This window comes from Helianthus annuus, chromosome 5 (genome assembly GCF_002127325.2).
Source record: "Helianthus annuus cultivar XRQ/B chromosome 5, HanXRQr2.0-SUNRISE, whole genome shotgun sequence".
Classification (NCBI taxonomy): domain Eukaryota; kingdom Viridiplantae; phylum Streptophyta; class Magnoliopsida; order Asterales; family Asteraceae; genus Helianthus; species Helianthus annuus.
In genome coordinates, this window is record NC_035437.2 from 89,185,832 (window position 1) to 89,257,920 (window position 72,089).

Consider the following 72,089-nt stretch of genomic DNA (forward strand, 5'->3'; position numbering starts at 1 on the left):
TAGGTGCAAGAGTACTAGGCCCCATAAGACCGTGGGTCTGCGACGTCTCACATTGGCCGTAGAGACATAGGAGCCCCTCCGAATGGACTGCATAGCCTTCCCTGCTCATGTTATCACTAAGGAGGCCAAGAAGCCAAAGCCTGGAGACATCCCCGTGGTGGAGGAATTTCCAGAAACCTTTCCTGAAGACTTGCCAGAAATAACTCCACAGCAACAAGAGGAGTTTAGGATGAACCTGGTGCTAGGAGCGGCACCAGTGCCGAATGACGCCTTACCGACTAGCTTCGTCCGAGATGCATGAGCCTCCGATATAACTGCAAGAGCTACTAGACAGAGGGAATTAAGGACGTGACATCCTTAATTAAGGACACGAGAAGAAAGTCGGCAGTTTCCACTCTGCATCAATTTCAGAGAATTGGATATCAAGGATTGGTATTCTTTGCCAAGGATTGATGACACAAAAAGAACCAATCATAAGGTTCTAGTTACTACTCGAAGATCGACTTGACATCAGGATATCCCTAGAACAACCCTTAGGACTCGCTTCGAGCATTACGAGTTCCTTGTCGTGTCATTTGGCTTAACACATGCACCGACAGTATTCATGGACCTCATGAAATCAAGTGTGTAATGTGACAACTCGTATTTCAGAACCAGTCTTTGTGTTTACTATGACGTGTATGAACTCTATGCGATCAATCGATATGTTGATGTTAACTAATGGATGCTACATGTTATGTGAATGTATGTATATATGTATGTATAACAAATTTGGTTACACAACGACTTCTAATCGCACAAGCCTTTAGGGCCGCACACCTTGTCCCTCGCCACACACCTTTTCTCTCGGCCCAACTCCACTCGCAAACCACTTGGCCGACTCGAGACCAAGGGCAGCCCGTTGATGGGTTCGGCCCACTTCTCTTGTGCACGTTCATTAACACATTTAGGGGTTTTGATTTTCACAATTTACAAAACACCAACACACACAAACCCTAAAGCTCTCTCCTTCCCTCTTTCACTCGACGGCAGCCCCCTCTCATTCGAAGCTCTTGCATCGGTCTAACCAACTCATTCGATCTCACGGTTAGTGTTCCATTGTTATTTAGTTGCCATGTTATGTGATGTTGTGATGTTGTATTGATGATGATTACGATGATATGAGTGTGTTTGAATGCTGAATAATTGTTGATTTGATCTAAGTTGAAACTGCCAAACTTGTTAGCAAAGGATACGGAGATTATGGACTGCAAATATGGAAGTTTGTTACATCTTCTGGTCACGACACGGGTTGCGAATCGAGAACCCATAGTCTCGACTCGAGACCACCCTACACCAGCACAAACAACAAGACTCGAGACCTCGGTTGCGAGTCTTGTTGCGACTCGAGACCTGAATCGAGATCACACAGTCTCGAGTGATAAAAGCATAAGCCGAGACCTCCTCAGTTGCGACTCGAGAACTCGTAGGCTACAACTCGAGACCGCACAGTCTCGACTTGGGATCTCTAGTCTCGACTCGAGACCATATACACGTGCACACTGTTTTGGACTTGCACACTGTTACGAGCCCAACCATTTGGGCCGCATACTTGGACTTCGTTTATCTACGTGACTGTACTGTTGAACTCGTACTGTGGTTGAACTGCCATGATTATACGTGTATGCCATGATCAATACTTGTATGCAACTAGATGGAATATGTGTAGAAAACATACGTGCACTACTTGAATACGAACCTGACTTGTATGGTAACCATGGTAGGACGTGGTTGACCACCAAATAGCTTGATTGACTTTTCTGTGTATCTGTCGAGCAAACCAAGGTGAGTTCACACTCTTACCAAGGCATGGGATTCCCGGTGGGTAGGGAATGGGATTAATGGGATTGAACAATTACTTGTATTTACACTGTTACTAGACTACCTACCATCGTCCTCGGATGTGAAGGACCCATACGTAAAACCTACGCATACTTGTACTTACCCCTGTCCTCAGGTTGCGAAGGACACTTACGTAAAACCTACGTAAACTTATGCTCACTACTGCCTCGGGTTGTGAAGGGCACTTACGTAACACCTACGTAAACCCCCGCGTACCACTGTCCTCAGGTTAAGAAGGACACTTACGTAAAACCTACGTAAATCTCGTACGTACTACTATTCTCAGGATTAGAAGAACACTTATGGTCACATCCAGTCTAGTACATACACACATGGGAAGCCCCCACTAAATGAACATACAATTGACTTAGTTACTAACGCATGGTGATGCAACGAACTTACTATTACGAACTTGCTCACTGTGAACTCGCTCAACTAGTTGTTGACTCTCTGTTACATGCCTTGCAGGACAATAGGTACTCATGGAGCTTACACGGGAGGCGCGATCATTGTGGGAACATGGACTGTTGAGTTCCATGTTAAACATTTACACTTTATGAACTTTTACTCATGCTTGGGTCTTCACAATTATGCTTCTGCTATACTTTAACTATGTTTGGTTTTGACCACCTTTTATATTGATGGGTTGAATTTTATTTAATACTTGCAATGTTCAATATGATTGGTGGCCTGATCCTGGTCATGTCACGCCTCCATGCGGTGGTACTCCGCGTGTGGATTTTGGGGGTGTGACAGATTGGTATCAGAGCCATTGGCTATAGAGAACTTGGTTTTAATAAGGGGAAAACGTTTTATTAAAACCAGACTATAACCTGTACAGTGCTCAACGATCCACAACGACGCCTCGCTCCACGTGCAAGACTCAACATTCTAGGTGATATGGTATATGTTTTATTGCCTACTTGCTAGATTATATAGAACTTTGCTCATGGTATGCTTAGATACACATAACCACTATTGCTTGAGAACATTTGTGTGCTTACTCTCTTCTGTCACCGCACTTTTCGTGAACCTCACTCACCTATGATTTCCTTTGCTATGAAGATCATGGCTGGACGTATTAACATGACTCAAGCCCAGTTGACGGCTCTCATTAACGAACAAGTTGCTGCGGCACTTGCAGCCGCCCAAGCAGGAGGTATACCCTGCAGTCGTAACTCACACTAGGATCTCTAGATCCTACACTCCTAAAACCAACTCTTGTGTTTAACCTTGTCCTATTCTTATACACAATAGGTCAGCACGCTCAGCTACCTGTTTGCACTTTCAAGAATTTCATGGACTGTCGTCCAAGCACGTTCAGTGGCACTGAAGGAGCAGTCGGACTCCTCCATTGGTTTGAAAAGCTCGAGTCCGTATTTGAGATGTGTGAATGCCCTGAGGCTCGAAGGGTGAAGTACGCCACTGGTACTCTAGAAGGCATTGCGCTGACTTGGTGGAATGCGCAAGTTCAGATTTTAGGGCTGGCAGCTGCTAACGCCACTCCTTGGAACGATTTCAAGGAACTCATCAAGAGGGAATATTGCACACGTGATGACATCCACAAGTTAGAAGTGGAGTTCTTTCATCTGAAAATGACAGGGTCGGAAATTGAAGCTTATACGAAACGGTCAAACGAGCTGGCCATCTTGTGTCCAACTATGGTGGACCCTCCAATCAAGCGCATTGAGTTGTATCTCAAGGGGCTAGCGCCAGAAATTCAGAGCTATGTGACATCGGCTAACCTTGATAATATTCAGGATATTCAGCGTCTTGCTCATCGCCTCACGGATCAGGCAGTGGAACAGAACAGGCTACCTAAACGTATCAGCGCTACTGCTATCGCTACCACTTCAGCTACTCCTGCTACTCCCAGTGACAACAAGCGAAAATGGGAGGGGGATTCCAGCAAGGGTTCAGCTTCAGTTCAGTCTTAGGTGCAACAGCGAAAGACTGACAACTATCAGAGCCCTGGTCAGCAATCTTCGGGCAATCAAAGACAGGGTGGATATCGAGGAAACCTCCCAAGGTGCAACAATTGTAACAGACACCACAGTGGCCAGTGCAACAAGGGTCGTTGTCAGAGGTGTCTCAAGATGGGTCATGAGGCCAAGGATTGTAGGAGCCCACGGCCTGTAACTCAGAATTAGCAGTAGCAGCAAACGCCGCAGAATCAGCAACAGGGCAACAAGGGATGTTTTCATTGTGGCGCTGAAGGTCACTTCAAGAGTCACTGCCCCCAGTTGAATCGAAACCAGAACAACAACAACAACAATAACCAAGGCAATGGGAACAACAACGGGGGAAATAACAATGATGGGAACAACGGCGCTAGGGGTCGTGCATTTGTGCTGGGGCAGGGTGACGCAAGGAATGATCCTAACGTGGTTATGGGTAAGTTTCTTCTCGACGACTTTTATGTTACTGTTTTGTTTGATTCGGGTGCGGATACCAGTTATGTGTCTCTGAAAGTTAGTCAAATGCTCAAACGTACACCCACACTTCTGAACAGTAAGCATGTCGTAGAGTTAGCTAATGGTAAAAGTCTAGAGGCCACACATAGTTCAGGGTTGTAATCTTATCCTCGCTGCTCAGACTTTCTCTATCGATCTCATTCCCATAGCTTTGGGTAGTTTCGACATCGTCATTGGTATGGATTGGTTATCCCAACAGCAAGCAGAGATCTTATGCAAGGAGAAGATAGTTCGTATTCCCCGTTCTGGTAAGGAACCTCTCGAAGTTCAAGGCGACAAGAGTGGTGCAGTGGTTGGCATCATCTCCTTCCTGAAGGCTCAAAAGTGTTTACGAAAGGGCCACACTGCCATCTTGGCACTTGTTACTGACATATCAACGAAAGAGAAGAGATTGGAGGATATCCAGTTGTACGCGACTTCCCTCAGGTGTTTCCTGAAGATTTACCTGGGCTACCGCCTCATCGCCAGGTCGAATTCCAGATTGAACTAGCTCCAGGAGCAGCGCCCATAGCTCGCGCACCGTATCACTTAGCTCCAACTGAACTGGAAGAACTGTCCAAATAACTACAAGAGCTCTTGGATAAGGGTTTTATTCGTCCTAGCTCTTCGCCTTGGGGAGCTCCAGTATTATTTGTGAAGAAGAAAGACAGTACTTTCAGGATGTGTATAGACTATCGCGAGCTCAACAAGGTGACAGGGAAGAATCGCTATCCTCTTCCACGTATTGACGATTTGTTCGATCAGTTGCAAGGATCGAGCTACTACTCAAAGATAGATCTGAGGTCAGGCTACCATCAGCTGATAGTCCGGGATGAGGACGTCTCCAAAACAGCCTTTAGAACTCGCTACGTCCACTACGAGTTCCTAGTCATGTCATTCGGGCTAACGAACGCACCGGCAGTCTTCATGGATCTTATGAACAGAGTGTGCAAGCCTTATTTAGACAAGTTTGTGATTGTCTTCATCGACAACATCCTGATCTACTCTAAGAGTCAGGAGGAACACGAACAGCATTTGCGACTCATTCTGAAGCTCCTTCGAACATAACAGTTATACGCCAAGTTTTCGAAATGCGACTTCTGGCTTCGCGAAGTCCACTTTCTAGGCCACGTGGTAAACAAGGACGGGATTCATTTCATGTGGATCCATCCAAGGTAGACTCGATCAGGAATTGGCCTGCACCACGTACACCAAAGGAAATTAGCCAATTCTTGTGTTTGGCAGGTTATTACAGGAGGTTTATCAAGGATTTTTCCAAGATTGCACAGCCGCTTACACTACTGACACAGAAGGGTGTCACCTACTGTTGGGGTAGTACACAGGAAACTGCTTTTCAGCACTTAAAGGATAGGCTATGCAGCACACCTATTCTTTCATTGCCAGAGGGCACGGATGATTTCGTGGTTTATTGCGACGCATCCATTCAGGGTCTTGGATGTGTGTTAATCCAGCGCGACAAGGTCATTGCTTACGCTTCGTGCCAACTTAAGGTCCATGAACGGAACTATACTACGCACGATTTAGAGCTGGGAGCTGTTGTTTTCGCGCTTAAGATATGGCGACACTACCTGTACGGTACCAAGTGCACTATCTACACCGATCACAGGAGTCTCGAGCAAATCTTCAAGCAGAAGGAAATGAACATGCGTCAACGTCGATGGGTTGAGTTACTTAATGATTACGAATTTGCCATCAAATACCATCCGGGCAAAGCCAATGTTATAGCTGACGCCCTCAGTCGAAAGGATACTACGCCTAGGCGCGTACGAGCACTACAACTTACTATTTAGTCTGGTCTTCCTTCTCAGATACGAAATGCTTAGGTAGAAGCATTGAAACCAGAAAATGTCAGGGCTGAAGCCTTACGTGGCTCAAGGCAACGGTTAGAACAGAAGGAAGATGGCGCCTACTACGTAACAGGACGCATTTGGGTCCCACTACATGGCAACTTATGCGAGCTTGTAATGGACGAAGCACATAAGTCTCGCTACTCGGTACATCCAGGTTCGGATAAAATGTACCACGATCTCAGAACTACGTATTGGTGGCCTAGCATGAAGGCCCACATAGCAACTTACGTCGGCAAGTGTTTGACTTGTGCGAGGGTCAAGTCGGAATACCAGAAACCATCAGGCCTACTTCAGCAACCAAAGATACCACAATGGAAATGGGAGGAAATTTCCATGGATTTTGTTACTGGCCTACCTAGATCTCAGCGTGGGAACGATACCATTTGGGTGATCGTGGATCGACTCACAAAGTCTGCAAATTTCCTGGCTATTAAGGAAATGGATAAGTTCTCCACTCTAGCAGACGTATATCTTAAGGAAGTTGTCTCAAGGCACGGAGTGCCGACCTCTGTTATCTCTGATCGAGATGCACGATTTACTTCAGAACTGTGGCAAGCAATGCAAAAATCTTTTGGCTCTCGATTAGACATGAGTACAGCTTATCACCCTCAGACGGATGGTCAGTCTGAGCGCACTATCCAAACTTTGGAAGACATGTTACGTGCATGCGTTATCGACTTCGGCAACAGCTGGGAAAAGCATCTCCCGTTAGTGGAGTTCTCGTACAATAACAGTTACCACACCAGCATCCAAGCCGCTCCATTCGAGGCACTGTACGGACGTAAATGTCGGTCACCTCTCTGTTTGGCAGAGGTGGGGGATAGTCAAATCACAGGTCCAGAAATGGTAGTTGATGCTACTGAACGGATTGCATAGATACGGCAACGCATGGCGGCGGCTCGTGACCGTCAGAAAAGTTACGCTGATAAGCGCAGGAAACCACTCGAGTTCCAGGTCGGGGATCGGGTGCTACTCAAAGTCTCACCCTGGAAGGGTGTGGTTCGTTTTGGCAAATGGGGTAAAGTTAATCCACGGTATGTCGGACCGTTCAAGATTATAGAAAGAATAGGCAAAGTGGCCTACAAACTGAACCTACCAGCAGAACTCGGTGCAGTTCACAACGTCTTTCACATGTCGAATCTGAAGAAATGTCTGTCAGATGAGACCCTCATAGTTCCTTTGAAGGAGCTCACTATTGACGAAAAGTTGCGATTCGTCGAGGAACCACTCGAAATCATGGACCGGGATGTTAAGATCCTCAAGCACACTAGAATACCTCTTGTACGAGTTCGTTGGAACTCCCGTCGTGGCCCAGAGTTCACCTGGGAACGCGAAGACCAAATGAAACAAAAGTATCCCCAATTGTTCGCGAACAGTACAACCACTACTGAGGATGAAGCTACTGCAGAATTTCGGGACGAAATTCCAAACCAACGGGGGGAGGACGTGACACCCCAGGAAAACCAGGAAAACCATGCAACTTAACTAGCTCCCTCAGTGAGTACGTACCAAATTTCGGGACGAAATTTCTTTCAACTTGGGGATAATGTGACAACTCGTATTTCAGAACCTATCTTTGTGTTTACTGTGACGTGTATGAACTCTATGCGATCAATCGATATGTTGATGTTAACTAATGGATGCTACATGTTATGTGAATGTATGTATATATGTATAACAAATTTGGTCATGCAACGACTTCTAATCGCACAAGCCTTTAGGGCCGCACACCTTGTCCCTCGCCACACACCTTTTCTCTCGGCCCAACTCCACTCGCAAACCACTTGGCCGACTCGAGACCAAGGGCAGCCCGTTGATGGGTTCGGTCCATTTCTCTTGTCACGTTCATTAACACATTTAGGGGTTTTGATTTTCACAATTTACAAAACACCAACACACATAAACCCTAAAGCTCTCTCCTTCCCTCTTCCACTCGACGGCAGCCCCCTCTCGTTCGAAGCTCTTGCATCGGTCTAACCAACTCATTCGATCTCACGGTTAGTGTTCCATTGTTATTTAGTTGCCATGTTACGTGATGTTGTGATGTTGTGATGTTGCTAGGGTTCATGCTAGTAGAGTTATTCATGAATTAGTGCTTGTAAATCTGGAACATGTGGTTGATTTCAAGGTGGATATATGTCATGAAACTGTTAGGGTTGGCTTTGATTAGTTTGATTCGGGATTGGTAAGCAATAGGTTGCATGATAGTCTTTGAACTCGTTAATCATATGATCCGATTGTATGTCCCTTATGATATTGATTAATTGTTCTTGTATTGATGATGATTACGATGATATGAATGTGTTTGAATGCTGAATAATTGTTGATTTGATCTAAGTTGAAACTGCCAAACTTGTTAGCAAAGGATACGGAGATTATGGACTACAAATATGGAAGTTTGTTACATCTTCTGGTCTCGACACGGGTTGCGAATCGAGAACCCATAGTCTCGTCTCGAGACCACCCCACACCAGCACAAACAACAAGACTTGAGACCTCGGTTGCGAGTCTTGTTGCGACTCGAGACCTGACTCGAGATCACACAGTCTCGAGTGATAAAAGCATAAGCCGAGACCTCCTCAGTTGCGACTCGAGAACTCGTAGGCTACAACTCGAGACCGCACAGTCTCGACTTGGGATCTCTAGTCTCGATTCGAGACCATATACACGTGCACACTGTTTTGGACTTGCACACTGTTACGAGCCCAACCATTTGGGCCGCATACTTGGACTTCGTTTATCTACGTGACTGTACTGTTGAACTCGTACTGTGGTTGAACTACCATGATTATACGTGTATGCCATGATCAATACTTGTATGCAACTAGATGGAATATGTGTAGAAAACATACGTGCACTACTTGAATACGAACCTGACTTGTATGGTAACCATGGTAGGACGTGGTTGACCACCAAATAGCTTGATTGACTTTTCTGTGTATCTGCCGAGCAAACCAAGGTGAGTTCACACTCTTACCAAGGCATGGGATTCCCGGTGGGTAGGGAATGGGATTGATGAAATGGGATTGAACAATTACTTGTATTTACACTGTTACTAGACTACCTACCATCGTCCTCGGATGTGAAGGACCCATACGTAAAACCTACGTATACTTGTACTTACCCCTGTCCTCAGGTTGCGAAGGACACTTACTAAAACCTACGTAAACTTATGCTCACTACTACCTCGGGTTGTGAAGGGCACTTACGTAAAACCTACGTAAACCCCCGCGTACCACTGTCCTCAGGTTAAGCAGGACACTTACGTAAAACCTACGTAAATCTCGTACGTACTACTGTTCTCGGGATTAGAAGAACACTTATGGTTACATCCAGTCTAGTACATACACACATGGGAAGCCCCCACTAAATGAACATACAATTGACTTAGTTACTAACGCATGGTGATGCAACGAACTTACTATTACGAACTTGCTTACTGTGAACTCGCTCAACTAGTTGTTGACTCTCTGTTACATGCCTTGCAGGACAATAGGTACTCATGGAGCTTGCATGAGAGGCGCGATCGTTGTGGGAACATGGACTGTTGAGTTCCATGTTAAACATTTACACTTTATGAACTTTTACTCATGTTTGGGTCTTCACAATTATGCTTCCGCTATACTTTAACTATGTTTGGTTTTGACCACCTTTTATATTGATGGGTTGAATTTTATTTAATACTTGCAATGTTCAATATGATTGGTGGCCTGATCCTGGTCATGTCACGCCTCCATGCGGTGGTACTCCGCGTGTGGATTTTGGGGGTGTGACATGTAAGCCGTACCTGGATAAAGTCATGATTATATTTATTGATTACATACTTATATGCTCGATGACCAAGGAAGGTCATGAGCAACATCTGCAATTTATCTTGTGACTCTTAGAGAAAGAACAGTTATATGCTAAGATGTCGAAGAGCGGACTTTGGATTCGCGAGGTAAGAACTTTAGGATACATGGTGGATAAGAATGAGATTCATGTCGACCCTGCAATCAAGGACTAAGGAGTCCCAAAGATGCAACCAAGAAATTTTTAAGGGATCGTAGGCTGTATCCAACGACCCCTAGAAAAACCTTTCAAGGACTGACCAATCGCTAACAACCCTAACATAGTCGACACCTATCTTGACTCCACCTAGCAACACCAATAGGGTTGCGGCTCTTGTAACACTTCTCGACAAAGTCTCGATTGCGCGTTGATGCAACGAGACCACTGGCATACGCGTCACGTTGATTAAAGGAATCATGAGAAGAGATCCTGAACTAGGGATAGTAATTGCACGCTGAAGTTTTGACACCAGTACTTGTATGGGAAAACACTGCACGATCTTCACTAATCACTAGGGTTGCAGCACACTGTTGATCAAAAGGACTTAAACATGAGATAACGAGATAGAGTGAGCTACTGAGCGAATGCGACAGTAAGATTAAGTATCCCCTGAACAAGGCAAGCATTGTAGCAGAAGCCTTGAGCCGCAAGGAACGCGCAAAGCCTCTAAGGGTGCGAGCCTTAGAGATGACCATACAGACAAATCTCGTCACTCGGATTCGTGAAGCTAAGCATGAGATGCTCAAACCAGAGAACCTTCAAGCTGAGGTGTTTCATGAATGGAAGTGCAATTATTGTCTAAGGAAAACAGAACCTTGTACTTCATAAGAGCGACTATGGGTATCATTTCGCGGCTTTTATGTACGTCTGTTTTAGGACAAGGCTCATAGGTCAAGGTACTCGATCCATCCTACGATCCAACAAGATGTACCAAGACCCGAGGGATTAATACGAGTGGCCCCAGGATGAAAGCTGATATAGCTACATATGTGGGTGACTGACTTACCTGTGCCGAGGATAAGGCGGAATACAAGAAACCATCAGGGCTACGGCAACGGCCTGAGGTCCTCATGTGGAAAAGGGAAAGAATCTAAATGGATTTCATTACAAGCTAAAATTACCTCATAAATTCAGCAGTGATCACGACACGTTTCACATGTCTAGCCTTTAGAGGAGTCTGAGAGACTGGGTGTTTCAGTCTGAGAGACTGGGTGTTTCAGTGGCGATTGATGACGAAACGAAAGCGATGACAATGACATTAACTATAGTCTTCATGTTCATGAAAATGGACACACAAAAGATCATTCACCAGCTCTTGGAGATCATCAGCTGAGGAGACCGTGATGTTTCACGACAGATTAGATGCGACGAGATGTGTTTGGGCTTTGAGAGTCCTTTGAGTTTCAACAATTGTGATGGTTGGATGAAGTACTGACGTGTGGGTTAACCAAATTGTTTGAGTTGTCGTGACCTAAGGTATGAGTGTCGTCGGGTTGTAGTCATGGATAGAGTAGTGGTATGTTAATGGTGGATATGAAGAGGGATGTGGTAGCCAATGTTGACACTAGTACAAGTCCTAAAGTTGAAAGCAGACGGTGGAGAAGACTTCTTTACATGAAATGGATAGGCAAAGGCATACGTAGGATGTAAGTGTGACAACTGGCACTTTTCCGTACATTCAGTACGATAATTAGACAGTAAGCTGTGCCTTAATAACTGTGCATGATCTAGCTTACAAGACGAATGAAATTCTGATTACTGTTATATACACACAATGGCATTTCATGTTGCAATACTTTTATCATTACTACATGCAACACAATATAATTCTTTTAATGCTTAGAGCCGAGTTGGCACAGCTATCAGACAAACAAGAAATACTGACGGGAGTTCAGTACTTAGACAGACATGATGTTAAGACACAAAATAAGCCCCAGGACCAAGTGTTACACTAGTATAATGTGTAGGAAAGTAGAGATTACAAAACTGCCTTCCTAGTAATGACATAAGGTACCGGAAAGTGCTAGAGACACACTAAAAGTGCAGAATTCTGCAGAAAATAACCAAAATTCAGCTATTTTCAGCATTTAAACTCCAAAATATAATGCAGGAAAGTGGTTTAATGGTCCTGAATACTTTCCTAAGTGACGGGAATTAAAAGTGTCACAAAAGGGTACATGAAGAACACTAAACGATATAATTTAGCACTTTAACGAACCGGTATCTAACCGAACAACCGGACACTACCCGAAACATCAAAATTACACTAGAAGCATTGTTTTAATGTTTCTGAGCTAGTTATGATCCCCGAACACGCTAACACACTATATAACACATCATACACATAAACACTAATCAATACACTTAACTTCTAACTAGATTATCTAACTTACCATTTGAACCCAACTAAGACCCCCCCCCTAAGTGGACGGTCACAAGGTGTGGCCCCACCATAATCTTCTCTTGATCTTGCTTGGATTCACTTAGATTGAGTATTGATCTTGTTGTGTACTATGAGAACATAATACCCAAAGGTTAAAAGCTTAATATGGTTATAAAGGATCTAGAGCTCATTCATAATCACCTACACTTCTCACCACCACTCTCCTCCTTCCCTCTCTTCCCCTCTCGGCCGTGAGCAACAACAACAACATCATCATCATTCATCCATTGATCAATCATTCCAAGACTATCCTAAGGTGCAAGAAGGTGTTTAAGGAAGTGTGGAGCTTGTGGATCTTGAAGGACCTCTCCCAATAGCTTTTATCCATCACATTTCCCATCATCAACTTCTTGTGTTCTTCCCTAGCCTTTGTGCTAGTAGTAAGCTCCATATCACTTGATCTTACTTCATATTTTGATGGTTAAAAGATGTTGTACATTGTTAATCTTGATGAACACTAAAGAACTTGATCATGAAACTTTAACATAAGCTATTTAACATATGAATACTTATTGATTAGTGATGATTTTCTTCTTAATGATTGATGATTTATGTTGGTGATGTTAGACATCATAAGAAACCTACTAGATTGTGATTAAACACATGATCTAGTAAGTTAAGGTGGTGATCTTGTGAAAGACCAAGATCATCATGCTTATTGTTTTCATGAACTTGAAAAATGAAAATGATTTTTGTGAATGATGTAGTATGTAACATGTTTACTAGACATAAATGTGGGTGATTACAAAAATAGTTTTCCAAATAAACCAAGTTAAATAACAAGATTTACATTAACATTATTTTTAAAGAAACTAACCATGTTTCTAGTGGTGAAACAAGTATAAGAATACATTGTTTACAAGAAAAAATCAAAAGAATGATTTTTGAAAAAATCATCTAGTAAGTTGTAAACACCTAAATCCTTTAAGAATGAGATTTTTAAAGAAGTAAACACACTTTAAAGGGTAACTAAACCTACTAACACACTACCAAGTTACTACAAGATTTTATGAAAATTCAAGTTCATGATTATTACGTAAATAACAATATTTTGGCACTTGGTAAGTATAAGTTGTTTAAGATTGATTGTTGATTGTTTGTGATGATTTCGAAAAGAAAATGATATGCTTTGATAGCATGGACACCTCCATTTTTAGGGGAAACTATGGCAAAATTTTCTAAAAATCTAAACACTTAGAAAAATATTTTCTAAACAAATATTAACAAGTGTGTTTTAACTATGGTTTTCAATATAAACATTGCCATAGATTTTGTTACAAAAATACAATTATTGGAGGTTGGTTTTTATAAATAAAAATGGATAAATATGTATTTAAGATATATATTTACATTAAAAACACATTGTGTGTGATTATTTGTATACTTTGTGTATTAGTTATATTATTTTAGGATTTAAAGTCATATAACTTAACATATGCCAAGAATTTACAATCCAAAATAATACCAAAAATCACAAGGAATAAATATATAAGTTACACACTTAATACTGTGGAACTGAACGAAAAAATGTAACTTACAAATATTTCGGAAAATACATTTATGAGTATATTTTTGGTAAATATTATTTTGGATACAAAAGAAATGAAAGTATGATTTTTATTATTATTACAAAGTATATCATATTTTCGACAAGGAGAAAATATATTATTTCTGAGAAGTAAAAATATATTTTCCTAGAGTTTTTAGAAGATGTATGGTTTTTGGGAAAAATATATATTTTCTTGGATAAATTTGAAATACATTTGGGATGAAACAAGTTTATATATATTTTCTAAGTAAGACTTGAAAATATATTGTTTTGGATATTTATTAAGAAAATACGTACACACCGGAATACGACGCCAATACATGGCAAGATATACAAATACAAGAATACGTATATACATGTATGAGATACCCCCATCCTTGGGAAGAAAATACGAAAATGAATACTTGAGAAGTATTGTTACAAAAATATTGTTCAACGATTATTCCAAAAAGTTACAAATGTAATTTAAGTTAAAATATTTATTATTTTAACAAATAATTATATGACTTGGAACAATACCGAAGGCATAATAAAACGTAACTCAAAAGCACTAACTAATACAAAGTCAAGGCACGACCCGCTCGCCTAATAGACAGTAGTACATTGTAAGTTGTCGTGCACACAAATAGTGGCTTTAGTTTCGTCGGATTGAAGAACACAAAATAGTGAGTTCATGTCCCCCTTTTCTCTTAACTGTTTTTGGTTTTATAACTCTCGGGGGTGGAATACATGTTACGAATGTTTAAACGGTATGAATTGACTATGAACTGAACTATTAGATCATGTGAGCATAGACTAAATTTGAAATGCCATTAACTCTTAATTAGGGTCGAAGGTTAGATCTAACGGGTACGGCCGAACCCCACTCATGGTACTGTGACCACTTGAGTGCTTCGGTGTCCCAGTCGAGGTGAATCGACATAGTCGAGGTGAATTGACATAGTCAAGGTGAATTGACATAGTCGAAGGAGAATTCGACATAGTCGAGGGAAATCGACAAGGGTATGAGCCTACTCATTTCGAGTGCTCCCTATGTCCTCACATGCCTTAATGTCCTTGTAAAACATTTATTTGATATGTTCATAAATGTTTTTCATACCTATTTCCAAAGGAATCTCTCAAAGGATTACAAGTTTGTTAGTACTCACACAAACGCATGAACTCACTCAACTTTTGTTGATGTTTTCCAAAATTACATGTATTTCAGGTAACAAGTTGGATCTTGGGCGCGGGTGTTGTTTCTAGAAGTAAAATTCCAAGTTTAGATGTCATCCTCTTTTGTTGAATTGTATCTTAGTCGAAGGTTGTGATTGTTTGAAACTTAAATAACTGGTATTTGTAATACTTTTACTTAATGAATGGATGAACATCGTTTTGATCATGTAGTTGTTTATTATGACTGAATGCAATGATATTAAACCAGTCACACATCATACGCTTCCGCAAAAGTCAGGGTGTGACAGTAAGCTCCGGTAGTGGATTACGGGGCATTATGGTGTTGCGATGTCACCTTGGAAGACGGATGTGATTCTGATGTAACCACCGGGATTCGAGGATGAATCCTCTTCTAAGGGGGGGGGGGGGGGAGGGTGGACTTGGTAACTCTCGAACTTCGTTGTTAACTTACTTGACGGAATTTGTCGATGGGGTTTAGTCTATGAGGTGATGATGGTTTGTTTTGGGCTATGCGAGGACCCAATTGTCATTAATTGGAATGTATCGAATTTATGTGAGATCAAGACGCATGTAACCAGACTTGAGGGAACCCAGGTGTGATGTTTATGGGATAGAAACATAAGGGGTGAAACCCTGAGGCCATAATTGACCCTAGAGTTGTGCGACGACAACAAAGGAGCGAAAGAAAGAGGGAGAAAACGTTGAGCAATGAGAGACGAGTTAGGTTCGTGGTGATTTGGTTCTAGGTAATCCCTCATATGTTTCATGTTTCTATTGCAGGTTTAAGGGTTTGCATATGGGGGTGACAGGATTAGGGAATCGGGTTTGGTTAGTGACGATGCCAGTGTGGCGTCGGATGGCGGGGATGGCATCGGTGGCGGCGTTAGATGGTGACGCAAGCCACGACGGTGGTGTTAGCTGATGGTGGGAGCCACGACTGTGACGCCATTCAAGGGCGACGACCACGGTGATGGTGGACGGCGGAGGTAGCGATCATTGGTTTGGCTGCAGATGGAGGCAATGGTCATGATTGTGATGTCGGACGACGACGAGGGCCACAGTGGTGTGGTTCGATAACCGAGGCGAAGAACTAGGGTATTGATGGCGTGGGTACCCGTGTATGGGGACCCAGTTCAGTTGTTTGGGGTGCGTACGGGTCATGTGTGACCCGATTGGGTTACGACTCTAGCTGGGGGATCAGGGTGACGGGTGTGTTTCGAAGGTCACCAAGCCATCGACATGGTTTTGGGTTCGTGATGGGTCATGTAATGATTTGAGAGGTAGTAATTGTATTCATGTGACACCAAGGTAAGGCCGGTAACGGTTGCGGGTACGGGTACGGAATGACGAACATGGAACTAGGAAGCTTTGCATCAGGTGAGTTCTAATGTCCTTTTTCTACGTTTTGCACTAGCATACATGTTTCAAATGTGTTCGATGAATAAAGAGTTTTTAATGAATATCTTAATGAAATGATGGATGTCAGGTAGCTTTATTCCTTCTAAAGTATATCGTATGAGTATGTAGAGTCATGTAGTCTTGGTTGTGGGTGGGACCTGAATGTTTGAGATATGGGATAGATGAATGAGAATAAATGGAACCTTGGTAGTACGGGGGCGGTAGAAGTTAGGTATAGCAATGGGCCGGGTTCGGGTCGGGCATTGATAATCCCATGCCCATACGCGGTTGTAAAATTGTGTCCCATACCCGGTCCAATATTCGTCGAGTATTTTACGGGGGTATCGGGCATTACCGTTAATTTGTTAAAATATATCGATTGGAATTTCCAAATACATTTCTTTTTTACTATTACAATTATTGTGTAATTTTTATTTATACAACTATTATAAATTTAAATATGCATCATATACATATAAGGTTTATCATAAATAAATAATAACACTATAGTTTTTATATAGTTTTGTTTATATACTTCACAACATACAAAATATAAATAACATTCTCAACTACATATTCCGGAGACGTGTTTTTTCACATAATAAACCTATGATATTACATCATAACCACCAGCCGATGATTACTTCACCGTTTCATTCAAAAGCCTGCTGCCACAAGCATCGTGTTTCAGCCAAATTCTACTGAAATAATTTTGTTAGCCTGTCTGCAGACACTGCTGCCCTTTTATTGGTTGGCTCTAGAACAAGTGCGTACCTGAAATCTGAACAAAGCAATAGCTTTTTATCAGTATGTGGCTTTTTTTAAAAAGATAAACTACCAAAGGAAACAAAGTCTACCTTCAATTGCCTTTTTGTAGGATCCAAGCATCTCCCGTGCTGTACCTCTCCTTACGTATGCCTTCACATTCTGCAAGACAATGAAAACTTAATTCTGCAAGCTTGCTTTTAGTTAGGGGTTTAGATTCTGTTTTGAAAGTAGATGCAAAAATGCTTCAAATAATAATTTGCGAATTAGCATATTTTTCCTTCTATTTCTTGTATCCTATATTAGAGAGAAAACATACCTTTTTATCAAGATCGATAGCTTTGGTACAATCTGCTTCAGCTAGAATGAAACTGAATGCAAATAAAAATGTCAGAAACCGTGCACAGTGACACTGACTTATCTTTTGCAAAAAGCATAATAATACCTTCCCACTTCCAAATAGGCGGCAGCTCGGTTACTAAAGTAAGTTGCAGTGGTGCTGTTGAGTTTGATGGCATCAGTATAAAACCCAATTGCCTTCTGCCAACTTTTTGCTTTAAAAGCAGCGTTACCCTATTTAACCAAATTTGGTTCAGAAAGATTTCAATAACAACCACCGTATCCAGTAAATCCCACCAATGGCAAAAGCGATTCGTACGGTCTGGGTGATATGTACCAATCGGTTGGTAGATAATTCGTTGAGTGGATCAAGCTCAAAAGAAATTAGCAAGAAACAAGACTTGAGATAATTCTCTAATTTTTCATTCATACCTAAAACAAATAACTAATGGCTATATATAAAGCCTTACAAATAAACTGCTTGGAAATAACTACTAAGACTAAACCCACTAATACACTAACAGCATAACTTCTACATTAATTATTTGAATGAGAAAATAAATGGCAACGTGGGAGTGAAGGTGGGAGAAATGTTGTCTCGACTCTCAATGTGGTACACATCACTGGGGAGGGTGAGATGTAGGCAAACCTTACCCCTATCCGTGTGGATAGAGAGGCTGCTTCCAAAGAGACCCCCGGCTTGAAAACAGACAATATGCAAACAAACCGAACTAGAAATATAACAATGGCAGATAAACATAAGAGGTGGTGACAGAGTAGCATAGTAAAATGGAAATAGATATAAACCACAATATATAACAAAATATATACAGATATAAATTGCATGGAATGGCCACCTAAAGTTTAGGAAAATCTAAACCCCTAAGACAAAGCTAAGACCCATCTGTACTCTCCCTTAAAGGTCTTTAACCTTAATCCTACGTCTCCACGAACTACTATCCTGAGCCAGGTCCTCAGAAGGTGCAAATCTAAAAATCTTGCCTAATTTATGCATCCCAAGTCAATTTAGGTCTTCCTCTAATCCTCTTCCCCTCAACAACAAAGGTTTCCACTGCTCTAACAGGTGTCGTTGTCAACCTCCTCTTCACATGCCCAAACCATCTCAATCTCCCCTCCATCTTACTCGATATACTAGCCACCCCTAGTCGTTCCCTAAAAACCTCATTTCTTATCCTATCTAACCTTGTGTGCCCACACATCCATCTTAACATCCTCATCTCTGCCACCTCCATCTTGCCTGCTTGTGTCTTCTTGATAGGCCAATAATCTGTTCCATATAACATAGCAGGTCTAACTGCAACACTATAAAATTTACCTTTTAATCTAGTTGGGAACCTCCTATCGCACAAAACAACAATGGCTGCTCTCACCTACTCCAACCACTCTGGATGCGGTGGGCTACATCACTATCTATCTCCCCATCTTGGTGCACAAACGATCCAAGATACTTGAACCTAGCAACCTGCGGAACCACTTGGTCATCAATGGTGATCTGAGTGTCCTCATAGCTGTCTGTACCACTAAAATCACAATACATACACTCGGTCTTTGAGCGACTAATCCTTAAACTTTTGCCCTCTAGAGCTATCAGCCACTCTTCTAACCTTGCGTTCAAGCTTTGCCTAGTCTCTGCAACTAATATGATATCATCTGCAAAAAGTATGCACTATGGTACTGTCTCCTGGATCGACTTTGACAACTCATCTAGAACAACCGCAAAAAGAAACGGACTCAACGCAGACCCCTGGTGGAGTCCTACCTCCACAAAGAAGAAATTGCTATCCCCTACAGGCGCACGAACACTTGTTTCCGTCGTACCATACATATCTCTAATAACGTCTATATATTTCCTTGGGACCCCTCTACCCTCCAAACTATCCCAAATCAGTCTACGTGGCACACGGTCTTTTGCCTTTCAAGATCTATGAACACCATATGAAGATCCCGCTTCTTCTCCCTATACTTTTCCATCAATCTCCCAAGGATGTGTATTGCTTCTATAGTTGACCTTCCTGACACAAAACCAAACTGGTTTACCGTGACCTGAGTTTCTCTTCTAATTTCTAGTTTCAATCGCTCTCTACTATAGTTTCATGGTATGACTAAGCAACTTAATCCCTCTGTAATTCTCACAACATTGGGCGTCTCCTTTATTATATAGAGTCACTACAACACTACGCCTCCACTGATCTGGCATTTGTCCAAATTTGAAAATAAGGTTAAACAAATTAGTTAACCATTGAACTCCTTCCTCTCCCAAGCACTTCCACACCTCAATTGGTATGTTGTCTAGACCAACTGCCTTAGCCCTTCCCATCTACTTAAGTGATGTCCTAACCTCTCCAGGTGTGATATTCCTACAATAACAGTTATTTCCTTGTGGCCTTTGGGTGGTATAGTTTTCAATTTGTTGTTGGCAGCCCCTCCCACCGTTGAAGAGATTATGGAAGTAGTTTTGCCATCTCAACTTTATGTCATGTTCGTTGACTAAAACACGTCCATCGTCCCCCTTTATAAACTTCACTACCCCTAGGTCTTGCCTCCTACGCTCCCTAGCTTTGGCAATCTTGAACATATCATACTCCTCATCCTTTGTTTCTAGGTGCTCATACATCTTCTTTAGGCTATGTTCTTTGCCTCTGTCACTGCCTTCTTCGGCTCGCACTTGGCCTTCTTGTATCTCTCCCTTAATCTCTTGGTTTGTACGTCCTCACTCCACCACCAACATTCCATATGCGTCCTTATCTTCCCTGTTGTGACCCCTAGAATCTCCTTCGTCGCATGAGTAACGCCATACGCCATAGCCTCCCACATCTGGTTTACGTCTCCATCCAGTCACATTGTTGTCATGCGAGTGACCTTATCTCTAAACAATGTAATGTTGTCACCCTTCAACTTCCCCCATCGTATCCTAGGTCGAAATTCCATCTCCCCCTCTGTCGGCTTTTGACTCATAGCTATATCAGTCACTAACAAACGATGTTGAGCCACTACTTTCTCCCCTGGTATAACCTTGCAGTCCCTCCACCATCTTTGGTCTCCTTACCTCATTAAGAGATAATCGATCTACGTGTTATGTCCACCACTACTAAATGTAATCAAATGTGAATCCCTTTTCCTAAAGAACGAGTTTAAAATACCTAAGTCGTGGGCCACAACAAATTCTAAAAGATCTCTACCAGGCTCATTCCTATCACCAAACCCAAAACCCCCATGTACCCGCATGTACGGACTGGAAACCATCACTATCCCTACCAATGGGACCATTAAAATCACCTCCTATAACAATTCTCTCCTCTCTTGGTATAGCTCCTAATATTGCGTCTAGACAGTCCCAAAACTCCTTTTTCTCCAGATCCCCTGGTCCCACGTGTGGTGCGTAAGCGCAAACCACCATCACTATTTCCTTGCCTAATACTAACCTCAATCTCAATAAGCAACCATGAATTCAGTGACACCTACTATACATATCAAAATATAGGATCAATTACTATTAAAGTTCTAAAAAGATTAATGCTATTATATGAGAAATGGTAGTTGAATAAGTGTTCTCAATTTAACCTTGTTCATGGTATTTTATTCATAAATTTGTCCTTTTCTTTTCTTTTTTTTTTTTTTTAAGTTTTAATCTCACACCTACTTTAAACAATACCCACTTAATTTCTACTAATTTACTTTTTCTGTATTACACAACAAGCATGAATCTTTCAATAGTGTTAACCTTTTCTTGGGCAATTTCAGCAGCGGCTTCCTTGCTGACATCATTGGACGTTTTTGACTTTCCAGCTTCATCAGCTAACTTCTGGACAAAGGCTCCGAAATTAGGCGCTGAAGAAGAAGACGCCATCACCAAGATGATAGATAGATAGATATTATTGAGGATTCTCCAAGGTGGGGTGGGGTGTAGTTGATTGAGTTTTCGTATTCAAGAGGATAACATAGGTTGGGGGAGTAGAACCATAAAGCGACCTTGTTACTACTTCAAAGGGTTTTAAGCTCCCAAACTTACTTATGGGATCCATCAAAATTATTAATATTAACTAGTTATAAAAACCGTCGTCATGTTGCGACGAACTTGTTTCGTTATTTAGTCTGTATTTATACATGTTTGAAATCACTACGAGCGCGTTGCATACGGAATCGATGAAAAGAATAAAAAGAAAATGTAGAAAAAAACACTAAAAATAACAAAAACAAAATCAACTAAAAAAGTTGTATGGTAATAATGTTGTTCGGTAGAAACCCGTAGTCAGGGATGAGATGACCAAATAGTAATGGGTACCGATACCGAATTTCCTGAACCGAAATATCCTAAGTACCAGTTCGGTACTGACGTTTGGCGTTCCTGGTACCGGTTCACTACCGGTTTTTACCTTCATATACCGATACCGTAACCGGTATTTTCGGTACCAATACCAATTCGGTATCAGTTGGTACCGAGCTCATCCCTACCCCTGAAACTAAAAAAAAGTTGTACGATATCGTTGTTGTTCGTACGGTACCCGTGATCAGAGATGAGCAAATGGTACTGGGTAGTAGTACCAAATTTATCGAACTAAAAGATTATCAAACCCAATCCAGTACCGACTTTTGGCTTTTTATGTACGAGACTGGTGCTGTTTTTTACCTTCATGTATTGATAACGAACCGCTATTTTCGATACAAGAACCGGTTAACACGAAGTTTATCAAACTTAAAAAGTAAAGAAGATAACAATTATTATAATGTGAAAATAATAAAATCATTAAAAACTGTATTAAATTTTTTATTATATTACAATTTACTGTTCATTTAGTTTATGTATTAATATATAGGAGAATCTATCTACTATAATAAAAGAAACCAACTTTTGGACACGTGTCATTCATTGAGGGTATCCTCAAATCTATATTCATTTTATATTAACTAAATAAATAAATAATAAATTAATATTAAATTTTATCATACTTTAATAAAATATTATCCTCAAATCTAAATTGTTAATTTAATATATTTTTAAAAACAAATACTTCTCTTTCCTACTTATCTTATATTAAAGATATAAATAATAAATTAATATTAAATATTATCCTAATTTATTAAAAAATATAACTTTTTTTTATTATTTGGTATACAAAATTATATTTATTCAACTCGTATAAAACGTGAGGTTTTTAAAATTAATTTTTTTATTATTTACTATTCAAAGTTACATTTATATAACCCGTGTAATATACGAAGTTTTTAAAGATATAACTTTTTATCATTTGCTATGTAAAATTATATTTATTCAACACGTGTAATACACCGGGTTTTTTAAGGATATAATTTTTTTTATTATTTGGTAGATTTTTCAACCCAACTATACACGTTTTTTTTTAAAGATACAACGTTTTTAGAATTTAAAATACAAAATTACATTTATTTAATCTGTGTAATACATATGGTTTTTAAAGATATAACTATTTCTTATATCTATTCAACACGTGTAATATACGGGGTTTTTAAGGATGTAATTTTTTTATTATTTGGTAGATTTATTCAACCCGATTATACACATGATTTTTAAAGATACGGCGTTTTTAGTATTTAGGATACAAAATTACATTTATTTAATATGTGTAATACACATGGTTTTTAAGGATATAACTTTTTGTATTATTTGATATATAAAATTACATTTATTTAACCCGTACAATATACGGGGTTCATAAAGATATAACTTTTTATTATTTAATATAAAAAATTATATTTATTCAACCCGTGTAATACACGGGATTCTAACCTAGTTACCATATATATTAAAAAGAGTACCTTGTGAATAGTAACTTACGCCACGTGTCACGTCATGATTTGTTCTTTTTTTACTTTCACACACTTTCAATACTGTATATATATAATTGATGTTAGATTTTTGATGTATATTAGTCATTAGTAAATTGGTTGGTTGGGACTATGTGTATCCTAGTGAACTTGGGATCGACTCTAACTATCCTTTTTTTAACATTCTTTCTTTTTGTTTACCATTTAGGTCTAGCAAATAAGAGAGAGAGGTAAAATCTAAGAGCATTCTCATCCAATTCATCAAAACTTGTGAGGGTGAGTTTTTATATTGTAAAGGGTATAAAAAGTGGTTGTGAGTGGAGGAGAGAGAAAATGTTACTGTTCATCTGTATATTTTGGGGGACACTGTTCACCCAGTGTAATTTTTTAATATATATTGAAAGTGGTTGTGAGTGAAGGAAAGAGAAAAATGTGATGATAATATTATTTAATTGAAAAGGAGGGAGAAAAAGTATTTGTTTTTAGTGGAAATATATTGATATAGGACTTGTTTTTTAGTGGAATGTATGTATAATTTGATTGATTGGATGAGAATGCTCTAACCGCCTCTCTCTCTCTCTCTCTCCTTTAAAACCCTCTCTCAAGACACACACAACAAGCCTTTCAGAACCAACCATCGTTGTTTTTCCGGTCAAAACCCATCACCCTAACTACATTGGGGGTGGTGGCGAGCTGGTGTTGGTGGCGTTCATCACGAGAAAGACAAAGTACATGAGCGGGAGATGATGTTTTGTGATGGTGAGCAACCAGCGATGGTTGGGTACCAACAACCAAATCAACATCATCCAGCAGTTCTGCCAGTGTCATCTCCGTTTCTTGTAGCTGGTGAAGGTTAGTTTTCTTATTATCCTTAATTGGAAATCGCCTAATATTTATCTCTGTGGTTATTGTTGTTTAGATTTTGGGAATTTCGCTAATTTTGTTACACTGGTTTTTGCGATTTAGGGTAAGCTCTAGGCAATCATGAAGGTAAGTAAACTCTTTTTGTTAACCTTTAGAAGTGTTCACACCTATCAGGTATGCATGTTTCAAAAAGTTTGCAGATTACTGAAATAAGAGATCACTTGAGATGAACTAACTATTTGACTTCTACAAAATAAAAGAAGGGTTCGTCAAATTGGGTATGGTTACTTCAACTTTGTGTATTTTTATTTAAAAGATTTGGATACTTAAATCCATTTAATTAGTTAAGTTTTGCTTGCGGTGAAGGAGAAGAAGGAGAGGAAACATCATACTATGAAACAAAGCCGGTGAAGGAGAAGAAGCGAGAGCCTGGGCCTGAGCTTTGGATGATGGAAATGTTTTCTTCTTTACTTATAGAGTTGTAGTGTACTTGGAGATGGGAAAGGTATGCACCTATTCTAATTTTAATCAATATGTGAGTAGGCAAAAAATATATTACTTCACATGCATGCGTTTCAACGTTTAGAGGTGCACAAACCGAGTTTTTTAATACCTGGGTACGGATATCACCGGGTTTTGAATTTTAGGGTATTGGCCATACCCGGTTCGGGTTCGGTTCCGGGTCCGAGTATTGGCCAGAAAATCTATACCTGGTGTACCCGGGTTCGGGTTTTCAATACCCGGGTATTAGAATACCCTATTTTCGGGTCCGGGTAGGAGTCACGTATTGGCCTGGTCGGGTTTGAGTATTGGTCGGTTATTGTTCGGGTTCTGGTATAGATCCAAGATTATACGAGTGGATTAGTGATGCTGGCATTGCGAAGAAATGCGATGAGGGACGGTTCCAGTTGAGAACATGCAAAAAGATGAGCCAATGAATAAAGACATCCCAACAGTGGTTCAAAACTCTTTTGCAAAGGAGGTTGAAAAGAGGAAGAAAAGAGAAAAAGTTAAAAATTTGTTTTGTGACTTTTGTGAAAATAGAAACCATTCCACTAAGGATTGTTTTCATTTAAAAGCTTTTGACATTAACAAAACAAGCATAATTGAGCCTGCACCAAGTTGCACCATCTGTGGAAAAACCAATCATCTCACTCAAGAGTGTGTGTACCTTAAAACATTTGAGGTTAAAAAAAAGAGTACACTCCAAACACACTCAAGAGTTCATCAAAATCATCCATCAAGAAACAACAACCATTTGTGTCTATCCAAACAACTGTTACAAGACAGTTGAACAAAACATCTGTTCCCAGAGATATGCAAGTGACAGATGCACCAGCTAACCAATTCCAGGAAAAGGTCAACCTCCATACCAAAGGGTCCCACATGTTTATGAGGCTTACAAAAAGCCTTCTAAACCAAAAGTGAACAGGCATCCTTTTGGATTTCAACACCTGACAGGAAATGGTCCACAACAGTGGTTAGAGAAAAATGGTTCAAAAAATGTTCAAAACCCTGAGCTAACCACTGTCCATGTTCCTGGACTTGAGACTGATTCTGTTGTGACCCCATCCAAAGCCTTATTGGCTTTGGAGACCCTCATAAACTAATTGTTTACTTGATGTGCAAGGAGATTCTGCATGCTTAGATAGTCTTTGGTATGTAGATAGTGGAGGCTCTAGGCACATGACCGGATGTAGAGCCCTACTCAAAGATTTCAAAAACCATGGAGGGGGTGATATATCATTTGGTAACAATTCTAAGGGAAAGGTGTTGGGGTCTGGAACAGTTCAGAATGGGAATCTCAAGTTTGAGAATGTCAATCTTATCGATAATCTGAAGTTTAACCTCCTTAGTGTCACACAAATGAGTGACAAAGGATATGGGTCATTCTTCACTAAGGATAGCTGCAAGATTATTGGGCCAAAATGGTAAAAAAAGATTGAAGCTGTCATAGCCGGGGGTAAAACACATCTTGTTGCTCATAGGAGTGGCAATGTGTATGTAGTTGATATGTCTAAAGAAAACCCAATGACTGATGCTTGTCTGTTCTTAGCTGCCTCTAATAAAGAGACATAATTATGGCACAGGAGGCTTCAGCACACAAATCTCAAGACTATCACTACACTCTCAAAACAAGGCCATACAAGTCCATTGAAGAGTCCAAAATAACCAAGTGTTTGCAATTGCTGCACATGGATTTGTTTGGCCTAGTAAAAATCATGAGTTTGAAAAAGAAAAGATACTGTTTGGTTATTGTAGATGATTTTTCTAGGTTTACATAGACTTACTTTTTACATTCTAAAGATGAGACTGAAGGTATTTTGCAAGACTTTGTCAAACAGGATGAAAAGCAATTTGACCTTCGAGTAAAAATCTTTAGAAGTGACAATGGAACAGAGTTCAAAAATAAGGAGTTGGATGATTTCTGTGTGTCAAAAGGGATTGTAAGGTAGTACAACATCCCAAGAACACCAGAACAAAATGGGGTGGTTGAAAGGAAAAAAAAAAACACTAATTCATGGCGCTAAATCAACAAGTTTACATCTAGGGCTTGTTCCTAGACTTGTATCCATATCTATTTCACTATAACATTCATCATTCATACCAGAATTTGTTCATGAATGTTAATTTGAATTTCTAAATATCACCAAATAACAAAATTCAACATACCTTGTGATCTCCTAGCTTAGGTGATCATGAATTTAGTTAAAGCCCCAATTTACTAGCTCGATTTCTCTTTGTTTTGTTGAATTTTGTGTGTTTAGGGTTCTTGAAGAGAACCCCTTTTTTTTCTTCTCCTGTATACATCGACCAAACACACACACATGTGTGTTTTGGTGTTTTATTGTTTTAATTATAAACTTGTTTCATTTTTGCTCCTTTTAACCCCCAAGTTTGAAAGTTATTTTAAAAGGTGCATTTATTCATATTTTCCCTTGTTATCTACTAACATTTAGTTAACTAGGTTATTTATTCCTAGTTACGTTACCCTTGGTTATGACCAACTCATGTGTATATATATATATATACATATATATATATACATACATATATATATATATGCACATACACACACACACGCACATATATATATAATTTTATATTTTTGGGGTGTTACATTCTAGTTCTAGTTTGTCCACCAACACGTCTATGTTATGCACTATAGTTCATATATTAGTCAAGTCCTGTTTCCAGAATCGTCTAAAATACTCACGATTCCGTACCGTTACATTACCTGCGTCTATTTTGTGGTTTATGATGAATTTTCACACACAATCACAAGTCTAATCGATTACACATCGTGCTCTGCTATCTTGGATTAGCAACCGTTAGAGTTTACCGAGATTTCAAACATGTCACACAGCGTCTCCTCTCCTTAGGAGTTCGACTAGCTGAAACATCTAGGGTAGTGCTGGTTGATGGAATTCATAGTACATCAATCATTGGAATAGAAGAACCATTTTTAATAGACTCAACATAATCTTTATCAAGAAAACTGAGAAAGTTTATCATCCTTATTTCTCATTGATGGTGCTTTTATCTCACTAGGAGAGGTGGTTCTACCATTTACAGACTACTATTCCAAGGTTTTAAGTTCACCATGAATAAAACACTTGAACAATCAACGTTTGATCAGATAAAAAATATTGACTTTTAATAAAAAAATTTTAAAAATACTTTTTTGGTGTGTTTTAACGTCTTTTTTAGAGTTTTTAGTTTTCTCATTTATATTTTTTTGTTTATGAACCCCTCCATATATACATACATACATATCACAATTTTCCAGAGTAACAATTTTTTTAATATATTTTTTTAAAAATCGTTATATTTCGTCCTTAAACTTTTTTTTCGAGTAACAATTATCGATGCACATGTAACTATGTATCATTTTTTGACAAATTACGTAATACATTACCAGTATTAGACAATTGAACTTTCATTTAAACTACCATCTGTAATACAATACTTTTTACATTACCAATATTAGAAATGCACATGTGTATCTATATGTATGAACATTATATAACGTGTTTTTTGTACAATACTTTGAATACACTTTCCTTTGAATCTATCATACCATCCATAATACACTACTATTACCTCCTACTATCCATAATACACTACCATTACCTCCTACTATCTATAATACACTACCATTACTAATATGTATAATATTTTCACTTTATGCACATGTACATCAACACCCTTCGTACCATACCAAACAACATATTACATCATAAAGTGACAAATATAACCAAACTATCAACCACTAGATATAACTAACCAAAAACATGTATAGGGGACTACTTTATCATTCAAAATCACAAACTTTTGTAACAAAACACGTTATATCATGTTCATACATATAGATGCACATGTGCATTTTTAATATTGCTAATGTAAAAAGTAGTGTATTACAGATGTTAATATAAATGAAAGTGCAATTGTATAATACTGGTAATGTATTACGGAATTTCTCAAAAAATGATACATATGCACATGTTCATCCATAATTGTTACTCGATTTTTTTTATGGACGCAATATAGCAATTTAAAAAAAAAATATTAAAAAAATTGTATGTTTTTCTATGTATTTTTTTGTGTTCCCATTGGTTCTCATGATTCTCGCAATAAAAGTGGTTCTCAAATGAACCGTACCTTATATATACATATATATATCACATTATTTTTCATTTTGTTTGACTATATGTGAAATTTATAAGCTTTAGTTGGATATATGAAATTCACGTTAATATGAAATCTCATTAATTCTTGAAATAAACGTAGACATTATACATATTAATTGAAAGAGGTGATGAACAGTATCTTTGATTTTTTTAATATTGTTTTTTTCTAGGTTTTTTTTATTATATTATTTTATTAGTTTAATTGATTTAAACATATATTTTTATATAACTTTTAAGATATGATTAAAGTACCAGTTATCAAACAAGAAATCGTAAAAATGAATATATACTGGTACCGATGTTGTTCAGTACGGTATGGTAGCGATACGATATTAATTCATCAAAAGCAAAAACACTAAAAATAAATATTGATACGAATACAGATGTTATTCAATCGGTTTTGAATGAAATTGGTACGATAGTGACACAATATCCGTTTAAAAAATATAAATCGTAATGTTGAAATAAAATGAGGAGAACATTCGTTTTTTATTTTTTTTTTCAATATTGTTTTTTCTAACGTTTTATTATTTTATTGGTTTATTACTTTAATTGATTTAAGTATATTTTATTCTCTCATATTACTTTTAAGATACGATCAAAGTACCCGTTATCAAACAGGAAACAATAAAACGAAATGTATACCAGTACCGATGATGTTCGGTACAATATGGTAGCGATACAGTATCGGTTTATTGAAAGCAAAAAAACTAAAAATAAAAAAAATATTGATACCGATACAAATGTTGTTCAATTGGTTTCGATTGAGCTTGGTACGATAGCGGCAGAATATCCGTTATCAAAAAAAATATCGTAATGTTGAAATAAAATAAACATAAAATGCAAGCGAACCGAACCGATATCAACTGAACAACATATATAGGTACCATATCAATATGTGTTTTTTTTTTTGTTTTGGATCGATGTAATGCTTTCTCTTTCAATTACTATGTTGAGTACAGGTACTGTAATGAACCAAATTGATACCGACTTAATCCCTACCGCGAAGCGCGGGGAAATATCACTAGTTTGATATTAAACTACCGTAATAAACTAAAGAGTAAATTACGTTTTTGGCCTCTGTGGTTATATCACTTTAACTCTATCAGCCCAAAAAAGATTTTTTTAATATTTCAGCCCCCATGGTCAGTTTTTCTAACCTTTTTGACCCCTATCACTAACTTCATCCATTTAATTCATTAAAATCCAGTCATGTGCTTTTCCCATCAGGGGTATTTTTGTCAAATCCATCTCATTTATTGAAAAACCCACCCTTTAATCATCTCCTTCATGAACATCAGCGAAGATTTCCAGTTGCAAACCATAAATCAACGATTTTAAGTTGCTAACCCTATAACATCGTCGACGGTTGGATACGTGACAGAACTGAATATTTTCATCCGGCTCAACTGGCACCACCGGCTTCTCTGTTTCTCGAATCGCATTCGAGTGAACAGACGTAACCGATTTAACCGACTTAACTGACTCCGGTGATGCATCTGCGCCTGAGAGAAAATGATTTATATATATTTTATTAATTTATTAATTTATCTTTATCTTTATCATGTATTTCATTATTAACAAAGCATAAAAGAAGAAGATGGAACTTACAGTGGAAGAAGGGAGGCGTTTAGTGGAGGAAATACGTTTTCCGGTTAAAATCTGTTGGCGATCGAAGATATGAAGGAAAACGGACATGCATCCGATCTGTTTCTCGATCTGTTTTTCGAGATTCTGGTCTTGGATCAACCCGGTCATCATTTTCCAATGAGATTCCGATGCCGGTGAGGTGATATGAAATATACTGATATATTTTGTTTTTTTTGACAAAAACACATACACACACGCACACACACCTTGTGATATTATCGACCTGTTTTTCGAGATTCTGGTCTTGGATCAACCCGGTCATCATTTTCCAATGAGTTTCCGATGCCGGTGAGGTGATATGAAATATTCTGATATATATATATTTTTTTTGGACAAAAACACATGCACACACTCTGTGATATTAACTTTACATTGATGATGGGGAGAAGTTGATGAACAAGTTTTTGTAGATTTTGGTTATTTTAATTGCTTTATCTGTAACTCATGTTTTCTGGTAATTTAAAGGGAGAATAACGAAGTGAGGGGAGACACTGTGGTGGGGTAGGTTTAATAAATGATTTGACAAAAATACCCCTTATGGAAAAAGCACATGACTGGATTTTAATGATTTAAATGGATGGAGTTAGTGATAGGGGTCAAAAAGGTTAGAGAAACTGACCATGGGGGTTGAAATGTTAAAAAATTCTTTTTTGGGCTGATAGGGTTAAAGTGATATAACCATAGGGGCCAAAAACGTAATTTACTCTAAACTAAATCATTCAATCAATGTATAAACGAGTTTTTCCCAAAAGGGTGTAGTTGATAAACTTATTTACCAAAATAGGTGTTTTAGAAAGTATTTACGAAAATGGGTGAAATCTTAAATTTTCTTTTATTTTTAAAAAAGTTTATTACATAAATTCTCCATCTACCCTGTTTGAGTGTCTATCCACCCACCTCCTCTGCTTGAACTCCGATGGTTTCTGGCGACCACTTTCCGATCACCACAGAATGAATCTAAACCACTATCAATAAGAATCGATTATCCATGAAACAGTTAGTGTTTCTTCCATCATAATTTTCTCATCTACGATCACAATTCTTGAGATTATAATTTCATGCTATAACGTATGATTGATATCAATTAAAAATCATTCATTATTTATTTTAACGGATTCTGCGTTTGCCGTTAGCATCTCCTTGAAACGTTAAGTGCCAGCGTATTTTCACTGACCGAGCGTCCATCCGGCTCTCGGCGGAGAACATGACCGTTACCAACTAGGCAACTGTGAAGGACTTTTATATGGCTGTTGTTCCTAATTCACAAATGGACCTTGCTAAATCATGAGACAAATCAATATTATTTAAGTGTTCATGTCAATCTTTCCAGTGATGTATGCTGGTAATTAGGGAAGAAGATGTGGTGGTTATTAATTCAAATTCAATAAGAAATATTTAAGTATTTTATCATCAAGTTCAAGAACTTTAAGCAAGATGGACATGAATCTCATCTTCAATCCAGTGGCTCCATTTTTTCAACCAATAAATCGAATTTGTAATAGCAAAAAACTCATCAAAATCATGACCCAATGTCGTTCTGGGGTGGTTGCTGGAAAACTCGCCGGAGTTACAACGGGGAAGCGGGTAGGTAGAGAGTCAAATGGGTGAACATGTGTAATTATTAACTTAAAAAAAAGATAAATAAGATTTCACCCATTTTGGTAAATAGTTTCTAAATCACCTATTTTGGTAAATAAGTTTTTCAGCTACACCCTTTTGGTAAAAAAAGTCATGTATAAACTACTATCGTGTATCAATGAATTTAAAACGAATAATATTTACAAGGGTTCTTGCCTCTTAGGCCATAAGTAATGTATATTATAGGAGCATGAAAAATTTTGATAACGCCCTCATCACTATCCCCTTAGGCATTAAGAGACATGAAGTGGGAATGACATTTCTAGAATAATGCATAAAAAAGAGGAAAAAAAATGGAAAGTAATGAATTCTAATGCATAAAAAAGAGGAAAAAATGGAAAGTAATGAATACAATGGGCATTAAGGGATATTAACCGTTACACATTTTATGAAGGGGCGTTATGATGTTTATATGACGAAAAATGCCCCTTATGGGGCATTAACCATTACCCAGGGTCTTAGTGAGAGGTTTTGGATTCACTCACACGCTAAAACAAGATTAAGATTTAGTTGGTGTAATTTAGGAACATGTAAGATTTGCCATTAATAATAGTAATAATAATAATTATTATTATTATTATTATTATTATTATTATTTTGATTATTATTATTATTATTATTATTATTATTATTATTATTATTATAAACTTTGATATAAAGAATTTATTAAAGTTAAAGACATTTTAAGGGGTTAATAGTTTTATTATATCATTTATTTTTACAACTATTAAAAAAAGTGTAGCATTTCGAATTTAGACCATGCGTAATGGGACGGTTTCCGGCGTTTTTCCCTTGAACCACGCCCCTCCACGCTGCCGGACCACCCCTTTGGGCGTTGTTTTCAAAAAAATGGGGCGAAAGCGTTGTTTAAAGAACGCTGGTGTATGTGGGGCATTGTTTGCTTGTCCAATAAGAAGCTTCCAAATATTATTAGTCTGTTTTATTTTTTTTAAAGATAATAATTGATTAATTATTGATGAGCCATTATTAGGTATTATCTTGGAACACCCATATATTAAAAACACCCCATAATGCTCCTTTGCTGACTGGAATGACACGTATCACAAAACGCCCATAGATAGGGGCATATTCATGTATACCACTACATATGGTCTTAGATGATTAAAACCATAAATTTATTCAACTATACATTGCAGCTGCCAATGATTGTTCGTCTTAAGCATGGCCGGCCCTGGGGGTGGGCGGGGAGGACCACCGGCCAGGGCCCAATATTTCGAGGGGCATGTTTTTTATGAAAAGAACTTGATATATATATGTAAAAAAATTTTTTAATAGGGTACACCCATACAAACACCAACATAGGCCCTCTTACAAAACTACTTTTATGGTTTAGATTAGTTATTAACCCCTTTTGGCATTAGGTTTAGACCTTTAGTAATCCCAATACCCAATTTTGTTAAGGCCTAAGGGCACATTTTTTCGAACTCGAACAGAGTACACGAATTCTCAGGGCCGGTCGCAGAATCACGTTTACATGAATGTGTCTTCACATAAGATCAGGTTTATTTCTTAAACATGATAATCACATCATCTAGTGGTGGTTCACTTACAGAAAGAAGAAGTTAGAAATCCATAAAACCCACACTTATAATATTGGTGCATATTAAATCTTCACTACAACGGTCCCAGTTTCTTTCTTGCTTGCCTGACTTTCTATATTTTTTTTATAAAAGTCTAAACGTAGTAAAATCAAGGGTGGAGATACAATAGGAAGTTTATTTGGCTAAGAAGGCTAGGAAGTGATCTTGACCATCCATTAAGTTAATCAAGGGCTAAGATTAAATCAGGGAAATTGAAAGAAAGAAAAGAGGCGCGTGAGTTTGTTCAAGGGCATTCTAGTCAATCCAAACCAATAGTTTCCCTCTCCTCCAATTCCCCCCATTTTTTAAACGTTAATAACTCTTTCATACGACATTATTTTTTTATAAGAATTGCACCAAAAAAAGAGCGTTTTTTTATCTTTAAAACGAGTATACTATTGCTATATTTAAAAAAAAAATTAAAACCCAGTTGCGTAAAACGCAATAGAAAAACCACCAGTTACGTAAAACGCAATGAAAAAAAAACCTAAAAAATGACATTTTTCTAAAACGCAATGCACCTAAAACACAAAGAAATGACTTATTTGTAAAACGCAATGGTCAGAAAACACAAAGAAATGTCTTATTTGTAAAACGCAATGGCCAGAAAACACATAAAAAAGTGTTTTACCTGAAACGCAATGCACAAAAAACACATAAAAAGGTGTTTTACCTAAAACGCAATGGTCAGAAAACACAAAGAAATGTTTTATTTGTAAAACGCAATGGCCAGAAAACACTTAAAAATGTGCAATGACCTAAAAAAACAAAAGAAAGTGTTCTCTGTAAAACGCAATGGACTGAAAACACCTAAAAATGTGTTTTACCTAAAACGCAATGACTAAAAACACTTCAAAAATGTGTTTTACCTAAAACGCAATGACTAAAGATACTTAAAAATGTGTTTTTTCAAAAACGCAATAGCCAGAAAACACATAAAACTCTCTTATTTCTAAAACGCAATGGACACATAAAACTGTTTGTGAATTGTCTGTGAACTGTCTAAATTGTCTACGAATTACTGTATTCGAAATGAGCCAATTTCTGGAAAATTAATTTTTCTGATGCGTTTTTAGTACAGCAATTTAATCGAAAATTAATTTTTCTGAATTGTCAACCCCAGCCAGGGGCTCTGCCCCTTGGACCCCGCCAGGGGCTGCCGCCCCTGGGACCCCGCTACCAGGGGCTGCCGCCCCCTGGGACCCCGCTACCAGGGGCTGCCGCCCCCAGACCCCCCCCCCAAGATCGTAAAACGCAATGACTAAATAAAAACCCAGATCGTGAAAATGAAATTAAAGAATTTCTTACATGGATCGAAGCCGGGTTCTTCATCAATTGACGAAGTTTGAATGGTAGAAATACTTATCAGTGATTGAATCGAACAAATCGAGTGATTTTCTTCAAAATCACCAGAAAAACGAGATTTTAAATGAAATTAAACTGGGTTTTCTTCGAAAAAAGCTGAAGAACACGTTGATCGGGTTTTGAATCATTGATTGGTGATGAAAATCGCACTATAATGTAGTGATTATTGAGATAGAAAGTGAAGAAATGGTTGAAGATGGTGGGTTTTGAAAATGATGGGTTTTGAAGTTACTGGGTCTTGAAAAAGGAAGAAGAAGGAGTTGGATTGACTAAAATACCCTTTTTCTTTATTTTAAATGTTGCCACATGTCATAATTCTATGGCTTCCTATCCTTCTTAGCCAAAATTAACTTCCTATTTGATCTTTTCCCGTAAAATCAAATGCCTGCAAATGGGTTTTTAATGATTTGGAACCAATATTCTCGCCTGCTAATTGTACACTGTACACCGCTGATAAATCTCAATTTCCTTAAGCTGGTAATTCAATCATTTTTTGGCCGATCCATAATAATTTTTCATTTAGATAATCTTTTCACAATTTTTTGATAAATAAGTATCCTTTGAATCTCATATATATATATATATATATATATATATATATATATATATATATATATATATATATATATATATATATATATATATATATATATATATATATATATATGAGTTAACTGCCATTTTCGTCCATGTGGTTTGGTCACTTTGGCCATTTCAGTTCATTTTTCAAAAATGCGCCATTTTCCTCCCCGACGTTCTGAAAAGGTGCCATTTCAGTCCAAAAATCATAACCCAGTTAAGTCGGTTAGTAAATAAGGACTGATTGTGTAAATTTGTAACATAAAGGACTGATTGTGTAAATTTGTAACACCACCACCACTAGCGCTGCCACCACCACCATTCCGCTGCCACCACCACCGCCACTCCGCTGCCACCACCACCACCCCCACCGTCGCCGGTTCTCTCTCCCGCCTCCTTCTCTCTCTCTCTCTCTCTCGTCGTTATCTCTCTCTCTCTCTCTCCGACTGTGATGATGATTGATGAAGATGAGTTGCAGGTTGTCGGTTTTATAGCGGTGAACGGAGGTGATGACAGAGGTGAACGGAGGTGATGACAGAGGTGAACGGCGGTTTACGGTGAAGTGGTGGTGGGTTATGGTGATGGTGCAGCGGTGAGGAGACGGTGGTGTTAATGGTTATTGGAGGTGACTGCGGTGTTCGGATTGTGCGGTGATGAGGAGCGTGTCGGAGTAATGACGATCGAACGAGAATGTGATGGTGAATCGGTGAATCGGTGATGGTGAATCGGTGATGAACGAGAATGTGATGGTGCGGTGATGAACGATGAACGAGAATGTGCGGTGGCGGCGGCAAACATCACGTTTGCTTCAAATAGAAGCCTCCGGATATTACCCCGCCAAGATACGGTCTGTTTCAAGCTTTGTTCGATCCACTCAGACGACGACAAATTCATCATCATCATCATCATCGCCTCTATTAATAGCTGTTTTCCCTCATAATGTAGCCTCTACCAGGAGCAAGACCAAAAGAATACCAATATGTTTCCATTGTATTGTGGGAAATAATATTTGAAGGAAGCAACAGTAACAGCAGCAACAACATTATCATCAATCATCCTCCAATCCCATCTGTGCAACTCTCTCCAACGAAACCAAAATCTCTCTCACCGGAGCCTAGTTCCTCTGAGCAATTTCACTTTCAACTTATTCATCATACTATGGTGGTGATTGCAGAGCATACACCAATCCATCCATCATTGTTCATCAACAGTCACCGTTCATCATCGTCATCATCTCCGTCAACGATCACAACGATCACCAAGCACATCACCACCGCTATGTTCGGAGTTCTCGAGACCACCGTGCCCGATAACCACCTGAACTTAACCTAAACCTCACTCCGGTCATCGTTCACCACCATTGTTCACCTCCGTTCATCGTCGTCATCCTCTCCGACAACCCTCGTTCACCGCCGACCTCCGTGGTGAACGAGGTGGAGATGGTGGTATGAGATGTTGGTGGCAGATCGGAGTGGTGGTGATGGCAGTGGCTGTGGTGGCGGTGGTGGCTGTGGTGGCGGTGGTGGTGGCAGTGGCTGTGGTGGCGGTGGTGGTGGTGGTGGCAGCGGAGTGGTGGTGGTGGCAGGGCTAGTGGTGGTGGTGTTACAAATTTACACAATCAGTCCTTTATGTTACAAATTTACACAATCAGTCCTTATTTACTAACCGACTTAACTGGGTTATGATTTTTGGACTGAAATGGCACCTTTCCAGAAGGTCGGGGAGGAAAATGGCGCATTTTTTGAAAAATGGACTGAAATGGCCAAAGTGAACCACAGGGACGAAAATGGCAGTTAACTCTATATATATATAGAAAGGTTAACATACTTCATGGCTTATCATACTTCACGTAGGAGACAATGGTAACTGTTGGATTAGGGGTATAATCACGCATGGAACATATAATCACGCATGGACCACATAATCATGCATGGGACCACATAATCACGCATGGGATCCAAAATCACGCACGCTATTTTGGTCAAAAAAATAATTACGCATGTTATATATTTCGTGAAGTACGTTAATGTACGTTAAGGTGTGAAGTACATTATACTTTCTCTCTCTATATATATAGTAACCATGTAAGTTGTTCAGGGACGGATCTAGAAGAAAAAGTTAGGGGTATCCCTTATTTTGTCGTATATTCATAAGCGGAGAAAATTTATATTTTACCTACATTCAGGGGCAGGCCTGGTCCTAAGGATTCAACCGCCCTGTGCGAGCCAAAAAGAAGCCCTTAGGCCCTAACAAATTGTATTATATTATATAAACTAGTTTTTTTTTTGATGTTGTTACTTATTAGGTTAATGGATCAATATTGGACATTTCACATTCACGATAAGATTTTAGGTTTTAGGTTGGGCTAAGTTAATTTTTAAGTATTGAGCCGATCGGTTATGCAAAGGATGAAGATTGCGTGTCGGAGCAGGAAGATTATTGACTGAATTCTAGCCGCAACGCACGAAGAGTTTTACTAGTTGTTTCAATATAATGAAACCGCTTAGACCTTTTAATTGATAATCTACCCAATTAATTTTTTTTTTTGCAAAGCTATCAGCCTAACTTATCAAAATTTTATAAACAACCCAATCTTACATCTACGTGATAGAAATCCAATTTAAAGCAATCAAACCCACTATTTGTTATACATCTCAAACATTCCAAATCACTCAATAGGCTCAACCATGGGCGGACCTAAGCCCAACTCAAGGTGGCGGGCGCACCCCCGGGGAAAAAATTTTTTAGTGCTAAGTTCCGTCGAAAATCCCGTCCGCACCCCTTGGAATTTTTCGTCCGCACCCCTTGGAATTTTTCGACCGCACCCCTTCGGTAAAAGGTGTTATCAATTTATATTTTGAGATTTTTTTAGTAAACTATTGTTTTTTTAAATACTACCTAAATTATATAACTTTTAATACCTAACTAACTAAACCCAAATACACAATACCTTTACCCACTTATAATTCCTAACTAACTAGCCCACTAAGTCTTAACCCATTAACCAAACCCAACAATACTTCAAACTATAATAAAATAATTAAAGCCCAAAACCCTTAGAAATTCTCTCCCGCTCTCTCTCTCTCTTGCGTCCCTGCACTGCCAGCGAACAACATCACCCAACGACAACAGTCTAGCAACCGGTGACCACCGTAATCAGCCACCATACCACTGCCGTTCGACACCAAATCCAACTGTAATCCGAACACGGGTGATGAAACAATGGTTAACCGGGCAGGGTTAACTCACTGATCTCGTCAAGAAGGGTTAATCCCTTCCTCTCGAGGATCGCTGGCTGGATCACCGGTGGGTCGATCTCCTGCACAAGGGAACAAACTGTGACTCGTAACAAGGAGGATGGGGTGGGGGGTGCTCCTTGTTACCACTCTCCGGCGTGAGAATCAGTAATCTGCTTGGGAAGCAAAGTATGATAGTAGTAGTAGTGAGAGAGTTGTGAAGAGATACCTCAAACCTGGTTTGGGGTTGGTATTTATAGCCGAGGAGTGAAGGAGGAGGATGGTGGACAGACTGACGACATGCTGCACCTTTGCAGGTGTGTCAGGCTTGTCGGGTGTGGAGGTTACGCCACGTCAGTCTGTTACTTACGTAGCCCTGACAGATGACTGTCATCGGTGCTACTTGCATTGTGGTGTCAGTCCCACTTGTTGGGCGTATAGGATGCGGTGCGAGCCGCATCGCTCCTGTGGTAACATCTGATGTTACCGCGCCCCTTGCTTGCGATCAAGAAACACGCGAGACGCGGTGCCAGCCGCATCGTCGCCTGTGGTGACTGTCGCAGCTTCCTTGTATTGATAGAAGTGTTCACTGGACGCGGTGCCAGGCCGCATCGCTGTGAATACTTCCGTTTTCAGACACCAGATGTGATGCTATGCCGCATCACCCTACCGTTCTCATATTCCAGGTAAGTCCTCCTCCATCACTGGACAGATTGGATTCAACCACTGTGTCGATGCGTTTCCGCACGGACATAAGTAGGTTGTTAGCTAGTGGGGGTTTTGATAAGGGTAATGGTCACTCGCGGTCGATGCTGACGCGAGATCTGGGACCATACCCCTTCAAGTCCCCCCAGTCTAGTGTTGCTACCATATGCAAGTTGCATGTGGGAGGAGTACTGGACTATGGTGTTTAGAAGGTAGTTTGGAGTCTGGAGAAGATTCTAGACCAAGTGGATGGTCTTTGCTCTTTGTAAATCAAGCTGGAGGTCTGGAAGAGTCATTTGATGCCTCTTCCATACCGGTAAGAATGATTCGTCTGATGCGAAATTCTCAGCCTTGGGTGGGGTGCCACCTGTTGGTGTGTCGAACCAACCTGAGACCTTGCTGGGCATATGCGCAAACTTCGAACCAACTTTTGAAGTGGTGAATGAAGAAGAGAGTTTCTTGATGTCATGATTGGACATCAAATGATGATCCCTTTTGTGGGGTGTTCATGTTCTTCCAATTAGCTCTCTAGTAACCGCACGTCCTTTGCGGTTACCTCGTTGCTTGACATTGTTGGCCACGGTTGTGGAGACGAAGTTGAGTACTTGCGTCATTGTTTGCCATGTTTGGTCGAACAATGTGATTCTGGATAATGGTCAAATAAACATGGTCATAGGTATGGTGATGCCCACCATTGTTTATTCTATCCATCTTACAAGTAGGGTAACAAAGTCATAAGCAGACTTGTTACCGCTTATTCCATCGCTTGTTGTTCGACAAGATCTCGTATGATCATTAGGGATCTCGTCCGCATCTCTTCCTTAGGCACCTTCCTTCACGCTCCAATACCGAGGAGTTTTCCTTGTAGTAGTTTCATTCCCCGATGTGAAGACTTAGTTGTGGCTCTTCCGTAGCAACCGTTTGCGGAAGCTATGGTTGTGTCCGCAGCGACTCATGAGTGTCTGCGGTTTCGTCACCCCATATTCGCTTGAAACGGGTGTGTTGCTCGGATATGGCTCTTGAAGGATCAGGAGTCAGGGTTGCTGATGTGCGTACGCGTACATTCCCTTCCTTCTTCTCGTTAAAGAAGTTGTTTATTCACCCTCTGTGTTTCGAACTGGACAGGAGGGATTTGAAGCTTGAAGAGAATGAAGGCAATGCGGTTTACCTGTTTCTGAGATGCGGTTCAGTCCAAAGAACAACGCTGGTTCTGAGTATCTGACACACCTGTACGGGCTCGTGTGTGTCATCTCCGCATATTCCACGTGTGCTCGTGGGTATGTGCGGAGATGTTCATACCCCTTAACCATGGAAAGATATAATTTTTTGGCTATTTTATGGGGTATGTAAAAAACGACATGCGGTATGGGTTATGGTGCGGTATACCAGAGAAACCGCATGCCGCTTATAATTGGATAATGTAGTCGCTTTTTGTTGTATACGTGGCTGATCTCACGTGTGAGTTGGTGGAAGTTGGTGAGATCATTCTGACATGTGCTGAAATGAAAGGACATTTGCACTGCCCGAGGCATTAAATGCACTGTAGCAAGGAGTGTAAAGGTCTCTCTTGTCAGGCGCGTGGGCGGCCACACGCGCGTGGTAACCGTCAGCGGAAATGGCGCTTGACACGCGGTGTCGCGTAATTTGCTCTTTTTGAACGTGATGATTCAGTTTCTCCCTCCGCATTAATTGCGATGGGTATATAAGGGGAAACCGTTCGTGGTTTCCCTTCACTTATTCGAAATTTCAAAAAATTGCCGGTGAGAGAAAGAAAGTTACTTTGTCTTCTACGATCAATTGTTTGAAGTTTCCGGTGAGTTTTTTTGAGTTTTTCGAACTCATTTCTGTATTTCTGATGGCTGAACCATCAAATCCACACAATGTGGAGGGTGAGAACCCTGAACAGCCGGTAGTGGCGGATGATGAAGACGAAGATGATGACGTTGATGCTTCCGGTGGTGGGTTACCGGTGTTGAAGTGGTCAAAGAGTGGTTTTAAAAACCTGATGACCACTATTCATATGGCCGACGACTGGAAGGCTACTTACCCACAAGAGGGGGACACCGGTGCCGATGCTCCGACCGGTTATATTACCATGTGGGCAGATTTTTTCACCGAAGGCAACCTTCGGTTGCCGGTGACGGTGTTTGTTGCGGAGGTGTTGGAGTACTATCATCTCCATATCTTCCAACTTAGTCCATTTGGGATGTTCCGAATCAGGAACTTTGAGTATACCTTTCGTGCTAATGGGTTGCCCATTACTGTTGAGAATTTCCGGCGGTTTTACCAGTTGACGGTAAACACCGGATTTTTCTCTTTTAATCAACGGCATGGGAGTTTGAAGTTGATGACACCCCCTAAGGGTGTGACCGGCTGGAAGAAGAAATTCTTCTATGTTAAAGCCTGTGCGGTATATGCCAATATGACTTTTCGGGATGTCAATATTGGTGTCACTGATGAAGATATTCCTGTTGCCACTGCGAAGACTGTGGACTGGTTCTCTAGGCTGCAGCCTATTGAACTCAAGAAGTTAGACAACAACCAGCTGTGGGTGTTGCGGATGATGCTTACTAGGCCGGACAGGAAGGCAAGGCCCGTTGTGCGGGAAAAGAGTGGTGGTAAGCCTGTTACTCTTTATTGTTTTCCTTGCTTCATTATCCTTGTAGTAATATGCATGCATGTGTTGTATCAGTGGATGCGGTTGGCCTGTGGAGGATGTTTGAGCCCGATTTCGAGGGCAAAGTTGAGCTGATTCCGGTTGAGTTACGGGAAGGTTTTAATCTAGAAATTGTTGGCAACTTCCGTGTACCCAAACGTGATGTGTTGAGGGCACCTGTACCAGAAGGCGAGAAAGGTATTTTCTGAGTTGTATTTGTTTTCCAAGTTCACCCTTGTAATTTGTTTGCTTGATTTCTCTTATGAAGCTGTCCTTGCGGACTTGGGGAAGTTTGAAAAGCGCATCCCCAAGAAGCATGTGGAGAGGAAGCAGGTGAAGAAAACCACGCGGGGTCGTGGTAAGGAGAAGGCTGAGGGCTCAGTTGCCCCTCCTCTAGTGTCTCAGGCCGCAGGTACCTATCGATCTTGTTATCGCAGATATACCGATTACATGGTAGTATCTGATACCCTTGAGGGTTTGGGTGTTCTAGGTAGTGCGGCTGCGAGTGGGACTGCTGCGGGGCCTCCCGTTGTTGGTAAGAAGAGAGAACCAGAGCAAAAGGCTGCTGGTGGTGGTGAATTGAAACGTCGGAAGCTGCAGTCTAAAAGGGCTGCTCCGGCGCAAAAGAAACCTGCGGTTGCTGCTGGTAAGTATATAACTGTTGCGAGTGTTTTGTAAGCACAACTTGCTTATTGATAGTTATTGCCTTATTTGTATTGCAGAACCACAAGATGCAGGTTTTTCTTTTTTTGATTTTCCTGTGTCTCCCTCGCGTACCGCTGCTGCGGATGCGGGGATGCCAAAGGAGCCTGCGGTGCCAAAGGAGCCTGCGGCACCTTTTGTTGAGGTGACCCCTGATCCCACCGTGCAAGTGGAGAAGACGGTGGAGAAGACTGTTTCCCAGATATTTGATACCGTGGATTCCTCCAACAATCTGATCAGCCCAAATGATGGCGATGGATTGGACTTGAGGTTTTCGGATGCTGGGAAACAGAAAACTGATGCTGAGCCGCAGAAATCTTCTGCTGGTGAGAAGGTTACCGGTTCTTCTTCCGGTGGTGCGGGTTATGATGGGCCTCCAATTCAGCCTGGGGAGTTTGAATTGGAGTATTATTACCGCACCTATACACAGGATCGAAGTACAGTTTATCACCGACCCCCCTGGACGATTATGTAGGGGGATGATATTTCCAACGATCCTTCAGCGTGCAAGGAGATTCTGGGTGGTCTGGGCACCCCATTTGAAACTGAACGTGCCCGTGTTGCACCCCGTGAGCTGTGCATCAACCAACTGTCTACGATGTTAGTAGGAAGTTCCATTGTGGCGAATGCCATTTTGGAAGATTACAAGGTGCTAGGCCGCAGGGAAGAAGAAGCTGTTCGTTTGCGGGCCGAAGCGGAAGAGTTGGTGAAGGCTGCACGTGCGGGTGCGGAGCAGCTTGAAAGAGATAGAGCTGCTTTTGATAAGTAGAAAAAGACTGCAGAGTGGGCTGCAACTGCTGAGCTGAAACAGGTTCGTACTCTTGCCAAGTTACTTTCTGATGAACGCAAGAGTTGGAACGAAAAGTGTTCCAATGAGCGCAAGAAGTGGAACGAATCTTGGGCTAAGCAGAATGACAATATGTTTCGTGCTCGTCAGGAGTTGACGAATGCCAAGGCAGCGAACGTTGCCTTGGGCAAAGAGAAGGCTGCAGCTGAGGTGATTGCGGTTAAAGCGCAGCAGGCGGAGGCCCAGGCTGTAAAGGTGCTTGAAGAGGCCAAGGAAGCGGGGGCTCGTGCTGCAAAGGCCCTTGAAGAGGCTAAAGAGAGGGAAAGCCATGCTTCGAAGGCTCTTCAAGAGGCGAATGCTGAGCAGACCCGTTTGAAGCAGGTTGTTAGCAGCCTTCAGGTATGATTTGTTATTCCTGTTGTATTTTTTTTTCCGCCTTTTGAGAATGTTAACTGATTTTGTGAACTGTTTATTGCTCTTTGAAAGGCTGAAGTTCAGACCCGGGAGGTCGTGGTTACAGACCTCACAGCCCGCGTGACTGTAGCGGAAGGGCGGGCTAATGCTGCTGTTGAAGCCAGAGATGCTCTGACTTCTTCGTTTAACCAGCTTGAGGCTGATCGTGAATGAATGCGGTGTCACGGCATTGCACGTATAAGTACTCCATGCCTTTGTGTTTACTTGGATTAGCATGCGAGTCTTATCATTCTTTTATTGCAGATTGTTCAGGCTATCATGGATGCACCTGAAACCGTAACTGGTTTGGACTTGGTCAAGGAACGTGCCCGCGATGCCGGTTTTAAAGCTGGTTACAGTCGCTGTATCGGTCACATAAACGTCATGTCTGAAGGCGGTTATACTGAAGAGCGATCCGGGTTTCGTGACGTGGACACCGAAGCGCGCCTTAACGCGGCTGTTGCCTCCTTTTATGATATGTCCCTCTCTTGCGTGGAGAAGTTGGACGAATGTTTAGAGGCTGCGGATTACGTAGACCGATTGCGGATGCTGTATGCCGATGTAGAAGAGGAGAATCCTGCTGGTGGCGGCCAAGATGGCGCGGGTACCAGTGGTTCAAAATAGGGTTTAGGTTGGCCTGTGTGCCCCTTTTTGTTTTCCTCTTGTATATGTTAGAAACTTCATGTAAACCCGTGGTGCACCGCGTGGGTGCCTGAATTTTTTGAATATAAAGTTTAACTGCTGCTCAATTTGTACAAGTGTTTTTACTTCTTGCATGTTTGAACGTATGTATGCGGAACTCTACCCATTGTGAATGGGGTTGAGTATACTCTATACCTTTGTCGTATAAGTATGCGTCAATTCCGTCATTTGCCCCATTAGGGTTTTAGAATTGTGTAAGTTTTGTAAAAACTTGTATATCCGGAACTCTACCCATTTGTGAATGGGGTCAAGTATACTCCATACCTTTGTCGTATGAGTACGCGTCAATTCCATTGTTTACCTTTTTAGGGTTTAGGAATTGTGTAAGTTTTGTAAAAACTTGTCTATCCGGCCGGATAGACACTTAATATTCTGCCTTTTGCTGGCCTATTACAATATTTGTGTGTGGTTGACACTTTGTGTGGGTATCGCGAATGAAGAGTTTGCCAATCTGTTTTTGCGGATACCGCAAAGTGGAACACGCATTTGTAATAGTAGTAACAAACAATATTGCATTGAATTGCTCGTTTATTTAATTGCAAATGGCCTGCGGCCCGATAGGTTACATGAAAATGTAAAAACATGGCTTACATGTAACAGCGTCTAAGCTGTTGTGCATTCCATGTACGTGCGATAGGTTCGCCTTCTAACGTTTGCAACTTGTATGCGCCTTTTCCCAAGACCTCATTGATGAGGTAGGGTCCTTCCCACTTGGGGGCAAGTTTTCCTGGGCGTTCAGCATTAGTTGCTTCATTGTCACGGAGGACGTAGTCTCTCGGGTTGAAAGTACAAACGCGGACACGCGAGTTGTAGTACTTTTCCAGTTTGGATTTCTACTTAGCCTCATTGATGGCAGCGTTTTCACGCCTTTCTTCCAAGAGGTCTAAGTCAATCCTGCGTTCCATACTGTTGTCTATTTTTTCAATAGCCAACATTCTGGGTGAAGGGAGGCCTACTTCCGCAGGGATCACCGCTTCTGAGCCATAAACTAGGCTGAAAGGTGTCTCCCCATTGCTCGTTTTTGGGCTTGTGCGGTGAGCCCATAGGATACTTGGGAGTTCATCGACCCAGCCACGCCTGGCTGTTCCCAACCTTGCTTTGATGCCTTCGACTAGACTTTTGTTGATACTCTCAACTTGGCCGTTTCCTTGCGGATGTGCCACGGATGAGAATATATGTTCAATGTGTAGTTCTTCTAGCCATTTTTGAAATTCGTCAGCAGCAAAGTTGGTGCCATTATCGGTAACGATGCACATTGGTAGACTGAAACGGCAGATGATGTGTTCCCATATGAATTTCCGTGTTATCATAGCAGTGGTTGAGGCGAGCGGTTTCGCCTCTACCCATTTTGTGAAGTAATCAACTGCTACTATGATAAATTTGACTGCGCCTGGTGTGTCTGGGAAGGGTCCGACCACGTCGATTGCCCATTTCTGAAAGGGCCAGGCGGTGGTGACCGGGACCAAGTTGTTCTTGGGGCGCAATGTTTTGGAGCGTGTCGCTGACAGTTAACACATTTGCGCAATTCTTTGACGGCGTCCAGGTGCATGCCGGGCCAGTAGTACCCAGCATTCATGATTTTGGCCACTACCATACGTGGTCCTGCGTGTATGCCGGACATACCCTCGTGTATCTCTCTGATGAGGTATGTGGCATCCTGGGGGTTGACGCATCGTAGGAGTGGCCCTAGGTATGATTTGCGGTATAAGATACCGTCTCCCATTTGATAATGGCACGCTTTGTACTGTAGCTTGCGTGCCTCTGACTTGCTTTCGGGAGTCACACCTGATTGCAAATATGCAATAATTGATGTCATCCAAGATCTTGTGCCGTATTGGATGACGTTGACCTGGCGCAGGGGTACTGAAGGATTTTGTAGAATTTCGATGCGTATCTTCTTTGCCAGGTGTTGGAAGCTGGTGGATGCAAGTTTTGAGAGTGCATCCGCGGATTTGTTTTCACTTCTGTTAATATGTCGGATATTAAATGAAGTGAACTTTGATGTTAGTTGCAGGGTTTGCTCGAGGTAGAGGATCATGATATCCCCCTTTGCGGCATAGTCGCCGCGTATCTGTCCTGCAACCAACAAAGAGTCGACGTGTGCTTCCAGATGTTGCACGCCGAGTTTGACTGCTAAACGTAGTCCTGCCAGTAGGGCCTCATATTCTGCCTCGTTATTTGTGCTTTTGAAATCGAGGCGGATTGCATATGTAAGCTCTTGACCATCAGGGTTGACGAGTCGCAGACCTGCGCCTGCACCTTCCTCCCCTTTGCGGCATAGTCGCCGCGTATCTGTCCTGCAACCAACAAAGAGTCGACGTGTGCTTCCAGATGTTGCACGCCGAGTTTGACTGCTAAACGTAGTCCTGCCAGTAGGGCCTCATATTCTGCCTCGTTATTTGTGCTTTTGAAATCGAGGCGGATTGCATATGTAAGCTCTTGACCATCAGGGCTGACGAGTCGCAGACCTGCGCCTGCACCTTCCTCGTTGGAGGCACCATCGGTGAATAGTGCCCATGTTTATGAGGAATATGGTGTTGGTGCAGGGTTTTGTGCTTCTTCGCATTCTTGGATGCGATTCACCGGTACTTCGGCAGCGAAATCAGCTAAGATTTGGCCTTTAATCGCGGGGCGCGGTTTATAGTTCAGCGTGTGCGCGCCCAGCTCTATTGCCCATTTTGCTAACCTCCCAGAGATGTCAGGTTTGGATAGGATCGGGCCGATCCTGTAATTGGTTAGCACTGTGATGACATGATTTGCGAAGTAGCGTCGCAACCGTCGTGAAGCATGCACCAATGCTAATACCAACTTCTCCATTATTAAATATCTCGTCTCTGGGTCGTTGAGCATCTTGCTGATGTAATAGATGGGTGTTTGAACCCCCTCGCGCTCCACTATCAATACCGCACCTACCGCGTTGTCCGCGGCAGATAGGTATAATATGAGTGGCTCATCCTTGCGTGGTGCGGTTAAAGTTGGGAGTTGTATCAAACACTCCTTCATTTCTCAGAAAGCGTTCTCAGCCTCTGCGGTCCACTGGAATTGTTCTTTCTTTAAACAGTTCCACAGGGTCTTGATGAAAGGGTAAGACTTAGCTGCATGGTTGGCTAAGAATCTGTTGAGTGCGGCTAGCCTGCCGGCCAGTCGCTGCATATCTTTCATTGTTGAAGGCGATGGCATGCGCTCGATCGCCCGAACTTTTTCCGGGTTTACCTTGAATCCATCTTTAGTCACGATGAACCCAAGGAATTTGCCTTCTTCCATTCCAAACGAGCATTTCCCTGGATTGAGCTTTATGTTAACGCTTCGCATAGTCTGGAATGTTCTTTCGATATCTGTGAGCATGGTATCTTCCGCCATGCTCATGACGACTAGGTCGTCCATGTAGATTTCGACACTTTTGCTTATTTGCCCGCGGAAAGTGTCGTTCATCAGTTTTTGGTAGGTTGCGCCCGCGTTGCGCAACCCAAACGGCATTTTGGTATAACAGTAATTCCCGGTAGGAGTGCGAAATGCCGTTTTATCTTCATCCTCGATTGCCATTTGTACCTGATGGTAACCTTTGTAGCAATCGAGGAAACACTTCTACCTGAATGGTGCGAGATTATCGACCTTTTCGTCGATTTCTGGAAGTGCGTAACAATCCTTGGGACAGGCTTTGTTGAGGTCCTTTTAATCGACGCACATGCGCCAGCCCCCGGATGGTTTCTCTACCATGACTGGGTTGGATAACCAAGTCTGGTATTTAACTTCCCGCAGGATGCCTGCGGAGAGCAGTTCTTCGACCTGCTCTTGCATTGCCTGGTTTTTAGTGGATCCAAGGTGGCGTTGGCCTTGGATCACCGGCTTGATACCTGGCAAGGTATTCAAGTGATGTTGCGCGATATCACGTGGGACCCCTGTCATATCTGCGGGTGTCCATGCGCAAATGTCTTGGTTCCTGAAGAGAAGCTGCTTCAGGTGCGCTTTGGTGGTCGGGGACAAGGCGTGACCCAATGTAACCTTTTGTTCTAGGTATCTCGCGTTGAGAACCCATTTTTCTGGTTGGTTGTTGGGGGTGGGCCTTGCGACCTTGGTCGGACGTATTTCGTCCGACATCATGACGTCTCTGCGTGCGTAGATTATCGCGACCCCCGATTCGGTTGGAAAACCGACAGCGGAGTGGGAGACGGACGTAATCATATTGAAATTGCCTTGGGATTCCCTCCCAAGGAGTACGTCATATCTGGAGGTGTGAGGTAAAACCATAAAGTTTACCTCTTCTGTTCTTGTGTGCCTTCCGCTGGTAAGACGCACAGGAAAAGTAATCTGGCCCAGGGGAAAGACAGTTTCCCCTGCGGACCCGGCCAACGGGTAATCTATTGCCTGCAACCGATCTTTGTCCTCCTGGTCGAACTGGTTGAAGCATTGTTCGTAGATTATATCAGAAGTACTGCCCGAGTCGATGAATAGACGCTCGGTGCAGTAATGCGCCAGTTGGCCTGTAATAACGAAGGCACGCCTGTCGCGCGGTCCGCCTCGGACTTTTGGAAAGACGACTTGCTCGTCTTTCCAGTCATTGTCCGGCCTTCTCGCCGCTTTGTGCGGCCTACCTTTACCTTCGTTGATCATGTGGGTGGAGGCCACGTACATGGTCTTCTTCCCGGAGGAGGTGCCTTCGCCATGAGGGGTGATGCGCTTGGTGGGTTTCTGCCCACCCGGCAAAAGATGTTGTAGTTTCCCCTCTTTTAAGGCTCGCTCAATCTCCAGCCGGAGACTGATGCAGTTGTTTGTGGTGTGGCCCGAGTCCTTGTGATACTCACAATAGAGTGTGAGATCCTGATTTTTCTTGGACTTCATCAGTTGGGCCGGTCGCATGAGCTGTGCGTCCGTAAGAAGGACTTTGCTTGGCGACACAGTGATCTCGGTCCAGTTGTGGTCCCGAGAATCTTTCTTTGGTGCCCGGTTGTCCCGTTGGGGGTTGTAGTTCCTTGGGTCAAACGGGTTGGTCCGTGGGAAGTATGGTTTGGAAATATCGCGATTTCCAACGTCCCGGTTGCGTTTATTGTTACGCTTGGACCCTTGGTGGGAGGTGTTGGCTTGGGGCTGTGCCTTTGCCACGTGCGGTTCGAGAGACCGCTGCGTCTGGGCGTATGTCTTGACCGCGGCCATGACATCTTCCCATTTTTTAGGCAAGCCCTCCTTGCCAGAGATGGTCATGACCATCTGCCTGTCCCTAACGGCCTTGATGAAATGGTTCCGTGCCATTTGGTCTTGCACGTCACCTACCTCTAGGCACTCTTTATTGTACCGGACGACGAATGCTTCTAGATATTCGTCGTCCCTTCGCCAGATATTCATGACGTCCAATGAGTCACGTACGTGACGTCGTTACTGGCTGAAATGAGCGAGGAACTTTGCATGCAAGTCCTCGAATGAGGCCAGTGATCCCACTGGCAAAGAATCGAACCATGCCCTGGCCAGGCCCGTGAGGGTCTGGGGGAAAAAATTGCACCAGGTGGGTTCGTCCCACAGGCCGTTGCACCCTGCGCCCATGAAAACGTTCATGTGGTCGTTCGGGTCGGACGAACCGTTGTATTTCCCGACATTGAACGGGAATTTTGTTGTGGTAACATGGGCGTGGGCAATTCGCGGGGCGAATTTGGAATTTTCAGCCGCAGCTTTTGGCCTGTATGGCTGGTTCTCAGGGCGTTTTGAGGCCCTGAGGTATGTGTTGCGGGGATGAGTGGGAGGGACATAGTTGCGTCCTCCCGGTCTGCTGCTGGTGTCATGCGAATCCCCGATATATGTATGGTCGTGCGGGTCGGTACGACCATACCCTTCGGTATACGGTTGCGGGCCCAACTGGCTCTGAATTCCAGAGCCATGTCGGGATGCGGACCATCGCCTGTCCTCAACGTAAGGACCTAGGCGGGTATGCACTGGTCCCCTGGTGTGGGACCCGTACGAGGAATCGTCCTCGTTTATTGTGCGGACCTCACAGTAAGATGATCCGCGGTCTTCACGTCTGCTTCTAGAAGCTGGACGTGAATGTACCCTGCCTTCGTATTGTAGAATACGGTCGGCAGGGGTGAGCGGTGCTGGGGTAGGCCCAGCTTGTATTTGCGCTTCCGCACAACCGCGTTTGTATGTTGCAGTCAGGAGGGCTGCCTGCTGGTCATACCAGGTATGAAGGTCCGTGCCTGGTGGGATCACAGCTGCGTACTGTGATAAGTCATGTCCGAACGTAAGGGATGGGCCCCTTTGCGTCGACGTGCCGATGTGTCCGGGTTGCGAGGTTGAGGGATTGACCCCTACCGGACCTAGGTTTGTGGGATTTTGGTTATCCCCAGTGTTATTTTGGTGATCAGTCATGATCTTGTGAGAGGGAAAAGGATGGTTTAAAAAGTGCTAAGAGTAGCGGTGGGCGCCAATGATGAAACAATGGTTAACCGGGCAGGGTTAACTCACTGATCTCGTCAAGAAGGGTTAATCCCTTCCTCTCGAGGATCGCTGGCTGGATCACCGGTGGGTCGATCTCCTGCACAAGGGAACAAACCGTGACTCGTAACAAGGAGGATGGGGTGGGGGGGTGCTCCTTGTTACCACTCTCCGGCGTGAGAATCAGTAATCTGCTTGGGAAGCAAAGTATGATAGTAGTAGTAGTGAGAGAGTTGTGAAGAGATACCTCAAACCTGGTTTGGGGTTGGTATTTATAGCCGAGGAGTGAAGGAGGAGGATGATGGACAGACTGACGACATGTTGCACCTTTGCAGGTGTGTCAGGCTTGTCGGGTGTGGAGGTTACGCCACGTCAGTCTGTTACTTACGTAGCCTTGACAGATGACTATCATCGGTGCTACTTGCATTGTGGTGTCAGTCCCACTTGTTGGGCGTATAGGATGCGGTGCGAGCCGCATCGCTGCCTGTGGTAACATCTGATGTTACCGCGTCCCTTGCTTGCGATCAAGAAACACGCGAGACGCGGTGCCAGCCGCATCGTCGCCTGTGGAGACTGTCGCAGCTTCCTTGTACTGATAGAAGTGTTCACTGGACGCGGTGCCAGGCCGCATCGCTGTGAATACTTCCGTTTTCATACACCAGATGTGATGCTATGCCGCATCACCCTACCGTTCTCATATTCCAGGTAAGTCCTCCTCCATCACTGGACAGATTGGATTCAACCACTGTGTCGATGCGTTTCCGCACGGACATAAGTAGGTTGTTAGCTAGTGGGGGTTTTGATAAGGGTAATGGTCACTCGCGGTCGATGCTGACGCGAGATCTGGGACCATACCCCTTCAACGGGTAAGTTTCTTTGTTATTTTAATGATTTTGGTTGATATTATAGGAGAAAAAGAGTAATAAAGTTGTTAAATGTGTTTGAAATTTTGTGTGTTTTGACGTTGTTTATGGTTGTTTAGATGATTTTTACGGTGATTATGTTGTTTAGATGATTTTTAGGGCGATTACAACTTACATTATAATTTCCAGGGCTTTAATAATTGGAAATTAAAATTGAAACATTATCTTATGGAGCGATTAACTTATATTATATAGAGAAAGACTTGCTTAAGAAAGTAACTTTATATGATGTCTTGGATAGATTTCAAAAAATGAAAACCCCTAGGGTGACGTTTTAATTATGTTTGTAACAAGGTTTGACATGTTTTTGATGATTATATAAAATTAGTTTAATGTTCTTTTGTTTTACATGACCCGGCCCGACCCGAACTGACCCGATACGAACCAATTTTTTTAGTTATGTACCTAGGGGCCTAAAATTTTTAAAAATGTTCCGCACCCCCATGAAAAAATTCCTGGGTCCGCCACTGGGCTCAACCCACATAAAAAGTATTTCTTGGCTCACATAACAAGTTCTATAACCTAGCCTACCGAGGCTTATTTTAGCCTGCAATGAAGATGCATAACTTAAGATGTATTTTGGGAATTTACAGGTAAAAAGAAATGAAATTTTGACTTTCTTCTATTATATTCCCGATATGTACATCATTCCGAACAAACCTTTCTTCCTTGTTACAATATATTCCCGATATGTACATCATTCCAAATAAACCTTTCTTCCTTATTACAATACCTGCAACTTTTTTTTTCTACTTCACTCGTACAAACACAACTTTTTTTCGACTTCATCATTCTTCTTTCTTTTTTGTTTTCCACAGTAAACACCAAACCTGAATCTCAGGTATCCTAATATATGCTTAGGGGTATCCGCCTAGAAGTATCTCATACAAAAAACAAAAGATGATAAAAAAAATTCGCATTAAATTTACACTTCGTCAAGAACGTTGAGGGGTAGCCAGTGCACCCCTCAACCCTATCTAAATCTGCCCCTGTAACTGCTGGAAAATTGTGATATGTATAGTCGCTGATGAAACACTGGTTGTCACACCCCAACTGATGGCGGAATCATCGGGGCGCGGCACTGAGCGAAACAGATTGTCCAGAAGTTTCCACAACAACTATTATTACAAATTCAGTTAAGTGATACGTCCCGTACCGTATCCCAAATAAATAAACAAGTTATCATAGAATGCATCGAAACATAAAGTACTGTTCCGACAACTCAGATTCAATTATTACAAACCAAATGTTTAAAAGTACTGCCCAGAGTCATTAAGACTCGTCCGGACAAGATCTACAGACAACTAATGCCATAGATGCTTGATCGAACAACTCCAACGGCTCCATGGATATAGTTTATTCGCTACTAGAGACCCCTACGTAGGCTACGACCTACAACTGCTAGATGGGCTCTAAAGCTTTATTATTGCCTCGCTTTCCTAGCAAGTAAGCATCCTAATTACCTGTCACATACGTTAAAATAAAGTCAATACATAAAATGTAAAGGTGAGCACACAAGTTTGATAATAGCATATAGAGTTCGAATAGTTTACGCATAACCAGGCACGTACACAGAGGAAAACGATGCATGTTAATTATCGACATGGAACCATCGGTACCAACGACTGCGGGTTAACCGTCCGAGACGGTTCGCAATACATGATTACCACCGTAATCCATGCAAGTATTTGTCCTTAACAACCCCCGTGTGAACGGGTGCTGAGTCCAAACTATAGTACTATGTTGCTAAGGCAGGTAGATAGCACTCCACGTGTAAACGTAATAAACAGCATTCGTTTAGTCAAATAGCACATGCAAGTTGGTTAGCGTTCAAATAGTTTGTGTTTGATTGTGATTTGATAGGTAACGTATGTAACACCCAAAAGTGCTAAAGCAAAAAGGGATCGAGTATACTCATAGTGATTGGTTGTGGATTGAAGGGAGCGCTGAGAGTAAGATTAGCCTGAATAGTTCGATAGCATAACGATAAGTAACGCGGAAAAGTAAGCAGTTGTGGATCGAATGGGCCGGTCGATCGAACGGCAGGCTCGATCGGACGGCCTGTTCGATCGGCTGGTATATCCGATTGGACAGTCCTGTTCGATCGGCCGGTTGGCCCGATCGGCTGAACCATTCGAGTGGATTGTTTCTTCCTCTGGTGTGTTTGTGTTAGAGGATTTGAACTTTTGAAGTTTTTGTTGCAGTATTTTAGGACACTGAAGTGTTCCTACCTTTTCAAGTCGTTCGATCGAACGGTACGTTCGATCGGCCAGCTCACTCGATCGGCTAGCTCACTCGATCGGCTAGGAGCTTCAGAGTTAGTCCCCAACGGAATGTCACTCGATCGAACAGTCTGTTCGATCGGCTGGCATTCTCTACTACGAACAAATTGTGAGAATGGCTAAGTGTTGAAGCATAGTATTTCATGATCCGAACAGTAATGTTTACCAATCGAGCGACCCGTTTGGTTGAACATTACTTTGTCAATACTATACTCCGAAAATTTGGAAATGTGGGGCCATGTGCTAGCCGATCGGCTGGCCCGGTCGATCGGCTGGTATGTCCGTTCGGCTAGGCTGTTTGAACAGCCTAGCCGTTCGGCCAGCATTTCTGACCTGGTCGGCCTTTCGTCTAACACTTGGTTGTTTGTTTATTTGTCATTCTTTTAAGGTAGCTTGACAACGTGTAGAACTATGATGTTCTTCGTTCCTACTTGTTCTCTGGGCTCGAACAGGAATCACCCAAGTCCGGCCGGTGAACGGTTCGGAATGTAGGTTAAGAGTTTAACCGATGTCGGGTTAACCTTGTTCATAGAATCAGAGTCTCGAACCTTTTAGCCATTTGAATGATTAGCTAGCCGGTTCAAGCTCCGTTCCTATTGATTTGAAGGTATTGAGTGTAAAAGAGTTGAAAGAAGTTGGAAATCCTTCCTTCAATCCTTTACATCATGAAGATGTTTAGATCTATGATGGATCTTAACTTGTTTATGTGGAAATCGGTTGGATCTAAGCAAATCATAGTGGAATGAGGCCAAAACATGATGTTCTTCAAGAACACCATGATGACATCACCCAAGAACACTTAGATCTTGGTGATTTCACGGTTAGAATCCAAGTTTTGAAAGATAGAAAGGTGTAGAATCAAGTAATGATCAAGAACGTACAAGAATTAGAGTGAAAACTTACCGGGATTGAGAGAAATCTGAGAAAAGATGAAGAAGATGGCTGGTTCGGTCAGAGCTTTCCAAAAGTGGAAAGTATGACAATGACAGCCCTATTTATAGGCTTCCAAAAGAGGAAAGTGGCAGCCGATCGGCTGGGAACTCCGATCGAGTGGGCTGCTCGATCGGCTGGCAAGGTGCTAGCCGATCGGCTGGCCTGTTCGATCAGGATACTTCCTGTCCGATCCGCCACGCACTTCGGGTATTTTGCGACGATTTTCGACGTTTCGATTTTGACGAATGATGATACGGATACGATAATGTTCCTAGTCAAATTACTTTTAATCCCAACCACTATATCTAACATACAAGCATCTACATTCCTTGTTTCAATGTCGGTTTCGATTGAGTTCGATTGCCTTTCGAGTTTCGATTCGATTCTCGATTAATTTGCTCGAATACCACACCACACATAAAGTAAGCACGCACAATTAACACATAAGGCACACACACACGTATATTAATACCAAAATTCACATGATTCGAGTCTCGAGTTCGATTGATTGTTAGATCGGTTTGATTTCTGATTGGTTATCTTTATCGCATTGTTACTTCCTATCATTCACAGTCGTAGATCGATTCGCATTAAAACACATTCGATTACTTCGGTTCTTGCTGATTACAACACTTACTCCACATAATACAACTAAAATACAAAATCGACTATTTACAGTCAAAGAAAGTCAAAGTTGACTTGGACTTTGTCTTTGACTTCGACATTCGAAAACACGGGGTGTTACAGCCTCCCCTTGTTTAGGGAATTTCGTCCCGAAATTAGGCTCGAAGGCTACACGACACCGTGATTTACCAATTTGATGCTTCAGATCTATTTATTTAAACAGCTGCGGGTACTTGGCCTTCATGTCGCTTTCGAGTTCCCAAGTGAACTCCGCGCCTCGTTTGCCTTCCCATCGGACTTTCACGATCGGGATGCGAGAGCGCCTGAGCTGCTTGGTTTGGCGATGCATGATTTCGACAGGCTTTTCCACGAAGTGTAACGTTTCGTTGACCTGAAGATCGTCGAGTGGTATGATTAGGTCATGATCAGCAAGGCATTTTCGGAGGTTAGAGACGTGGAAAGTCGGGTGGACGTTACTGAGTTCCTCCGGTAATTCGAGTCTGTAGGCGACTTTTCCGATTCTTTCCAGAATCCTAAAAGGTCCAACATATCGAGGCGCGAGTTTCCCTTTCTTGCCGAATCGAACTACACCCTTCCAAGGTGATACCTTTAGGAGTACGTAGTCACCAACTTCAAATTCAAGGGGCTTGCGTCTCTTATCGGCGTAACTTTTCTGTCTGTTCCGAGCTTTTACCAAGTTGTCTCTTATCTGGTGGATTTTGTCAGTCGTTTCTTGTAGAATCTCGGGACCGGTTAGTTGCGAGTGACCGATCTCGTGCCACACAATAGGCGATCGACATCTTCTACCATATAAAGCCTCGAAAGGTGCCATTTGGATGCTGGCATGATAGCTGTTATTGTATGAGAATTCCACCAATGGTAGGTGTTTGCTCCAACTACCACCAAAATCTATAACACACGCGCGGAGCATGTCTTCAAGAGTACGGATCGTCCTTTCAGTCTGTCCGTCGGTTTGAGGGTGGAATGCAGTACTCAGATGAAGCGACGTACCAAGGGCTGCTTGAAACGTTTCCCACAGTCGCGAAGTGAACCGAGCGTCACGATCTGAAATGATATCACGAGGCGTACCATGATTACAAATGATCTCGTCGGTGTAGATTTGGGCTAGTCGTTCCACCTTGTAGTCTTCTCGTATAGGCAAAAGGTGGGCTGACTTCGTTAGACGATCAACTATGACCCAAATACTGTCGTGACCTGATGGCGTGGGCGGGAGCTTCGTTATGAAATCCATAGCTATACTCTCCCACTTCCATATAGGTATCGGCGGTTGTTCGAGTAAACCAGAAGGTCTTTGATGTTCAGCCTTGACTCTTTCACAAGTTAGACAGCTTCCAACGTACAGAGCGATATCCCTTTTCATACCCGGCCACCAGTACTTATAACGAAGGTCCTGGTACATCTTGTCTGCACCGGGATGAATAGAATATCGGGACTTGTGGGCTTCGTTCATGATAATCTTTCGCAAATCGGTCCGCTTAGGGATCCAAATTCGGTCCAGATAATAGAATATCCCATCTGGTTTGCTTACCAACTGAGCTCCATCGTGATAGATTCTCTCTCTCTTCAATGTACGCTCGTTAAAGCAAGCATGTTGAGCTTCTCGGATGAGGGTTTCGAGGTTATGCTGGGCTTGGATGTTTCGGGTACTGAGCACGTAACTCTTCCTGCTGAGTGCGTCAGCAACCACATTCGCCTTGCCTGGGTGATAACGAATCTCACAGTCGTAATCGTTGAGAAGTTCTACCCATCGGCGTTGACGCATATTAAGCTCTCTTTGGTTAAAGATGTGTTGTAAACTCCTGTGATCAGTGTAGATTGTACACTTAGTGCCATACAGGTAGTGTCACCAAATCTTCAATGCAAAGACAACTGCGCCTAGCTCGAGGTCATGGGTTGTATAGTTCTTCGCGTGGATCTTGAGCTGACGAGATGCGTAGGCTATAACCTTGTCTCGCTGCATAAGGACACATCCGAGACCAAGGTTAGAAGCATCACAGTAGACAATGAAGTTGTCGCTTCCGTCGGGCAGCGTAAGAATCGGTGCGTTGCACAGCATATGTTTGAGGGTTTGGAAGGCAGTCTCTTGTGCGTTTCCCCACACAAAAGGCTTGTCCTTATGGGTAAGAGCGGTAAGCGGCACAGCGATCTTGGAGAATCCTTCGATGATTCTTCGATAATAGCCCGCTAGTCCGAGAAAAGAACGAACTTCTGACGGATTCTTAGGCGTAATCCAGCTTTTGACAGCTTCAATCTTCGCAGGATCGACTTGGATACCTCGACTATTCACTATGTGTCCCAGAAATTGAACCTCCTCCAACCAGAATTCGCACTTGGAGAACTTGGCATAGAGTTGGTTTCCCTGGAGTAACTCGAGAACCAAACGTAGATGTTGCGAGTGTTCGGCTTTCAATTTGGAATAAATCAAGACATCGTCGATGAACACGATGACGAAACGGTCAAGGTATGGTTTACACACACGATTCATGAGGTCCATAAAAACCGCGGGTGCGTTGGTTAGACCAAAGGGCATAACAACAAATTCGTAATGGCCATAACGGGTTCGAAAAGCAGTTTTAGGAATGTCTTCCTCTTGAATCCGCAACTGATGATATCCTGAATGTAGATCGATCTTCGAGAAGCATGCTGCACCTTGTAGTTGATCAAACAAATCGTCAATTCGAGGCAAGGGGTATCGGTTCTTGATGGTTAGCTTATTCAATTCCCGATAGTCGATGCACATCCGGAACGACCCGTCCTTCTTTTTGACGAAAAGGACTGCCGCGCCCCAAGGAGAGGTGCTTGGGCGAATAAAGCCTTTTTCGAGTAATTCCTGGAGTTGATTTGAGAGTTCTCGCATTTCGGATAGAGCGAGTCGATAAGGGGCCTTGGCAACGGGGTTAGCTCCAGGAATGAGATCGATACGGAAGTCGATATCACGACTTGGTGGTAGTCCGGGAAGATCATCAAGGAACACCTGAGGAAATTCACGAACCACTGGAACATCTTTGACTTCAACTTTCTTTTTCTTTCCCTCCTCCGCTACTACAATGTTGACCAAGAAGGCTCGGTATTCCTTGCGGAGATACTTGCCGGCTTGAATACACGACATAAGCTTAAGAACCTTCGACGTTGTTTCACCGTATACACATAGGAGGTCACCATTTGCGAGCGAGAATCGGATAATCTTTTCAAAGCACACAACTTCAGCATGGTTTTAACGAAGAAAGTCCATGCCGATTATGACATCAAAACTTCCGAGTTGCATCGGAATAAGGTCGATTGGAAAGATGTGATTGTTGAGTTCGAGAGTACAATCATGGAGTACTGAGTCAACGACAATAGTTCTCCCTGTAGCAACTTCGACTTCGAATGACGAGGACAGATAAGAGCGCTTACGACTAAGGAGCTTCTCGAATTCAAAGGACACAAAGCAGTTATCGGCTCTAGTATCAAACAAACATGATGCATAAATACCATTCACAAGGAACGTACCATTAACCACGTTGTTACCCGCCTGAGCCTGACGGGCATTAATGTTGAAGGTTCGGGCATGGGCTGCTTGCTGCTGCTGCTGAGGCTGCTGTTGCTGCTGAGGCTGCTGTTGCTGCTGCTGTTGTTGCTGCTGGGGCTCTTGTTTAACCACGCTGTTCGGGCATCTGTTTGCAAAGTGGTTAGGGTCACCACATGCAAAGCAGACTCGAGCATTGACTGCTGGTGCTGGAGCTGCTTGTTGGCCTTGAGGGGCAGGGAGTAGAGCCTGGTTGACAGTAGCTTGAGCTGGGGCTTGACGAGGACCATAGCGACAGTTCGCAGTGAAATGACCGTAGAGGTTACAGTGAGCACAAAAACGACAAGCTAGACCCACTGGGTGATGATACGAACATGTCGGGCAGAGTGGGTGAGGGCCTGTGTATGCACGCTTTGCTGGCGGTGCATTGATCACTGGAGCTGAGCGCTGGTGGTGCTGCTGTTGAGCTGGTACCGCTTGTAGAGGAGTAGCAGTGGTTGCGGCAGCACAGCTCTTGTTGCTAGAGCTGTTGTTGTTGTGCTTCTTTTTCCTTCTCGATGACTTGGAGGTTTGAGCAGGCGTGTCGGTGGGTGTTGCAGTGGCTTGATGCAGAGACTTGGTTTGCTTATCCTAGAAACCAGACTTGACTCGCTTATCGTTGATCTCAGCGGCGAGTAGGTAGGTTTCTTCGATCGTTGCTGGCTTGGCGGCGTAAACAAAATCGGCTACAGAGTCGGGTAGGGCTCGGATATACTTCTTGATGGCTTGATCTGGGGTCTTGACTTGATCAGGGCAGATGATGCTAAGCTGCTTGAAGCGAGCAGTGAGAGCAGCGTTGTCTCCATCCTTCTGCTTGATTCCCCAGAACTCGTCCTCCAGCTTTTGGCGTTCATGAGGAGGGCAGAATTCTTCGACCATGATCGCTTTCAACTCCTTCCATGATAGCCCGTAAGCTGCATCATTTCCGCGCTTGTTTCGTTCGGCCGTCCACCAGTCTAGAGCATGGGACTGGAAGACGCCTGTAGCATTGAGAGTACGGAGATGCTTAGGACATCCGCTCTTGCGCAAAGTGACTTCGACCGAGTTAAACCAGTGAAACATGGCTGTTGGACCATCTTCGCCAGTAAACTTTTTTGGTCCGCATGCCTTGAACTGCTTGAAGCTGAAAGCAGCCTTTCTTGAATCCTTAGAGATCTCAGTTCGAGATTCTTCTGACGATTTGCTAGCGTTTTCATACACCTCACTCACAGCTTTCGCCACAGTTTTGGAGATGATAGCAGCGAGACGTCGGTCTCTCTTTTCCTAGCGGGTCAGACGTTGACGTGATCCAGACGACGACATGGTCTGCAACAGACATCGTCACGTGACTCAACACAACGTAATCGAATCTCACCTCGCACGTCTAGACTACTAAAGCTTAGAATCACGTCGAATCACATATTACGTAACATATGGGCACATAATCACAGATACACATAATCACAGAGCACAAAAGTACACGGAGCATAGAATCACAGAAACGTAGAAGCACATAAGCACGTATATCACAAGAACACAGAAGCACATAAGTACCTAGGTATTTAATCATGGAGGCGGTCAGAAAACAGAAACCTATCCTTCAAAGCTCGCGTGTCGTTCGGGTAGTATTTCGAATAGCATCGCACAGTGTAGCCTAACTTAGTCGTATAGCATAGCATAGTATGATATCGTCTTAGATTTGCGATAACTGGTTGTTGAATTGAGATGGAATAGCAAATGCGAGTCGTGTGTGTTGATTGAATGGCAGTAAACTCGAATAACATCCAAAACATAAACATGTAAACAGACAAGGCACGTAAAAACACATAAAATCAACGAGTCATCAGAGTATGCGGCTGCGGTTCTCAGAATCGAAACACATAAAAATCGAGAGGTAGATTGTCTGCGGCTACTGGACATCGACTACCCAAGGCAACTAGACTATTCGCAGTAGACTTGTCATCATTTTCGACTCTAGGGGTCGTGTTTCTGCCTCGATTCTTGGGCATTCCCCACGCGTTCCCTAGGTCATACTTGTGAGTTCAGGTCGTGGAGTCCGTCGAAGCCTTGGTGGGATAGATAAAATTTAGAACAAACTGCTAAGGTTAGGGTTTCACCCCTTGGCTTAGCAATTTCTTCCTTGTTTTTAGTAAATTTAAGAAGAATTTCCATCAAAATGAGGGTTTCACTCCTGATTTGGTACAATTCTCCTTATATGAAAGTGAAAATAATAGGATAAGCATGAACAAATAAATAAAATCAACATAAGTCAGCCAATTCAGTCGGGAGTTTGCGGTTTTCACACCTATTCCTGACTGAATCGTCTGGCGTTAGTTAAAAGTTCGGGTGCAGTGATAGTGAAGGATCACAGAATAAGCACATAAACTGGGTGCCACACCCCAACCAATGGCGGAAACATCGGGATGAGACGAAGTGTGAAGATTGCTAGAGACATCATAACGCTATTTGTGACAATATTTAGAAAATCCAAATTTCATTTCATTTCATAACTTAAAATAGTCAACATTACAAGAAATTCAAATACAACAAGTTTAACGAAACAACATGATAACATAACAAAATTTGATACAACATATTAAACCCTAACGTCTATATGTGTATCTAGGCATCAACGCTATTTCTTTTCTTAGCATCGTCCTCATCAACCTGTAACATGTTTAAAATAATTCAATGCAAAAGCAAAGGCGAGTATACAAGTTTGGTACATACATAGCATAAGATAAAAGTGTGAACAATTCCTCATAGCAAGCATGCGATTCAAGATAAACATTAAATATGGCATGTGTATAACATATCAAACCAAGAAAACGCAACTTGCTCATGACATAACCAAAGTTTCAGTAGAGGCGGTCGTTAATCCTATAGCGCTACATATGTCAAGGTTTGGCTCGTACGAAGTTAATGATAAGTTCAACACATAAGAATCACCCAAATTTAAAGTATCAAGTCATCACATATACAAGCATGTTATAGGAATGTTCATGTGTTTAGACAAAAGTTCATGTGTAAGTTTCAATAGGTAAACATGTTACACCCCAAAAGTAGTAAAAGTAAAAAGGGGAAAAGTACGAGTATACTAACGGTTTACAAGTGGTGACTTGAAATTCCGAGAGCAAGTTTGTAGATGAATTAGTTCGGAGCACCTTGTCCTTCTACACAAGGAAACGTAGGTGTGTGAGTTTGGCGTATAACGGAAGATTATAGATTCGGAGTTTTTAATATATAGAAAGTAACATAGGTGAAAATAATCATCTTGTACGCATAACTCTTGTTCTTGACACTATTGAAACTCAAAAGAGTTGGTATGATTTCATGGATTCTAAGATCCATTAGAGTCGTAACAAGGGCATGGTCATAGATGATGTAACATCCACTTAACAAATAACTATTAAGTCATCATCAAGTCTTAGTTACTTAGATGTATACATATAGAATAACTTAGATATTATATAGTTTACAAGTCTTATGATTCAAGCATGAGGTAGGAGATTAATGTCTCCATTTAGGTACCTCTTTGTGTCATAGAATACATACATGAGGTAGGAAGAACAAGCTTCCCTTTAGGCACCTCTATTGTTCACCACTACACTTGTTGTTATAAACAACAAGGAGGGTCATGAACATACAAGTATCAAGGTATTAACAACAACTAATCTATAGCAAAACATCAAGTAATGAGTGGATTCTTATGAAGGATAGCCCAAGCTAATCCAACCATCACACATTCAACAAGTTTCACACTTGAACATTACTTGTGGGTAAAACCCTAATTAAAAACAGAAAGTTTATGAGGTTTTAACCTCTGATTTAGATGTCTCAACCTTGTTTTTAAGCTTAACCAACCATGGGATAAGTTGTAAGCATTAGGACATAGGTATGAGATGTGTTGGACACAAGTTGCATAGATTTAAACAAGTTTTTGATGAACATAAAAACAAACAGAAAGTTTATGGACTATTTCGGGGCATTTCCAGATCTGATTTCTCCAAGGAGAAGTCTAGGAATCGAACCCCATGATTATACAAGCAAGTAGGAAAAAGAATCGAGTGAATCGGATAAGAATTGAGTGAGTTATGCTCATTTTCGTGAAGGGGTGTCAATCTACTCGAACCTTTGCTTTCAGCTACGGTTTGGAGGATGTTTTGAGAGTTTTTAGTGTTGCAAAAGTGGTAGGGAGGCTGGTTATAAGTGGTATTTATAGGGGAAGGATTAGGGTTTCAATGGGTTGGGCTTTGGAAGTGTTTAGAAGGGGTTACACCTTGAAACTAGCCCACAAAACCCAACTATATGGGGCTGAATTTTGCTGAATTTGGGCTGCCATGTTTCTTTATTTTTTTATTTTTTTAAAACATTATAATGAGTAATTTTGTTAGTTAAGTTGTGTAATAATATGCAACAATATTTCCCCTAACTTGTAACAAGGTGAAATATGAAATAAAACATGATTTAACTAGGTAAAAAGTGTAATGTACAAGTATGTAACATGTTTGTAAGTGACAAGTATATGTCACATATTTACAAGTTCAACATATGTTTGTAAGTATCACAAAGAAGTATCAAATGATCTCATGATTAATCGTATTATGGTGTATGTATAGTATGTAACAAGGAAATGCAAGTTTTCATTCATGATCAAAATCTCGAGTTTACAACGAGTACTAGAAGGAACGAGTACAATGATACAAAGCTTCCAAAATTAGCAACACGAGTAAGACAAGCTATAAATAGAAAGTACAAAACACAGGGCGTTACAGTCTCCCCTCCTTTAGGAAATTTCGTCCCGAAATTTAGGAAGACTCAGGGAAAAGATGAGGATGTTTCGATTTCATTTCGCTTTCGAGCTCCCAAGTAAATTCAGCGCCACGTTTTCCTTCCCATCGAACTTTGACAATAGGAATTCGACTGCGCCTCAATTGCTTGGTTCCTTGGTCCATGATTTCGACCGGTTTTTCTACAAAGTGAAGTGTTTCGTTGACTTGCAAGTCTTCGAGAGGAACGTGGAGTCCTTCGTCAGCTAGACATTTCTTTAAGTTGGACACGTGGAAGACAGGGTGTACATTGCTGAGCTCTTCGGGCAGGTCCAGTCTATACGCAACCTCGCCAATCCTCTCGAGAATTTTGAAAGGACCAACGTAGCGAGGTGCGAGTTTCCCTTTCTTGCCAAATCGAACCACGCCCTTCCAAGGGGATACCTTGAGAAGCACGAAGTCACCTGTCTCGAATTCCATAGGTTTGCGTCCTTTGTCAGCGTAACTCTTTTGTCGGTTCCTGGCTTTCAATAGGTTGTCTCGAACCTGTAAAATCTTGTCCGTCGTCTCTTGTATAAGCTCGGGACCGGTGAGTTGAGCTTGACCAATCTCGTGCCAACAAATAGGCGAACGGCACTTACGACCATACAATGCTTCGAAAGGTGCCATTTGAATACTCGCGTGATAACTGTTATTGTACGAGAATTCGACCAAGGGCAAGTGTGAATCCCAGTTGCCACCAAAATCTATTACGCATGAACGAAGCATATCCTCTAAGGTTTGGATGGTACGCTCGGTTTGACCGTCAGTCTGAGGATGGAAGGCAGTGCTAAGGTTGAGTTTAGTACCCGTAGCAGATTGAAAAGTTTGCCAGAGACGAGACGTAAAACGAGCATCACGATCAGAAATGATGTCGATGGGAATACCATGACGACAGATTATCTCCTTCATGTAGACCTTAGCCAATTTCTCGACTTTGAAATCTTCACGAATAGGGAGGAAGTGAGCTGACTTGGTCAATCGATCAACGATTACCCAAATGCTGTCATGACCAGCAGTAGTGCGAGGAAGCTTAGTGATAAAATCCATGGCAATGCTCTCCCATTTCCAGATAGGAATCCTGGGTTGTTTGAGTAAGCCAGAGGGACGTTGATGTTCAGCTTTCACTTTGGAACATGTGAGACATTTTGAGACGAAAGTGGCTATATCCTTCTTCATTCCAGGCCACCAATAGGATGTACGCATATCATGGTACATCTTGTCGGCACCAGGGTGAATAGAATACTTCGTGTTATGGGCCTCCTTCATCAGGAATTTGCGAAGATCATCACGGTCGGGAATCCAGATACGATTGAGATAGTATAAAATGCCATCAGATTTGGACACGAGACTATTTTCAGCTCCACATTGCATCTCGTTGTAGAGGTTACCCTCATTAACGGATGTATACTGAGCGTTGCGTATACGATTTTGAAGATCGTGGACGAGTTGGAAACAACGAATACATTTGACATGAGTTTTGCGACTAAGAGCGTCGGCTACTACATTCGCTTTACCTGGGTGGTATTTGATTTCGCAATCGTAGTCGTTTAACAATTCCACCCAACGATGTTGACGCATATTCAGTTCTTTTTGGTTGAAGATGTGTTGAAGGCTCTTATGGTCGGTGAAGACCACACATTTAGTACCATAGAGGTAGTGTCGCCAAATCTTCAATGCAAAAACGACTGCACCAAGTTCAAGGTCGTGGGTAGTATAGTTTTTCTCATGAATTTTGAGTTGTCTCGATGCGTAAGCGATAACCTTGTCACGTTGCATAAGGACGCAACCAAGGCCAAGGTTTGAAGCGTCGCAATACACGACAAAGTCATCGTTACCATCAGGAAGCGTTAGGATAGGAGCATTGCAAAGCATGTCCTTGAGCGTTTGAAAAGATTCCTCTTGTTCGGGACCCCAAACAAAAGGTCTCTCTTTTTGAGTCAAGGAGGTCAAAGGAACAGCGATTTTTGAAAAGTTGGAGATGAAACGACGATAGTAACCAGCAAGACCAAGAAACGAGCGAACATCAGACGGAGATTTAGGTGCGATCCAATTTTTCACAGCTTCGATTTTTGCGGGATCAACGTGAATTCCAAGTTCGTTGACAGTATGACCAAGGAATTGAACCTCTTTTAGCCAAAATTCACACTTGGAGAATTTGGCGTATAGACGTTCAGCACGGAGGAGTTCAAGGATAAGATGCAAGTGTCGCTTATGCTCTTCTTGCGTCTTGGAATAGATGAGGATATCGTCGATGAAGACAATCACAAAACGGTCTAAGTATGCTTTGCACACGCGGTTCATTAAATCCATGAAGACAGCAGGTGCGTTGGTCAAACCAAAGGGCATGACCACGAACTCATAATGACCATAACGTGTACGGAAAGCGGTTTTAGGTACATCTTCTTCGAGTACTCGAAGTTGATGATACCCAGAACGAAGATCGATCTTTGAAAAGCAGGTCGCGCCTTGCAATTGGTCGAAGAGGTCATCAATGCGAGGAAGAGGGTATCGGTTTTTGATAGTAAGCTTGTTGAGCTCATGATAGTCGATTCACATACGAAATGATCCATCTTTCTTTTTGACAAACAAAACGGGAGCGCCCCAAGGAGAAGTACTAGGGCGTATAAAGCCTTTGTCAAGAAGCTCTTGAAGTTGACTCGAGAGCTCTTGCATCTCAGAGGGTGCTAAACGATAGGGGGACTTAGCGACAGGCGTAGCACCAGGCACTAAATCGATGCGAAAATCGACAGAACGAGCAGGAGGCGGACCAGGAAGATCGTCGGGGAATACATCCGGAAAATCGCGTACAACAGGAATGTCGCTTATGCTTGGGCCTTTGTCCTTCTTTTCCACGATGTGGGCGAGAAAGGCGAAGGTACCCTTGCGTAAGCATTTGTTTGCTTTGATACACGACATAAGCTTAAGGCCTTGAGAAGGCTTTTCACCATAGACGTGTAGAGAATCACCGTTTGGAAGAGGAAGGCGGATAAACTTTTCAGAACAAACAACTTCAGCACGAACTTGCCTAAGCCAGTCCATGCCTACTATGATGTCAAAGCTACCCATTTGCATAGGTATAAGGTTGATCGAAAACGTATGATCGTTGAGAATCAAGGAACAATTGGAGAGAACGGAATTGACAGTGACGGTTTTACCATTAGCGACTTCGACAGCGAAAGATTTTGGCAACTTAGAGCGTTTACACTGGAGCAAGGACTCGAATTCTAACGACACAAAACTTTTATCGGCGCCAGTATCAAATAAGCATGAAGCATAGACATGGTTAATGAGAAACGTACCAGTAATGACGTCGTTTGCGTTTTGAGCCTGAGCTGTGGTGAGGAGGAAAGCTCGACCCCTAGCGGGTTCTTGAACCTGTTGTTGTTGCTGCTGGGGTTGTGGCTGTGGTAGATGCTGTCGAGGCTGTTGTGGTTGATATCGTTGAGGACACACATTGGCCATATGGTTGGTATCACCACACGTGAAACATGCTCGCACAGGAGCGACTTGGGTTGGAGCTAAGAGAGCTTGGTTTTGGTTGACATGAGTGGTGTAGCGGCAGAATGGGGCGGTATGCCCACCTCGGCCACACCTATCGCACTTCCGACATTGAGTGTTTATAGGGTGATGATATCGGCACTTGTCACACTTTGGGTGCGTTCCAGTATACACCTTGCGTGGAGTTTCATTGTTGGTAAAAGCAGGCATAGTTTGTAGAGGTTGTGGGTTTGGCGGAGTGACGACCGCACAGTTTTGGCTTGAAGCCTTCCGCTTCTTGCCTTGGTTCCTCTTAGACTGTTGGGAGGGTTTGGGCTCATCAGAAGAGTCAACAGTAGCTTGGTGTGCATTCTTTGTTGAAACCTTGTCATAGGTTCCATGAAGAACGCAGTTGTTGTTAAGTTCGGTGGCTATACGAAAAGCATCTTCAATGGTTTGGGGATTGGCAGAGGCAAGATGGTTTGTCAGGGAAGGTGCAACACAACGGACGAATTTGGCTATGGTTTTGGGTATGGTTTCAACTTGTCCAGGACAGAGAACACTGAGTTGTTTAAAGCGCGTAATCAGGCCATCCATGTCACTCCCCTTCTGAGTAAGGTTCCAAAATTCGTTCTCCGATTTTTGGAGTTCATGAGGAGGACAGAAGTGGTCTTTCATAAGCTGTTTGAGATCGTCCCAAGGCATAGCATGTGCAACCTCGTTTCCCCTTTTGTTGCGTTCAGTCGTCCACCACTCGAGTGCCTTTTCATGAAACACCCCAGTTGCATTCAAGGTTCTTAGTTCGTCAGGGCAACCACTTTGCAAGAAGGTAAGCTCGATGGCATCAAACCAGTTCATCATGGCGGTAGCGCCATTCTTGCCAGTAAATTCTAAGGGTTTACAAGCCATGAAGTGCTTAAATTGGAAGGTCGATTTGGGTTTGTCTGCCTTTGAGTCAACGGAGCCATGCGGTGAACCGGTTTGAATCTTGCTAACGATGTCGGGTAGGACTTTAGCAAAGTGTTTGGCCATGAATTTCATGCAATCTTTTTGAGACATGGCGGAGGAAGTCGAACCCTTCTTAGACTTGAGTCTCTTGGAGGAACTAGACGACATCTAAAAGATTGAAAGAGAAGGAAAGGATGAGACTTTGATCATTAATCGAAAACAAGGTTTGTGTATGTAAAAGCAAGTAAATGTTCATGTACCAAGTAAAGTTCACATAGAGCATAAGTTTCCAACATACATTCAACAAGAGTAACACATAAGTTGCGTAAAGGGGTATAAATTTAGTTTGTTCACGAGGATTATTATTGTTTGTGAGTACGGTAACGTGCGAAATGATTTAAAACGAGATTTCGAAACGAATGAACGTTCAAGTATAAAATCACATATAAATTGAGATACATAAAAGAGAGGCTCAATAAAACATAGGAATGTTTCGGGTAGAGAAACGTCGACAATTCCAAAGTGGGTCGAAAGTCCTTTCGATTTAGAGATATTGTGCTTTGGCCTATAAGTAAGATACTCTCGTCGAGAAGCGATTAACGGTATCTTACCCTTCCGGTTACTACACATCTCTAAATGATTGGAACATTCGGGACTTTGGCGAGAATAAAAATCAAGGAATGGGACTTAATCGACAAGATGCGGGTTTCACCCCTAACTTGACGATTTCGTACCCTAAATGTGGTTGGTACTTGTCGGCCAAAATAAAATTTTGACACTTTGACAAGGGTCCACTAGAGTTGAAATGGAAATTACCATTAAGTTGTGGATGTCACTCCTAGCTTAATGGTGAAATTTCGTGCAAAAATAGATTAAAGGTAGAGTGAGAGTCGTTTACCAAATTGTGGGTTTCACGCCTATTTTGGTAAAGTTGTCTCGTTGATGTTACAAGAGTATAAAATAGCATAAGTGTATTCGTGTTAGCCTTAGGAAAGGCGCATAAGTTTAATAACAAGAATTGTAGCTAGGAAGCATGCATGGTAGAGTACAAAAGTTTTAAACAACAAATAAGAGACAAAGTTCCTAAAACTATAGACTAGGGCAAAAGCATGGCAATTTTCCTAATTCCCTATAGTTATGGCTCTGATACCAATCTGTCACACCCCAACCAATGGCGGAAACATCGGGATGAGACGAAGTGTGAAGATTGCTAGAGACATCATAACGCTATTTGTGACAATATTTAGAAAATCCAAATTTCATTTCATTTCATAACTTCAAATAGTCAACATTACAAGAAATTCAAATACAACAAGTTTAACGAAACAACATGATAACATAACAAAATTTGATACAACATATTAAACCCTAACGTCTATATGTGTATCTAGGCATCAACGCTATTTCTTTTCTTAGCATCGTCCTCATCAACCTGTAACATGTTTAAAATAATTCAATGCAAAAGCAAAGGGGAGTATACAAGTTTGGTACATACATAGCATAAGATAAAAGTGTGAACAATTCCTCATAGCAAGCATGCGATTCAAGATAAACATTAAATATGGCATGTGTATAACATATCAAACCAAGAAAACGCAACTTGCTCATGACATAACCAAAGTTTCAGTAGAGGCGGTCGTTAATCCTATAGTGCTACATATGTCAAGGTTTGGCTCGTACGAAGTTAATGATAAGTTCAACACATAAGAATCACCCAAATTTAAAGTATCAAGTCATCACATATACAAGCATGTTATAGGAATGTTCATGTGTTTAGACAAAAGTTCATGTGTAAGTTTCAATAGGTAAACATGTTACACCCCAAAAGTAGTAAAAGTAAAAAGGGGAAAAGTACGAGTATACTCACGGTTTACAAGTGGTGACTTGAAATTCCGAGAGCAAGTTTGTAGATGAATTAGTTCGGAGCACCTTGTCCTTCTACACAAGGAAACGTAGGTGTGTGAGTTTGGCGTATAACGGAAGATTATAGATTCGGAGTTTTTAATATATAGAAAGTAACATAGGTGAAAATAATCATCTTGTACGCATAACTCTTGTTCTTGACACTATTGAAACTCAAAAGAGTTGGTATGATTTCATGGATTCTAAGATCCATTAGAGTCGTAACAAGGGCATGGTCATAGATGATGTAACGTCCACTTAACAAATAACTATTAAGTCATCATCAAGTCTTAGTTACTTAGATGTATACATATAGAATAACTTAGATATTATATAGTTTACAAGTCTTATGATTCAAGCATGAGGTAGGAGATTAATGTCTCCATTTAGGTACCTCTTTGTGTCATAGAATACATACATGAGGTAGGAAGAACAAGCTTCCCTTTAGGCACCTCTATTGTTCACCACTACACTTGTTGTTATAAACAACAAGGAGGGTCATGAACATACAAGTATCAAGGTATTAACAACAACTAATCTATAGCAAAACATCAAGTAATGAGTGGATTCTTATGAAGGATAGCCCAAGCTAATCCAACCATCACACATTCAACAAGTTTCACACTTGAACATTACTTGTGGGTAAAACCCTAATTAAAAACAGAAAGTTTATGAGGTTTTAACCTCTGATTTAGATGTCTCAACCTTGTTTTTAAGCTTAACCAACCATGGGATAAGTTGTAAGCATTAGGACATAGGTATGAGATGTGTTGGACACAAGTTGCATAGATTTAAACAAGTTTTTGATGAACATAAAAACAAACAGAAAGTTTATGGACTATTTCGGGGCATTTCCAGGTCTGATTTCTCCAAGGAGAAGTCTAGGAATCGAACCCCATGATTATACAAGCAAGTAGGAAAAAGAATCGAGTGAATCGGATAAGAATTGAGTGAGTTATGCTCATTTTCGTGAAGGGGTGTCAATCTACTCGAACCTTTGCTTTCAGCTACGGTTTGGAGGATGTTTTGAGAGTTTTTAGTGTTGCAAAAGTGGTAGGGAGGCT

The 72,089-nt window shown here is 41.8% G+C and overlaps 1 protein-coding gene across 1 annotated transcript; it reads right to left on the reverse strand.

Annotated features, from left to right (window-relative positions):
- Positions 1 to 17,072: 17,072 nt before the first annotated feature.
- LOC118492291 (translocon at the outer membrane of chloroplasts 64-like) lies at positions 17,073 to 21,724 on the reverse strand. The gene is made up of 5 exons (XM_035990213.1): positions 21,449 to 21,724; positions 17,813 to 17,940; positions 17,687 to 17,738; positions 17,460 to 17,529; positions 17,073 to 17,383 (listed from the first exon to the last, which is right to left on the reverse strand). Exons 1-5 carry the CDS (start codon positions 21,572 to 21,574, stop codon positions 17,301 to 17,303), a joined length of 459 nt encoding a protein of 152 aa, XP_035846106.1. The 5' UTR covers positions 21,575 to 21,724; the 3' UTR covers positions 17,073 to 17,300.
- Between the last annotated feature and the right edge of the window lie 50,365 nt (positions 21,725 to 72,089).

Bases quoted from the DNA above. Each gene is read 5' to 3' on its own strand.
- LOC118492291 (XM_035990213.1), bottom strand. From the start codon at position 21,574: ATGGCGTCTTCTTCTTCAGCGCCTAATTTCGGAGCCTTTGTCCAGAAG. The intron at 17,739-17,812 runs GTATTATTATGC...ATTTGCATTCAG, and splicing joins GCCTATTTGGAAGTGGGAAG to TTTCATTCTAGCTGAAGCAG. The intron at 17,384-17,459 runs GTAGACTTTGTT...TGCTTTGTTCAG, and splicing joins CTACAAAAAGGCAATTGAAG to ATTTCAGGTACGCACTTGTT.